At 38.5% G+C, this 72,089-nt stretch overlaps 1 long non-coding RNA gene across 1 annotated transcript; it reads right to left on the reverse strand.

Moving 5' to 3' along the window:
• Positions 1-12,968: 12,968 nt before the first annotated feature.
• LOC136788475 (uncharacterized) lies at positions 12,969-39,115 on the reverse strand. Its single transcript, XR_010827235.1, has 3 exons — positions 37,336-39,115; positions 35,146-35,203; positions 12,969-13,187 (listed from the first exon to the last, which is right to left on the reverse strand). It is a non-coding gene; the product is annotated as an uncharacterized lncRNA (long non-coding RNA).
• Between the last annotated feature and the right edge of the window lie 32,974 nt (positions 39,116-72,089).

Genomic DNA, 72,089 nt, shown 5'->3' on the forward strand with positions numbered 1-72,089 from the left:
TTTATAAAGTTTTCTCTCTACCTTTCTTCTTTCTCTGAATTCCAAATATAATGTACTGACTAGATCCACTGAGAATTAGATCAGTGATGTATTTGGCATAATTTGCAGCTTCAACATCTCTGAAAAACAGCATGAACATTGATCTGGACCTGGAAAATAATTAAGATAAATTACTGTGATGTACACACTCACTGTAGAAAACAGATTACCATGTAGTAAGAAAGTTAAACATTTTTTTTTTATACACATGCACAGACATACATACAAAGTGAAAGTCAGAGTGAAGGGCAGGAGGGGCAGGGTAGGGGGAGTATTTCTTGCCTTTCCAGAGCTGTAATTTCACCAGATTTAGGACATATAATTATAATAGAGCTCTGATTTTTAGAGTTAACCTCCAACAGTAATAGAATGATTTTAGAGTGATAATTCACATCTTTTTTTTTTTTCCTAACCATAAGAAGAGAATAGCATTAATTTAACCAATTATTCCAACGCCTTGGGCTTGGGCTTTGCCCTTCAGGTAAATGCAGTGCTTTTGTAATGAAGATTTTGTTATAAATATTCTAACCTCATAAATAAATAATTTAATAAATAATAGATAAATAATCTTCTGAAAGTTGTTTATCTCCTGGTTTTCTTTTCTGAATGTAATCACTTGTTCTATATCGATCCATTCTGCTGTATTTTTACTTTACAAAAAAAAAAAAAAAGGTTTCTATTTCAGCCAATAGTTTTCTCTTGTTCATAAGCAATAAGATGGCAATTAGAAGTGCTAATGGTCTTTTTCCCAAAATTGAAATATATATTTTTACAAATCAATAATTTAGTTAGTGCATTTAAACTATTTAGAAAAGTTCTTTAATCTTTACACTGTATTGCAATGTCTAGGTTACATATGTTTAGCATACCCACAATATCACAGAATCATAGAATCATAGAATGTCTCAGGTTGGAAGGAACCTCAAAGATCATCTAGTTCCAACCCGCCTGCCATAGGCAGGGACACCACTCACTAGATCAGGTTGCTCAGGGCCTCATCCAACCTGGTCTTGAACACTTCCAGGGATGACGAGGCATCCTCAACCTCTCTGGACAAACTGTTCCAATTCCTCACCACTCTATAAGTAAAGAATTTCCTCCTAACCTCTAAACTATATCTCCCAACTTTCAGTTTAAAACCATTATCCTTTGTCCTGTCGTTATCTACCTGAGTAAAGACTCCTTCTCCATGCTTTATATAAGAGTTCTGTAAGTATTGAAAGGCTGCAATGAGGTCAACCCAGAGCCTTCTCTTCTGTAGGCTGAACAGCCCCAGCTCTCTCAGCCTATCTTCGTAGGAGCGGTTCTCCAGCACCTTGATCTTCTTTGTGGCCCTCCTCCGGACCTGCTCTAGCAGCTCCACATCCACATCCTTCTTGTGCTGGGGGCTTCAGACCTGGACACAGTACTTCAAGTGGGGCCTCAGAAGGGCAGATTAGAAGGGCACAATCACCTCCCTTGACCTGCTGGCCACTCCCCTTTTAATGCAGCCAGAATGGCCTTCTGGACTGCAACCACACACTACTGGCCCGTGTCAAGCTATTCATCCACCACAACCCCCAAGTCCTTCTCTGCAGGGCTGCTGTCAATGAATTCTTCACCCGGTCTGTCCTCATGTCTGGGATTGCCCCAACCCAGGTGCAGCACATTTCACTTTGACTTGTAGAACTTCATTAGGTTCACGTGGGCCCAAATCTCAAGTTTGTCCAGGTCCCTTTGGATGGCTTCCCTTCCTTCTATTGTACCAACCACACCACTCAGCTTGGTGTCATCATGCAAACTTGCTGAGGGTGCACTCAATACCACTGTCTGTGTTGTTGATAAAGATATTAAACATTACCAGTCCCAGGTCAGACCCCTGAGGTACACCAATTGTCACTGGGCTCCACTTGCACATAGATCCATTCATCACTACTCTCTGGGTGCAACCCAGGAAGACAATTTGTGTTATAAACAGCTTACAATAAATACATCCACTGAAGCGTATTATAGAACTAAATATGAAATGACCCTCATGCTGAAAATTTTAGTTTAGGAAGTAGTAGTGATAACTTGGTGAGAAGATTGTTGTAAGTGCAGTAAAATAAATATAAATTTTACAGGAAGCTAGAGGAAAAAGTGACAATACTGTCTTTCAAGAAGCTTAAAAATTCAAGTCAGTAATGTTTTCACAATAAAGATATAAGAATGAGAAATTTTAGCTAAAATATGCATTGGCTGCCAATTATCAGTATTGAAAGACAGGGCCTACAAATTTAGAATCTATTCTCTAGGTTCTTGAAATGAGGTGTGTTATTATTGTTACTATTATTAATTTGCACTAGTTTTATGGACTATTTATGCAGTAAGTCCCATACAGAGGACACTTTTTCTCCACTGTTTAGATAGTTCGCTGAAATAAACACTTTGTCTTTCCCTCTGGCGAAATCTTTCTTTGACCTTTGACTTAAGGAGTTGAGGCTCCTGGGTTAGCTTACATGCCTACTTTTATAGAGCTAAATCTAGGTGAGATAAATCCTACTGCTATGTAAAGCAGCCAGTTTAACTCTATCAAGCAAATTACTGAAAGAAAACAAATAGTATACTGCCAAGTAGACATTAATCATATACAAAGACATCTTCTTAACATACCTCTTTGATATTTCCATACTTCTTTACCTCTTCCATAAGTGTAAGAGGTCAGCTTAAAGCAAAGAGTAGTCTGAGTTGCAAAGCTTACAATTTTATCATAGTACTCAGTATAATTACTCACATGGAACTTTCATTGATTTAACGAAGAATGGTATCTATGAGGAAGAGGAGGGTCAGATTTGGCACTTTAGTTGCACATACTGTTTTCTAATCACTATATGCTAATAATAGTGATATTTTTACAAAAAAAAATAAACAATGAATCGCATTTGTTTGATTGTGCTGTTTCTACTGTTTAATAGTTGACATATTACCTATTACAGAAAAGAACAAATGTTCTGCAGTTTAAAACAACAGGCTATAACTAATGATGAATATGCCATTCAGGAGCAAAGCACTGACTACAGTAAGATTTCGTTATTTTAAGTGCTATTTGTGTGGAGTATTCAGAGAATTACAAAAGTGTGTTGACAGTTTTGCAGCTTTGAAACTTTTTTACTCCATTTTAATTTCACATGATATATTTTCAATGCATTACATTTTTCTCTTGAGACATACAATATATAAAGAAACTAAAGTATGCTACATACTTGGCCTCTGTGTTTCAACTGCTGTTTCCAAAAAGATTAAGGTAAATTGCAGCATCCTGCAAATGTAATATTGAATCCACCAGTGTGTCTTCCTGGGGAGCAGCCATCTCCAGGAATTACAGACTCTCAGATACTAATTTAGAATGAGTGTTGTTTATTTCTCTAAGACGTTCTTCTCAGAAATGTTTGAGTTGTTGATCTATAACACTCTGCTGCTTTTTTACTTTTTATCTATCTATCAATCAACCAATCACTCATCTATCTATCTATCTATCTATCTATCTATCTATCTATCTATCTATCTATCTATCCATCCTTCTATTTATTTTTCCTGAAAGAGCCATCATAACTGTGATGTCTGACTTTGTCAGAGGAGCTATAGCTGAGAATCATGAACCAAAACAGATGGAGCTCTTCTGAACAGAACTCTAGTTCGGAAAATTTAACTATGCAATCTGAAGCATACTTCTATGCCTTGAGTGGTTTCTGGGTTGCCTGTTTTTTAGCCAGGTAACACTAGGACACCACATACTGTCAGCAGAGCAACAAAGAATTTTTCATAGTTCATTAAACTCCCTCAAATGGAATAGAAAGGAAGCTGAAAGCTGGAAGACTGTACTGAGCCCTGCATTGTCTTACTATATTGCTGTCAGTAACTTTGCTAACTTAATCTCTACATTATTTGCAATTACTACAATACGGATATAATCTCAAAGTAGTGTTTGTCTACATCTTGAATTGTCCAAATTCTCACAACTACTTTCATCTGAGCACTTATGTTTAGGGAATGCCTTGACTATAAAATGTTCTTAGAAAGACTAGTTTTGCTATAGATATCTACACAAAAAATATCTGGAGTTAAGTAAGGTAACCTGCACTGTGAATGTTAGATATTAAAATTCTGTATCTTTTTATGGAGGTTTTCTACATCTAAATATCTAGGTTTACTGCATTTAGATATCACTGATAATGGCAGCAGCACCAGGAGCAGAGGCTACAGTAATTATCCTAGGAAGTATATATAAAAATCAGGGGCACTTAGGGCCTCAGCAGTATTCATTTACTGTGGTAGTCCTATCCTGTCTTAAGCAATGTGTCTAAGGTTATAAAAAGGACCGCTAAAAACAGAAACTCCATCCACACTTATTTTTTGCCTCTCTGAAGAGAGAATTGATTGAAATAATATTTTTCCCTGCAGTGTTATCTAGGCATTGATATATATATGAAATGTCTGCAAAAATTCAATTATTTTTTGAGTAACTAAAAATAAGTGTTATTGCAGCATTTTACTAAATTAATTTTTACCATCAAAGACTATAAAAGAGACCGTAAATGAGAATTTATCTTGTTGAAATGATGAGAATTATTAATACATTGTAAATTGTGCTATTGAATGGTACACAAAGAAGGTGAGAAGCTGCTAGTCTCAAATCATTAAAGATTCAAATAAATGTGTGAACAAATATCAAACAAAAACAGTTTGAAGTGTATCAATTATGGTGAAATACTCCTTGGAAATAGCAGACAATTCTTCTCAAAATACATTTATTCAACTCTAATCTGTGCAAATGTGAAACAAATTAAACTACTAATCTTTCTTCTTAATGTAAATCAATTCAATTATGTATGAACTGATAAGGAGTTGGCAAGGTCTTTAATTCTAAAAGGTGTTAAATATTTGGGACATTCACCTGTCTTCTGGCATTCTTGACATTCTCATTATCTCTCCCTAAGAACCTTTTATGTTATTATCATTCCCTTAGCCACATTAGTCCTGCCAGATCTTATTGGTCAGGATAGAACTCTGCAGCATTGCTTTTGTGTCTTGTTTACTAGAAGGTCAGCAATTCTGTATAAATCATTGACAGATTCCATGCTCTAACCTCATTGCTTACCAACTTGTGTAATTGCTGCAAATACAATACAATACAATAATTAACTTCACTTTTTAGTGTTGTCATCAAAAAGTTACATCCAAAATAATTATTTTTTCTTAGATATATATATCACAAATATTTGTTTAACTTATTAAAAATGATAATAAAATGTGTGTTTGTTATACTACACAGCACACTGCAATAAAAGCAAGGAACCTTGTCAGGTGGGATATTTAAGACATTGCCAGAGACATGGACTTAAGAAAGAAAATATAGAGTAGGTGAGATGATAGTTGTAAGTTTTCATGGCTATATGTTTACGTTTTTCTTTCAGAAGGATTTCTTTAAGTCACAAGTATAGGCTGGGAGATAAGTGGCTAGAGAACAACGCAGAAGAAAGGAATCTGGGTGTGCTGGGTGACAGTGAGCTCAACATGTGTCAGCAGTGTGCTTTGGCAACCAAGGATGCATTTAAAACAGCATAGCTGGCAGGTCAAAAGAGGTGATTCTCCCTCTGTATTTAGAGTTGGTGTGGCCTCACCTCAAATATTGTGTTCCGTTCTGTGCTTCACAGTGGCTCTCTATGTTAGAGAGTGTTTTGCTGTTGTGGAACACGAGGCTGAGAGTGGGAATGATAAGGTTGAGTCCCTATGGGTTAGGATCGGTGGGAAGGCCAACAAGGCAAGCATCCTGGTGGGGGTCTGTTACAGACCGCCAAACCAGGATGAGGATACGGAGGAGGAATTCTAAAGGCAGCTGGCAAAAGTTGCAAAATCGTCAGCTCTTGTTCTTGTGGGGGCCTTCAACTTCCCAGACATATCCTGGACATGTAATACAGCCCATAGAAAGCAGTCTAGGAGGTTTCTGGAGAGCGTGGAAGATAGCTTCCTGATTCAGCTGGTTAATGAGCCTAACAGGGGAGGTGCCCCGCTAGACCTTGTGTTCACAAAGAGTGACAGACTGGTGGGAGATGTGGTGGTCAGGAGCTGTCTTGGGCACAGTGACCACGAAACGGTTCAGTTCTCTATTCTTGGCGAAGTCAGGAAGGGGACCAGTAAAACCGCTGTCTTGGACTTCTGGAGGGCTGACTTTGAGCTGTTCAGGACACTGGTTGGCAGAGTCCCTTGGGAGGAGGTTCTGAAGGGCAAAGGAGTCCAGGAAGGCTGGGCACTCCTCAAGAAGGAAATCTTAATGGCTCAGGAGCGGTCTGTCCCCACGTGCCCAAAGACAAGCTGGCGTGGAAGAAGACTGGCCTGGCTGAACAGAGAGTTGTGGCTAGAGATTAGGAAAAAAAGAGGGTTTATGATCTATGGAAAAGAGGGCAGGCCACTCAGAAGGATTATAAGGATGTTGTAAGGATGTGTAGGGACAAAATTAGAAAGGCCAAAGCTCATCTGGAGCTCAATCTGGCTACTGCCGTTAAAGATAACAGAAAATGTTTTTATAAATACATTAACACGAAAAGGAGGACTAAGGAGAATCTCCATCCTTTACTGGATGCGGGGGGAAACTTAGTGACGAGAGATGAGGAAAAGTCTGAGGTGCTTAATGCCTTCTTTGCCTCAGTCTTTAGCGGCAAAACCAATTGTTCTCTGGATACCCAGTACTCTGAGCTGGTGGAAGGGGATGGGGAACAGGATGTGGCCCTCACAATCCACAAGAAAATGGTTGGGGACCTGCTACAACACTTAGATGTACGCAAGTCGATGGGGCCGGATGGGATCCACCCGAGGGTACTGAGAGAACTGGCGGAGGAGCTGGCCAAGCCGCTTTCCATCATTCATCAGCAGTCCTGGCTATCGGGGGAGGTCCCAGTTGACTGGCGGCTAACAAATGTGACGCCCATCTACAAGAAGGGCTGGAAGGTAGACTCGGGAAATATAGGCCTGTTAGTTTGACCTCAGTGCCAGGGAAGCTCATGGAGCAGATTATCTTGAGTGTCATCACGCGGCACTTGCAGGGCCACCAGGCAATCAGGCCCAGTCAGCATGGGTTTATGAAAGGCAGGTCCTGCTTGACTAACCTGATCTCCTATGACAAAGTGACGTGCTTAGTGGATGTGGGGAAGGCTGTGGATGTGGTCTACCTTGACTTCAGTAAGGCTTTTGATACCGTTTCCCACAGCATTCTCCTCAAAAAATTGGCTGCTCTTGGCTTGGACTGGCATACGCTTCATTGGGTCAAATCCAGTTGGAGGCCGGTCACTAGTGGAATCGCCCAGGGCTCAGTACTGGGGCCAGTTCTCTTTAATATCTTTGCTGATGATCTGGATGAGGGGATCAAGTGTGTACCCTCAGTAAATTTGCAGATGACACCAAGTTAGGTGCGTGTGTTGATCTGCTCGAGGGTAGGAAGGCTCTGCAGGAGGATCTGGATAGGCTGGACTGTTGGGCTGAGGTCAACTGCATGAAGTTCAACAAGGCCAAGTGCCGGGTCATGCACCTGGGGCGCAACAACCCCAAGCAGCGGTACAGGCTGGGAGAAGAGTGGTTAGAAAGCCGCCTGGCAGAGAAGGACCTGGGAGTATTGGTTGATAGTCAGCTGAATATGAGCCAGCAGTGTGCTCAGGTGGCCAAGAGGGTCAACAGCATCCTGGCTTGTATAAGAAACAGTGTGGCCAGCAGGTCTAGGGAAGTGATTGTCCCCCTGTACTCGGCTCTGATGAGGCTGCACCTCGAGTACTGTGTTCAGTTTTGGGCCCCTCTCTACAAGAAGGACATCGAGGTGCTCGAGCGAGTCCAGAGAAGGGCAACGAAGCTGGTGAGGGGTCTGGAGAACAAGTCTTACGAGGAGCGGCTGAGGGAGCTGGGATTGTTCAGCCTGGAGAAGAGGAGGCTCAGGGGCGATCTTATTGCACTCTATAGGTACCTTAAAGGAGGCTGTAGCGAGGTAGGGGTTGGTCTATTCTCCCACGTGCCTGGTGACAGGATGAGGGGGAACAGGCTAAAGTTGCGCCAGGGGAGGTTTAGGTTGAATATTAGGAAGAACATCTTTACGGAAAAGGTTGTTAGGCATTGGAATAGGCTGCCCAGGGAAGTGGTTGAGTCACCTTCCCTGGAGGTCTTTAAAATACGTTTAGATGTAGAGCTTAGTGATATGGTTTAGTGGAGGACTTGTTAGTGTTAGGTGAGAGGTTGGACTCTGTGATCTTGGAGGTCTCTTCCAACCTAGACGATTCTGTGATTCTGTTATTCTGTAAATTACTTGAAAGCATCCAGATGAGGGCAACAAAGGTGATGAAAGGGCTGGAAGACATGTTTCATGAGGACAGGCTGAGGACACTTGGGTTGTCTAGTCTGGAGAAGAGAAGGCTCTGAGAGGTAACCTCTTTGCTCTTGACAACTTCCTGAGGAGAGGAAGTGGAGAGGGAGATGCCAGTCTCTTCTTTCTCATAACAGATGACAGTGCAAATGGGAATGGCACAAAGCTGCACCAGGTTCAGACTACAAATAAGGATCTGATCTGATTGAAGGTAGGAAGGCTTTGCAGGGGGATTTGGATAGGCTGGATTGATGGACCAACGTCAGTTGTATGAGGTTCAACAAGACTAACTGCTGGATCTTACACTTGGGTCACAACACCATGCAACACCACAGGTTTGGGGAAGAGTGGATGGAAAATTGCCTGGCAGAAAAAGAACCTGGGAATATTGGCTGATAACCAGCTGAATATGAGCCAGCAGTGTGCTCAGATGGCCAAAAGGGCCAAGAGCATCCTGGCTTGCATCAGAAATAGTGTGGCCAGCAGGACTAGGGAAGTGATTGTCCCCCTGTATTTGGCTCTGGTGAGGCCACAGGTTGAATACTGTGGTTCAGTCATGGGTCCCTCATTACAGAAAAGACATCAAGGTACCAGACCATGTCCAGATAAGGGCAACAAATCTGGTGAAGGGTCTGGAGAACATGTCTTATGAGGAGCAGCTGAGGGAACTGCGGTTATTTAGCCTAGAGAAACGGAAGCTCAGGGAAGACCTTATCACTCTCTGCAGCTACCTCATAGGAGGCTGTAGCAGGGTGGGGGTTGGTCTGTTCTCTCAAGCAACAAATGATAGAACAACAGGAAATGATCTCAAGATGCACCAGGGGAGGTTTAGTCTGGATATTAGGAAAAATTATTCACTGAAAATGTTGTGAAGCATTGGAATGGGCTGCCCTGGAAAGTTGTTGAGTCATCACCCCAGCGATATTCAAAAGGTGTGGTGCTTAGGGATATGGTTTAATGGTTGACTTGGCAGTGCTAGGTTAACGGTTGGAGTAGATGATCTTGCTGGTTGTTTGCAAGAGGCCAACCTCCAGCTCCCCACAACTTCTTTTCAGGTGGTTGTAGAGAGTAATAAGGTCTCCCCTGAGCCTTTTCTTCTCCAGACTAAACAGCGCCGGTTCCCTCGGCTGATCCTCACAGGACTTGTGTTCCAGGCCCTTCACGAGCTTCCTAGCCCTTCTCTGGACATGATCCAGGGCCTCAATGTCCTTCTTGTAGTGAAGGGCCAAAAACTGAACACAGTACTTGAGGTGCAGCCTCACCAGAGCAGAGTACAAGGGGACGATCACCTCCTTGGTCCTGCTGGCTAACCTATTCCTGATACAAGCCAGGATGCTGTTGGCCTTCTTCACCACCTGGACACGCTGATGGCTCATGTTCAGGCAAGCATCAATCAGCACCCCCAGATCCCTTTTCCTTTGTCCAGCTTTACAGCCACTCTGCCCCAAGCCTGTAGCGCTGCACGGGGTTGTTGTGGCCAAAGTGCAGGACCCAGCACTTAGCCATGTTGAACCTCATCCCATTGGCCTCTGCCCACCAATCCAACCTGTCCAGGTCCCTCTGCAAGGCCTTCCAACCCTCCGTCAGACTGATACTTTCCCCCAACTTGGTGTCATCTGCAAAATTCCTGAGGGTACACTCAATTACCTCATCCAAATCATCAGTAAAGATATATAAGAGGATGCGCCGCAATACCAACAGCCCAGGAACAAATGTTATGCTGGTCTTCACTAAAAAGTGTTCTCAGGTGCTTAGCTAGGAGCTTTCACTAAGAGCTATCAAAGGTTAAGAAGCACTACCTTGTCATATAGTTTTGCCAGACAAGTTTATTAGTGGGTCTTTGAATTCACGATGACACGTGCACGGGAGGTTTAGGTCAGAAATTAGGAGACATTTCATCTCAGAAAGAGTAGTCAGGCATTGGAACGGGTTGCCCAGGGAAATGGTGGTGTCACTGTCCCTGGAGGTGTTTCAAGGAAAGGTTGGACGTGGTGCTTAGGGGCATGCTTGAGTGGGTGACATTGGTGATGGTGGGTGATGGTTGGACCAGGTGATTTTGAAGATCTCTTCCAACCTTAATGATTCTATGATTCTATATCCCCTATGAGACTTAGTATCTCCTTGCTTATTTACCCATGGCTGCATAAGGTGGTTGCCTTGCTTTAACTTTATGCTTTTGGTAGTGTCCAAATCATTTTGTGAAACTTAACAAAAGAGACTATAAAACAGAGAGTAGGACATTATGAAGTTCATAGGATGTAGTAAATGTATATTTCAGATCATTGTGGAGACAGTAATATTAATAATAATTTATTTTTTATTAATGTATTATATATATGTGCATATATATATAAGTACAATGAATAGTAAATGTGCAATGATTACAAAGCTTCAAGATCAGAAATTAAAGGAATGAGCTTGTGCATATTTGCATGCAATTTTCAATATATGTCAAAGCCATTGTGTTATATTTATCTCACCTAAATTGAGGCACAGACACAGCTGAGGCTCCTGAGTTAAGATTTTTTTATGATTACCATTGACTGGAGCTGAATTATTTTTTCACTTCTCTGCATGATAACTACAAAACTAATAATATGGGAAATTTGAAGGGCGTTCAAAGAAAAGAAGGTACTTTAACAATGAGATTGTATGCAGTAGTGTGCTGGATGAACCTGGCATGATTTGCTAATTATTTGCTTCAAGACACAAATCATTTACCAGTTTATCAGGCCCATTACTTGCATTTAACTTGTCATATAAAATAACCTACCACTCCTCCACCTTTCAGAATCTCCCTGACATACAGATAGATCATTTAGTCATATTCAGTCAATGGAAGCAATGACAGAACCATTTACATCTCTAATTCTAATAAGAATTTTCACAATATTTATATATTTAATCCTGCAGATGGTTATATGTTTTCCCACAGAGCATGTTAGCTTTGACCTAACAACTCACTAATATGGCTTTCTGGCTTCAATGCTAATGCTGACCTATAAGCAGTCAACTTGAAACACAGACACAGTGTGTTTCTCTTCCAATAATGTCTTTTATATTCTTAATGAATTTGTTCTGGCAGAGGAGCTATAAGGAATATGGAAGGAAAAAAAAAAAAAAAAAGGCTTTTGCCAAATTGCTGCTTCTACATTTCATGGACTAGTAAGAAACTCGTGATCTTTTGGAAAGCTGGTAAGAAGGCTGGACATTTGGTAACCAATTCCTAGTTATTTTATGCTAAATAAAAGTTTTTTAATATAAATCTTTAAAGTCTTTGTGGACCAGGCAGTTATCAGTCAGGTGTTGCTATTTGAAATGGCCTGATCCTCATTGTTGCTGAATTGCTTATTCACTGTTTTGTTATTTATTTATTTATTTATTTGAATGGGTTTGTACTTTTTCATGCATTTTTTTCTCCTCTTGAATCCTTTACTTAACAGCTACGCACAGATCAACGATCTTACTTCTGTCTGCAATTTTAGTTAACCAATTGTGTCTCACACGGCTCTGTTTGGTGTACTTCTTTATATAATTTTCTCAGAATTTCGCATTCCTCTCAGAAGCCTGAGAGGAGGATTCACTGTTGTGCTATACTAAAACTAAATCTAGAATCACAGAATGTATGCCCTGGGAAAAAACTCTGATAGAGTTACCATACTAGGAAATAAAAGGACATCACCATTCAGTTCTAGTTGTTCCAATGATTTATGATTATTTTCTGAAATCATTCAATAATCCAGTGTATTAGCATTTATTTATTTATATATTTATTTATGATGGACACAAATAGCCCTGGCCCTTCCTTGAAATTTTATATTTGTGGTTATGGCATTTATCTTCTTGGGTAACGATTAGACATACTGAGGCCCTGCTTCCCAGGAAGTGACTAAACATCTACCTGCCATTGGGAAGTATTGAATACATTCCTTATTGTTCTCTGTTTGCACATGCAACTTTGCTTCACCTGTTGAACTGTCTTTATCCTTGCCCATTAGTTTTCAGCTTTTGCCTGTGTGAATTTCCCCCAGTCCTGCTGGGGGAGAGTGAGCGAGTGGATGGGTTCTTAGTTACTGGCCAGGGTCAACACACCACAGCATCCCATCCCTATTAGACAATATTAGATGAATGTTTATCTGATCAACTATTGCCATTCTTTTGTTCCTATGATCAGGTGATTAGTTGTCTTCTTGTTTGTTTGTTTTGAATGTCAGAATTGAATACAGATTTTATTATGTTACAAAATTTATTAATTTGTAAAAGCGAATGCTATAAATATATGAAATGTACTTCAAAATGTCAAGATACCACTGTTCACCATATCTAATTCTGGATTTAGTTGTGGATGGGCTGTAAATAGGAGTTATGATGAGAAAAGATAGTTAAGCATTTCAGAATGCCATGGCCAAAGCAACCTCATCTAAAAAATACAGGTAAATGTATTTTGCTGATAAATGAATGATGATGTCTGTCTGCCAGATTTAGTATACTATACTGTATAGAATAGTGTGTTCTATATTGTATTACTGTATACTATAAATGTATTACTGCCAAATTACAGCTGACGCTTTTTCATCTGTCCTCTACACATTACGATCTTAGCTGTACAGAATATTAAGTAACAGAAGTTAAATTTGAATAATTGATTTTCTAAATCTGAACTTTGTTTACTAAGTTGTCAGGTAGGACTGCAATACTTTTTATTATCAATTTCCACTACTACTGAAGAGCCATCAACATCTTTGCCTTACATTATTCTGTACTTGATCTTTGGAGATTCCTGCATTGTCTGCAAAAAAGGAAAAGAAGAAATATACAATAAACTCCAATTTCAATGTTACCCAGTAGAAGAGTTAAGATTTTTTTTTTTTTCGGAATGTCAGAGAAGCTAAATGAGTTTGGAAAGATAAACATGTGAAGAAATTTAGAGAATAAACTTCATTTTGTATGGCTATTACAAATCATCAGACTAGAAATTGTACAAGGTAAATAAGGCACTGGTACGTAAATAACTTGGGAGCTATTGTTTTACATTAGTAGCTTGACATTAATAGATCAAATTTGGTGAAGACTTAGGCCACAGCATCAAGTCCCTGTAACCTGAACGTGGTATGTAGTGGTGATTGAGCAACATTGACTGGCATTGTGTTGGGGTCTGGGAGGTGCAGATGCAGGAAAGGAGGATGTAGTGACCAAGGATGGTGCTAGAAGAGAGCCATACCTGGGAGATAACAGAAGCCATCCTGTCCCACAACAAAGAACTGACAATCTGAAGGAACGGAATGTATATGTGTCAAAAACTGACTGAACTATATTTGAGGAAGTGAAGACAGTACGGGTATAAGAACCCAGGGAAAATCTTGAGTGGGGTCTCTTCCTTGGAGGCACCCAGCTTGAGCTGACATATGAGTACCATTAAATTATCACTGCTTTAAATAAGAGCCAACTCTCTGAGTGAATTCCAGATGCCTGGGTAGACCCATTCTGCTATGTGAAACAATGGGATCCCCTAATAACTGTAATGTATTTAGGATTATAATTTGTTATGCTCTACCACAGAGCGTTTATATTCATCAGAGCAACTGCAGCTCAGATAGGATTCAAAGTGTCATTTATTTACAGGTGGTGATAATGACAAACAAATCCCTTACTCACTGCATTGTGCAAGCTCAGAAGCAAAACTGAAAGACATCTCAAAACATGAATGCAGCTCAATACATGTAATTATTTTGTGGTGTTTTCTCATAAAATGAGTGAAATAGGACTGAGCAAAAATCTTACTACACACAACTTTTTCAATAATTTGTTTTTTAACTTAGAATAATAATGCGCCATATCACAGAATCACAGAATCACAGAATCGTCTAGGTTGGAAGAGACCTCCAAGATCACAGAGTCCAACCTCTCACCTACCACTAACAAGTCCTCCACTAAACCATATCACTAAGGGCTACATCTAAACGTCTCTTAAAGACCTCCGGGGATGGTGACTCAACCACCTCCCTGGGCAGACCATTCCAATGCCTAACAACCCTTTCAGTAAAGAAGTTCTTCCAAACATCCAACCTAAACCTCCCCTGGCGCAACTTTAGCCCATTCCCCCTCGTCCTGTCACCAGGCACGTGGGAGAATAGACCAACCCCCACCTCTCTACAGCCTCCTTTAAGGTACCTATAGAGATTGATAAGGTCACCCCTGAGCCTCCTCTTCTCCAGGCTGAACAATCCCAGCTCCCTCAGCCGCTCCTCGTAAGACTTGTTCTCCAGACCCCTCACCAGCTTCGTTGCCCTTCTCTGGACTCGCTCGAGCACCTCGATGTCCTTCTTGTAGAGAGGGGCCCAAAACTGAACACAGTACTCGAGGTGCGGCCTCACCAGAGCTGAGTACAGGGGGACAATCACCTCCTTAGACCTGCTGGCCATACTGCTTCTTATGCAAGCCAGGATGCTGTTGGCCTTCTTGGCCACCTGAGCACACTGCTGGCTCATATTCAGCTGCCTATCAACCAGTACTCCCAGGTCCTTCTCCGCCAGGCAGCTTTCCAGCCACTCATCTCTCAGCCTGTAGCGCTGCTTGGGGTTGTTGCGCCCCAGATGCAGGACCCGGCACTTGGCCTTGTTGAACTTCATGCAGTTGACCTCAGCCCATCGGTTCAACAATATAAGATATCAACAATATAAGATGGTTGATTCTGTGGGGAAGAGTTGAAAGATGGAAGATGCATTCTGAGTGGATGACTACAGTGTCTATAGTCTGCTGTGTCCCCCTGTACTCTGTTCTGGTGAGGCTACACATTAAGTACTGTGTTCATCGTTGGGCCCCTCACTACAAGAAAGACATCGAGGCCCTGGAGCATGTCCAGAGAAGGGCTACGAAGCTGGTGAAGGGCCCAGAACACAAGTCCTATGAGGAGCAGCTCAGGGAACTGGGGTTGTTTAGTCTGTAGAAAAGGAGGCTCAGGGGAGACCTTATTACTCTCTACAACTACGTGAAAGGAAGTTGTGGGGAGCTGGGGGTTGGCCTCTTCTCTCAGATAACCAGTGATTGGACTAGAGGGAATGTTCTCAAGCTGTGCATGGGGAGGTTTAGATTAGAAATTAGGAGACATTTCTTCTCAGAAAGAGTAGTCAGGCATTGTAACGTGTTGCTCAAGAAAGTCGTAGTGTTAGCGTAGCAACCACATAACCACCAAGTGATTATATGAAGGTGCTTTATTCAGCGCTGGAAGCCGGGGCAGGGGCCCAAATCTGGCTTCAAGTCCCGTTACTTCCCAGCCGTTATTTATACATACAACATTGCGTCAGGTATATATATTCATTACAGGTTGCAACATCAGCCTCGCTTTTCATTCTAATTAGCTCCCCTCCCCTTTGCACATGCGTGGCGCACTCTGGTGGTCGTCCAGGTGGTCGTCCAGATGAAGTAAGGAGTCTTCCTCTTCGCTAAACTTTTCACCTTTCTATTCGACGCATGCTCTCTCCGCTCCTCGGTTCTGCTTCAACTCACTTCATCATCTCCAGGCCCTTATCCAAGGTCAGGTTGTACCTATTCCCTCCCGGGGTTCCCCTCCAACGATTCTTTTGATTGTTCAATGTACTCCCTAAGTTTCCAGCATACATAGATTACTTGATAATGTAAGTACATTTAATGATATTTAATTATACCGTATGATCCATCACCTGAGAAACATTAATAGAACATCCATTCGATTCTCCCCAACACTAACAGTAGCATCACCGTCTCTGGCAGTGTTTAAGGAAATGTTGGATGTGGTTCATAGTGACATGGTTTAGTGGGTGATATTGGTGGTAGGGGTATGATTAGACCAGATAATCTTGGAGGTCTTTCACAACCTTAATGATTCTATCAAGGCAAAATCAGTTCTGACTACTATTCATTAAGAATGGATACTAGGTACTTGTACCACTGAATTGAATATATGTAAATTATTCCACAAATTGTTCAACCTGTAATTTTTTCTGATGCATTTCTGAGTTATGAGAATAATGATACATTACTAATACATTCTTCCATATAATAGGTCAATGAAAATCATGATTAGTAATGGAAATTGGAATGTTTAAATTCATTAATACGTAGGGAGCCACTCCAGCAAACAGTGAGTTATAGCTAAAAGGACAATAGTTTTTGACCAAAATAGAAGCATAGAAAGAAATAACCAGAGATATTCTTACTTACAAAACCTGTAATTAGGGCTTGCTCATAGCTGCAAAACCAAACCCTCAAGGGGAATAAAGATATTTGTGCACACATTACTGTAGTTATCCTTGTGTAACTTTTTGCCTATTAAAAGCATTCCTGTATATTAAATTGTTGCATTACAATAATATATATACAATGGAAAAAAATAATATCCATCAAAATTAGAACTGTTAATACATTATCCTAGAGGAGCATTTGTAAATGTTCATGCTAGCATGGTGGATAAAGGGGAAATAGAAAGACAATGACTTCAGTTATTATATTTCAGGGCTCACCCATATCAGTTATTCCTATATTTTTAAGTGGAGGATCTGAACTTGATTTTACAAAATATGGAAAAAAGATTTCAAGTTCAGAAATCACAGTCCTTCATTAAGAAACTTTGCATCTATGAGCATCATCTGTACTTCCACAGTGATATTTAAGAAATCAGGTCTGGAAGCTATGTCTATAATGCTAAAATAGTAAACCACTGTAAGTTATTAGTGTGGTCCATAACATAGATTTTGTCTCTCCAAGAAGTGTTTATTCCCTGATAATCTCTGGTAATCTTTTTGCAGATATCCTAAATCAGAGGTCAATCCCAATAGATAGTAGAGACAAGATCTTTCTGAGGAAAAGGAAGTTAAGTAAAATTGGTATGAACTGTGATAGCCATGTTCTCCATAGCCAAAGAACAGGTCTTGGCCCCATTTAATTTGCTAGGATGTAGTAGCCGCATAACCATACTGATTTCATATTATTCTATATTCTAATTGAGGTACAATACATACCTTGTCCATAACTTTCAGGTTAGACTAAACTAATATAAATTAGTTTAGTGATCCCCTGTGTTCCTTTACTGTTCAATCAAGAGAAAGAAAAAAATAATAAAAAAAATAAAAAAAATAAAAAAAAGAAGGATTTCTCCCATGTAAGAATTTGATGATTCTCTTAAGATAATTGTCTGCCTTCATTGGCTACAGAAGCAGTATAGGATTTTTTTTTTTTTTCAAATTTACAGTTACAGTCAATTTAAGCACCTCAATTAATTGTCTTCAGTTGCATGGGATGAATCAAATCCCTGATGACCTGCTCATCTCTTATGATGTAACGTTTTCTTATTTTCCAATTGGTTCTGTTGTTTGCAGAGATATTTCTGAGTTTAGTCTCAAGGCAATTGAATAATGATCGCTAGTAAGTAATGTCATTGCATTCAGGGAATAATAAGGTGAGACTACAAATATGTGACAAACTAAGAGCAGGTAAAAAACATATGAAGTTCACATATGCATTAAAATTTCAATTATGTTAAATAAACAACTGCAAAACTAACTCTCTCTTCTGTTAGTTTGACAATCAGAACACTTGCTTTTAGACTTTTGGTTTGAGAAAGAAAGAAGTGCATCCTGTGAAGTGCTGAGGATGATTCTTCCCCTTAGTTTCTGGATATAGCCCTAAGCAACCCTGCTGAGGTTTGGTCAGGAGGTGGGGAAGGGGAAGAATCTCCTCCAGAGTTCCCTTCCAACTTTATCTGCAGTTTTAGATAAACAGTAGAACTAGCCAAAAATACTATTTTCATCACCTGATTCTCTTGTTTCATTTTACTGTCTTCCAGAACACAGTAAAATACTGAAAATATTGAGGTAGCAAGGAAAATGTTTTGGTAGTTTGATACACTTTGATTAAACTTCTAAAAATCATTGTTAATATATGAAAGATTATATTTGAACTTTATCAAGTTGAAACATTTACTTGATCATATCCCAGAATATTATAAGGTAAATCACAAACTGACTACTTATGCTGAATATTTAGGGAAAAAAAAAAAAAAAGGCAAATACTGAGCATTCAATCCAACATGAAATTAAAAAATACAATAGAACTACGAAGGCAGTTAAAGTTCCTGACAATGCTCAACCTTATTTGTTTTATTAAATATATTTTTTTCTGAAATTAAAATATTTTATGGAGTGAAGTTAATTTTGTTAAGAAATATTTAGGCACAGAATATTTAATTTAAGAGAAAAGTAGTTGTTCCATTAGTTAAAATGCAGGGGATTCAAGAGTATCCTTGCCCATTCAGATCAGAGCAGTATGAGGTGAAAAACATTGTTCTGTATTTTTCAGAAGAAGAGCTTCAACAGATTGCTCTGCATTCAAGATTATTTTCCTAATTTTATATACTACAAAGTGTCCCACCTCATGCAAATACTTCTACTTTTCTGAAAGTAGTTTCAGATTTCTATGTTAAAACAGACATGGGGAAAAAGTCATCTAAAAAATCAACAAAACAAAGCAAAAACTGTTCATTTTCCTATGCCCATATAGGAAAAAAGAAGTGTCAACTCTCAAATTCAGCTTAAATAAACCACAGTTCTTTCTAGCAGTGCCTGGAAAGATATATACCATGAAATTATCAATGTTTTTGTTTGTTTGATTTGGTTTGTGTTTTTTGTTGTTATTTTTAACATTTTATTGATTAAATTGCAAGTTTCAAGACGAGAATATGAGAAATAATGGAAAGTAAGAAGGGTCACCTTACAGCTGTCATGGTGAAGGGTCACTTTACAACTGTCTTGGAGCTTGAGTAAGTCCTAAATATACTTTAAGACAGGAGGCTTTGTCCTGATAGCTGATATTCCTAACAGAGGTTTTCCTCAATGTGACCTCTATACAAACACAACTTACTAATAGTACTTTCAAATACCATATAAACAGGGTTAAATTAAAATAAAGCACAATATTGATTACTTGTGAGCAAATAAAAATAAATCTGACTATTTTGATATGATAGTAGATTTGGATATATCTGCTCCAAATTCTCTTTCTCGGGATTATAGAGAAATAAAGATCTCTTTAGTGGATGCCACAGGAAGTATTCAACTGGAAGAAAATACATAGCTCTGGGATTTTGGGTATGGTTTAGCCTTTATGGTTTCTCTCTAATTGTAATTGAACATATTTATTTATTTATTTATTTATTACCAGATTAGCAAAACATTTTTTTTCTAATTATGCTTTGAAGGACTGTTAGAAATCTTAAATGTTATGAGAAGTGTTATGTCCATGCCACTATATAAAAGAAGAATAGGAAGGGTTCTCCAGCCCTACAGTACAGACACAGCCAGATTCAGTCTGTTCAGAATTAGTTCTGGATATATCTGTCTTGGACGAGCCATTTGAAGGGATCTGAAACAATGCTGAAGACTGAACTAATGTTTGTGAAGGGTGGCTTATCAGGAGTCTGGTGTTTCCACTTGGTCCCTCTTACATTTATGAGAATGGGCACACTCAAAATACAATTGTTGATTGTATGTGGTACTTGCTTTTTATTCTCCTTGTTACATAAATGTGCAACATTAGCTCACATAACAGATGCTTTAACTCAACTAGAAACCCTAATACTTTACAATTTTGTTTACACAAGCATAATCTTAAAACAGTAATCCCAGTACCAGTAATCATAATGAATAAAATTGAGTGAAGAACAATTAGAAAAAATCTTGTAAATTACAAAGAAATTGGAAAAGTGGATTATGATACAGAAACAAAAACTGGAGGAAAAGCTCAATATACTTTCTCTAACCTTTTAGATTCGTTATCCTATAAACACATTTACAAGCTCTATATCTTTCCTTTCATATAACAGACTCTCTTACTTTGTTTTTGATCATAGTATAACAGTTCTCACTCTGCTATGATTTAGCTGAATGTCTTCATTACTTTAGATGAAATGAAAATGAACTTTTGAAGTTTTCTCCATAAATTAATGAACTTAGAATATTACTCAGTTGTTACATGAATACTATGCAATTTAGAATGGCCTAACAATTAAAACTGGGGGCCTATTTTACTATTGTTCCCTTGCATTACTTCAGTGTAATGAAGTAACTCATAAATAGACATTAAATGATGAAGGCACCTTGTATCAATGAAACAGAACGTGCAAATACTTTATGTACATGACCCTGAAACTATGCCACCATCAGAGCAAGACAGACAACTGATGGTGATACAAGGGTAACATAGAATCATAAAATAGCTTGGGTTGGAAGGGACTTCAAAGATCATCTAGTTCCAACACCCCTGCCACAGGTAGGGATGCCACCCACTAGATCAGGTTGCTCAGGACCTCATCTAACCCGGTCTTGAACACTTCCAGGGATGATGGGGCATCCACAACCTCTCTGGGCAACCTGTTCCAATTCCTCACCATCCTCTGAGTAAAGAATTTCCTCCTAACCTCTAAGCTATATCTCCCACCTTTTAGTTTAAAACCATTCTGCCTTGTCCTGTCATTATCTGACTGAGTGAAGAGTCACTCTCCATCTTTTTTATAAGTCCCCTCTAAGTACTGAAAGGTCACAGTGTGGTCACCCCAGACCTTTCTCCCTTTCCCCTTAAAGTAAATATTAGAGATCAGAAATTAGAGTTGTAAGTACAAAAATGAAAAGAAAAAAAAAAAAAAAGGCAAATGAATTTGTTTTTATGAAACAACAAAATAAAAGAATCCAATAGAGAAATCTGAACCCAACTCTGGACTTCCTACCAAAAACATTTTGACTGCATGTCTATTTTTAGACTTTATCAGGATGTTCTAACTAAGAGACTAATAATTCATTATATGGATTATTTCAGCTGGCCAAATCATCTAAACAAATTCAGAGCAAGTGGCTGATTTTTACAACACAATATTTGATATATTGGATTATTTTATTTTTTCCCCTCTGTATTTATCTATTTATTTATTTTTCTAGTGGGTAGCATTTACCAGCAGGAGTATTTCTAGAAATGGAAGAGTAAAATGCCTGTTTACATATGTTGATAGTGATAGGACAAGGGGGAATGGTTTTAAACTAAGACAGGGGAGATTTAGGCTAGATATTAGGAAGAAGTTTTTCACTCTGGTGGTGAGGCACTGGAACAGGTTGCCCAGAAAGGTTATGGATGCCCCATCCCTGGAGGCATTCAAGGCCAGGCTGGATGCAGCTCTGGGCAGCCTGCTCTAGTGGTTGGCAACCCTGCCCATAGCAGGGGGGTTGAAACTAGATGATCTTTAGGGTCCTTTTCAACCCAGGCCATTCTGTGATTCTGTGATGATAACACACATACACACACACACAAAATCTCAAACTTACAGAAAGATATGGACACGCTGGGGAGTGTCCAGAAGAGGGACAACAAGATGATCAAAGGACTGAAGCATCTCTTCTGTGAGGAGAGACTGAGAGAGTTGGGACTGTTCAGGCTGGAGAAGAGGAGTCTTACGGAGAATCTTATCAATGTGCGTAAATACATGAAGAGAGGATGCAAAGAGGACAGACCCATGATCTTTTCAGTGGTGCCCAGTGACAGGACAAGAGGCAATGGGCACAAACTGTAATACGAGAGTTTCTGTCTAAACATCAGGAAACACTTTTTTACTGTGCAGGTGACTGAGCACTGGAACAAGTTGCCCAGAGAGGTTGTGGAGTCTACCCCCTTGGAGATATTGAAAAGCTGCCTGGACATGGTCCTGGGCAACCTGCTCTATGTGGCCCTTCTTGGGCAGGAGGTAGGACCAAATGACCTCCAGAGATCCATTCCAGTCTTAACCATTCTGTGATCCTGTGATATGTATGTATTTGTAACAAAAAAGTTACGTTTCCCAAACCCAACATCATATAAAAACAATCACAAATGCAAACAAAAAGCAACCATAAATACACATAAACACACACAAAAAAATAGTACAAACTCCCATTTGGGATCATTATAACATACAAACAGAACAGGCATTAGAAAATACTATGACTTCTATAATTACTGTATTACATCAATAAATTACTGTAGCTATATACATTTGATAGGATGTATATGTGTTAGAGGTCTTGTTTGAGAGTAAATACAAAGCATTGGCCAGCTAAGAAACTCTCCAGACTCCATTGGGTACATTCAATCAGATACATACACTTTTGGTACTATTTCAGCTGTCCTGCCTGGCTTCCAGTTGTGGCTGAAGAAGAATTCAGGTACCATGTTGTATCTGCCACTTCTTTGTAGGTACTCTGTAGGTATCTACAATGTCTCCAATAGCACTGTAAGTAATGTGGACAACTAAACCCTGTAGTCATTATTTGTGTAAACCAAGGAATCAATATGGTCAATATAAATAGCTTTATATGGCTATTAAACCTTGTTTGGGAGGCCTTTCTCGAAGGGCATACATTTCCCATAAAGCATGTGTTAAACATGTAACGATGACTTGAGTACCTCAGTCCTATACCCTCACTGATTAGACAGCAAGCAAATATAAGGTCATTATAGAATGTACCTAGAAGTTAGGAGGGTAACTTTGAATATTAATCCCTCTTATACAGTCTGTCTGATTTTTATTTCTTTATTTTTTTTTACCAGAAGGAAGAGGATAAAGGTGTTATTTGCTTTAACATATGCCACTCACTAAAAAGTATGTGCAACATTGTCTAGAAAAATATTTTGAATCATTTACACAACAATATCTTCTATAATCACCAACACTTCCAAACAGAATAATAACATGTTAATTGCAAATTATTTTCATTGGTAATGTAAAGTTGACTTCACAGGGAACCTAATACAATAATGAATTATTAGCTATTAAAATTAATTTGATATGTATCAAAATATTATGTTAACATGAATACCTTGTACTTTAATTAAGTTCATCAAAGCCAGTACAAGATACGGATGAAATGAACAAACAGAATAATCTAATAGCATTCCCGTTAACAGTCTAAGAGTTTCCTTTTAACACTTGGGAGTGTCTTTTCTAGAGGACTTAAGTTATCGTGGGACTTTCTGAACAAGCATTTTTACTATTAGGTTGCTTTCTATAATAAAGCTTTCCAAGCCTACCTGTAAAGTCCTTTAAATGAAGGTGAAGTTAAGAAAGCAGTAAATAGTATTGAAGGAAGTTAGATGCCCAAGACACTTCACATACAGAAAATGAATTAATAAGAAATTCTCACTTTAGTTATTTGAACAAGTCAGCAAACTAGTATATGAATGATACAGGTAGCACACAGGCAGCTTTTCTACTGCATGCAGCCAGACTAGCACAGGTCTAGGAACAGAACATTTGTACTTCAAATTCTTCTCAGTGTCAAACTCTAAAAAATCTGGAAGCCAAAAATCAGGAAAAAGCAGTGTCAGTATCAGGTGACTGTATCTTTGAGAGGTCCCAAGTCCTGATAAACTTCTGTCATTATTTATCTCTTGCAGGACTGTAAAATGACCTGACTTTAGTACAGTGATTCTGAAAGTTGCCAGTACCTTTGCTAATAATCTTCTCATTATCACAAATAAAGCAAAACAGCAAAAAATTTTGACATAAAATTCTAAAATCCTACAGAGAATTTAAGTCTTTAGAGGAATTCTTACCAGATTTCATTTGTCACTGTGCTGTCCTAAGCTTTATTTATTTATTTATTTATTTATTCTGTTAGCAGCTAAACAGATTACATGCATTTGGAAAGTAGCTAGGAGTAAGGAGCTAGGAGGGATAAATTTTCCTTTTTAGCTTTTTTGCAAGATAATGAAATACTCCAAAGTTTTGTCTGTTTTCTCACTCCCAGATAAAAATTGAATATATATGGATACATGCAAACATGCATACGTACATACATACAGATATACACCTCTGAAATTATAGCTACTCAACGTAGTCTCTTTCTTGTTTTGAAAACCTAGTGACATAGGAAAAAAAAAAACACCAACACTTTTACAACAGGCCCAGAGAGAGAGTAAATATATATATACATATATATATATATGTTCAGTTTGCAAAGATGCATTTTAACCTTAGATGTACAACTTGTTAAATATTTTGGGCAGAAATGAAATTTCTTAATTCCATTTGGCACAATGAAGCCTTACTTACCATACTCATATATGGTATATATTGATTTCATTATCATAGAATCATACAATCATAGAATCACAGAAATAAAGAATCAAAGAATGGCTCAGGTTGGAAATGACCTTAAAGATCATCTAATTTCAACACCCCTGCCATGGGCAGGGATGGCACCCCCTAGATCAGGTTGCTCAGGGCCTCATCCAACCTGGTCTTGAACACTTCCGGGGATGACGAGGCATCCTCAACCTCTCTGGACAACCTGTTCCAATTCCTCACCACCCTCTGAGTAAAGATTTTTTTCCTAGCATCTAAGCTAAATCTCCTCTCTTTTAGTTTAAAACCATTCCCCCTTGTCCTGTCATTATTTGACTGAGAAAAAAGTTGTTCTCTATCTTTTTTATAAGTCCCCTTTAAGTAATGAAAACCTGCAATAAAGAAACCACAGAACCTTCTCTTCTGTATGCTGAACAGCCCCAGGTCTCTCAGCCTGTGTTCATAGGGGAGGTGCTCCAGCCCCTTGATCATCTCTGCAGCCCTCCTCTGGACCCGTTCTAACAGATCAACATCCTTCTTGTGCTGGGGCCTCCAGATCTGGACACAGTACTCCATGTAGGGCCTCAGAAAGGCAGAGCAGAGGGGGACAATCACCTCCCTCGACCTGCGGGCCACTCCCCTTTTGATGCAGCCCAGGATGCATTTGGCCTTCTGGGCTGCAACCACGCACTGCTGGCTCGTGTCAAGCTTTTCATCCACCACAACCCCCAAGTCCTTCTCCGCAGGGCTGCTCTCAATGAGTTCTTCACCCAGCCCGTGCTCATGTCCACGATTGTCCCGGGCCAGGTGCAGCACCTTGCACTTTGACTTGTATAACCTCATTAGGTTCATGTGGGCCCAAATCTCAAGCTTGTTCTGGTCCCTTTGGATGGCATCTCTTCCTTCTACTGTATCAACCACACCACTCAGCTTGGTGTCACCTGCAAACTTGCTAAGGATATACTCAATCCCATTGTCTATGTTGTTGATAAAGATATTAAACAGTACCAGTCCCAAGACAGACCCCTGAGGGACACCACTCGTTACTGGCCTCCACCTGGACATGGAGACATTGACCACCACTCTCTGGGTGCGACCTTCAAGCCAATTCCTTGTCCACTGAGCGGTCCACCCATCAAATCTATCTCTCTCAATTTTGGAGATCAGAATGTCATGTGGGACCATGTTAAAGGCCTTGCAGAAGTCCAGGTAGATAACACTGCTCGTTCTTCTCTTGTCAACTGACAAGGGAAGACAAAGAATCATACAGTTACATTATGTTTTATCAATAACAGGATTGCGTACAGCAAGTGACAGTAGTTTAATGGTGATGGGCTTTTTCTTTACTAAGTAAATATAGGCTTGACTTCAGTGAGAAGTTTCAAAAAAAAAAAAAAAGCAAAACAAAACAACAATAACAACAAATAAAACCACAACCCTAGCAGACTAGAACTGACTGGAATTGCTTAGGGGAATTTGAGATTACAAAGAGATGACCTAAATCCATGTAAGTTGGAAAGACACAAGCACATCACACTTTTGGGTTTAAATATTTCATAACTTGAGAACACAATCTTTTTTATTACAAAACTTCTGAGAGGTATGTGTTACTCAGCTGAACTGTCATTTGAGGAAAGGTTCAATCAAGTAATTTTTGAATGCTTCCTGAGGACTCAAAGCATACTTCATTACATTATTCTTAGTTTCCTGTCACAGCCAGAACTCTGTGCATGTCAGTGAAGCAGATAGGAAGTGTTTTTGAATATCAGAAAAGCAGCAAAGAAACAATCCTTCCAACTTCTTTAAGGTGTTATTTATAATTTAAAGCACAGAAGTTAACAAATGTATGACAATACTAAACAGAAAGCTTACTTGGGTCCCTCCCAGTATTCTTAGATCTAAATTCTATAGCGCAAAGAGAGTGTGTATTCTTCATTGTATGCTTAACAGTTTCTTTTTCTCCATGGTGTCTTTTCAACTCTGAGGAGTTTAACTATCATTTAGACACTGATGGCTCCAATTAATATTTCTTTGGACATATCTCTCATTTTTCACTGCTCTACAAGCAGCTCAACTTTAATAAGTTGTACTCATCCAGTTGGATGAAAGCAGAACTTTTATTTTATTTGTGTACATTTTTTTTTGTTTTGTTTTTTGATGGTTGGACCAGATGATCTTGGAGGTCTTTTCCAAACTTAATGATTCTATGATTCTACCATTCTCTATCAGAGCTTTTGCTTATCTAATCCTTGATACTACCATCAACTTCATCATCCGTCAAGTGTGAAATGTGGGAACTGTATTTCTCCCATTATTTTTTTATGTCCTCTACAGGAAGCTATTAACAAGTGCTGTCACTACTTCTCCAATTTATCTTTGTTTTACAAATAAGTCATTTCCTTCTGTCTGTGGACTAGATTATTTATATAATTTCTTCACTTGTGTCCTTATTAATAACTATAATTTTACATGCTATATTTTTCTCTATAGCTACATTGTCATCTATATAATAAAATCATAGAATCGTCAACCATAGAATGGCTTGGGTTGGAAGGGACTTTAAAGACCATCTAACTCCACCCCCCTGCCACAGACAGGGATGCCACCCACTAGATCAGGTTGGCCAAGGCCCCATCCAGCCTGGCCTTGAACACTTCCAGGGATGGGGCATCCACAGCTTCTTAAAAAAGAAGTACATCTGCCTTCTCCACATCTGTCATTACCAGTTCTCCATCTTCATTTGTCAGAGGTGCTAAAATCTCCATAGTCTTTCTTTTCTGGCCAATGTATCTGTAGAACACCTTCTTGTTATTCTTTGCATCCCTCACCAACTTCAGTTCTGTCAGGTCCTTGGCTTTCCTTATCCCATCCCTGCACATCCAGACAGCACTTCTATACTCTTTCCAGAGCACATGGCTCTGTTTCCACTGTCTGTGCATTTCCTTCTTTTGCCTAAAATATATCTATTCAAACAGTAAAGTAGAATGTTTTAAGGAGTAGCAACAGAACTAAAATAATTTAAAATTCACGGGAGCATCTTCCTATACATATATATGTAAACAGTTCATTCAAGAATCATAGAATCATAAAATCATAGAATCATAGAATGGTTTAGGTTGGAATGGTTGTTAAAGATCATCTGATTCATTCCCCGCCTGTCATGGGCAGGTATGACACCCATTAGATCAGGTTGCTCAAAGCTCCATCCAAGCTGGCCTTGAACACTTCAGGGATGGGGCATCCACAGATTCTCTCGGAAACCTATTCCAGTGCCTCACCACCCTCTAAGTAAAAAATTTCTTCCTTATCTATCTTCCTTTAGATTAGATAATCTAAATCTACCTTTTTTTGTTTATAACCATTACTCTTTGTCCTACCACTACAATCCCTGACACAAAGCGTCATCATCCCTCCACCCCCCTCCAGCTTTCCTCTAGGCCCCCTTTAGGTAGTGGAAGGCTGCTGTAAGGTCTCCCTGGAGCCTTCTCTTCTCCAGGCTGAACAGCCCCAACTCTCCCAGCCTGCCTTCATAGGAGAGGTGCTCCAGTCCTCTGGTCAACAATGTGGCCCTCCTCTGGATTTGTTCTAACAGGTCCATGTCCTTCTTGTGCTGGGGGCCCCAGAGCTGAACATAGTACTCATGGTGGGGTCTCACAAGAGCAGAACAGAGGGGGAGAAGCACCTCCCTTGAGCTGATGCCCACGCTTCTGTTGATGTGGTACAGGATACAGTTGGCTTTTGGGGCTGCAAGTGCACATTACCATCTCATGTTGAACTTCTCCTCAACCAACATCAACAGGTCCTTCTCCTCAGGGCTGCTCTCAACCCATTTTCTGCTCAGCTTTAATTTGTGCTTGGGATTGCTAAGGCCCAAATACCAGACCTTGCACTAAGTCTTGTTGAACCTCATGAGGTTCACACAGGCCCACTTCTCAAGCCTGTCAAAGTTCCTCTGTATGGCATCCCCTCCAGCATGTCAACTGCAGCACACATCTTAGTGTCATCAACAAACTTGCTGAGGGTGCACTCAATTTCACTGTCCACATCACCAACAAAGATGTCAAATAGTGCCGGCCCCAGTACTGATCCCCGAGGAACATCGCTTATTACTGATCTCCACTTGGACATTGAGCTGTTGACCTCAACTCTTTGAGTACAACCATCCAGCCAATTCCTTATTGTTAAACTCATTAAAGCATCAGTATAGATTTTTAGTAAGACTGAGAGAATACTGAGGACCTGAGGAAACAAATTACATTTTTTTAGCCTTAAAAATTTCTAAAAGATATGGCCAGGTAGGTTTGGAACTGACAGCCTGATAATTATTTCTATCAAAATAAGGCAAAAAAAATACAAAATTCAACATGTATACATGATAAATCAGTAATAAACATGTCTGTAGGAAATAGCTCTAGACAAACCAAACTGATATTTCTCATGAAACTGTAAGTTTCATCAAAAGAATGGAATTTTGCAATTCAGAAGTCTTATAAGGCCTGATTATGTCAACTTCAAATTAAGAAACAGAGCTATTCATAAGTAACAATGGATCAAAATTATACTTCCTCTGGATGCAACTAAATTTCTTCTACTGGGCCTGTGCACAGAAACACAAACTCTGAAAATAATGATTAATGTGGCCTCTGATTACTGCAGTTCTCAAGTCTGGAAGTCCAGAGAGATTAATAATGTTTAAAAAATTCCTATCAATTTAGGTTCTAAAATAAAAGGTGATATTCCTATTCTTTATATCCAGAATTTCTTTAAGGAGAGCACATACATGGAATACATACGGAAAAAATATGTTTCAAGACCCCAGTTTTACCGACTATATAAGGCATTTCACTTCAGATCTTCTAAATCCTGGTTTATGGTGTATTCCCAAAGAATACTTCTATATTTAAATAAAATGGTACATGATGAAAACACAGTGATTTTTGTTCTTTGTAACAAAATACGTCTTTGTCTCATTCTTTCCTTGCCAATTAATTTACAAGATTGAATACAAATAATGCAGTTTTATCCACATCCACAAGAAATTCTAACAGCCATGGGGATAAATTAATACTATTGTTGATTTTTTTCATGTTGAGAAAATCTTGACAGCTTGAGTCATAAATTTATTTAGAAATAGGCTTAAAATTCACTGTTAAAAAGGGGGAAGGTATAAGATTCTAACAGCTATTTCAGTCATATCTAAAAATACTGAGAAGTCTGGATCTAGTTACCACATTTAGGGGAGTCTTTTTTAGTTATAGGACAGCCTGAGTAATCTCCTGCATACAGCCCTGCATACTCTATGATACATGGTCAGAAATACTACTTACTAATATTAAGGACTGAGTAGAACTGGGAATTCTAAAAAATAAAAAATAAAAAAATCACTCTTAAGTAAGCCTAGTAAGCCTAAGACCGCAAGAGCATTCATTTCCTACTAGTCAGTGTTTTCTCCTGTGAGAAACAAGTACTGAACCAAGCATCTGAGAAGGCTGACTCAGAGTTTTGAATATTTGGAGTTGATAACACAGACTATAACAAATGTATGTGTTAAAAATAAAATGGAAGAGTGGATTATACTTTTTTTTCAGTTTTGACATCCATTTGAAGCTGAAATTTCATTTCAAAGCACACAATCAAATGTTTCATTTAAAGATTAGCTATTCCTATACATTATATTAACGTATAAACTATAAGGGTATGTAGAAGGGTACCTGGTCAAAGACTTTTTCCAAGCAAGAGAGGATAATAAGAAATGGAAGCAGTTAAGGAAACCAGGTCTGGTCAATCATGTGAACTTATGAGAGCATGTGAGAGTGTATAAATGTTTACTCTAGTGTGGTTATCTCATTGAGAATTTCTAAGGTGGGAGACAATTACAGGAAACAAACATCCCAGTCACATTAATTGGTGGGCTAACAAGATACAGGTGCTGTTTCCAGGAGGGCTGAACCTTGCAACTGGTAAGACTGTGAACCAAGAAGCCCTAGATTGGCAGGGTGTAGGGAATGCAGAGTTTTGCAAACCCATGGGAGGGGGTAGGAAGAAGAGGAACAAACTGGCATAATGGTTTTATGTGGCAATGTTTGCAGGGGAGGGCCTGCAGGAGTAGGCTTTGTGAGAAGAGGATGGGAGCTGTCCCATGTTAGACAAGAGCCAATCCTCAATGCCTCCGAAAGGGACTTGCTGCTGGCTGAAGCTTAGTCAATAAGCAACGCTGTTTGTGTCTCTGTGTGAACATATTTAAGAAAAGGGTAAAAAATTTCTGCACAACAGGGGCTGGGAGAGAGGTATGAGAAAATTTGAGAGAAAACTTTTCAGATACCAAGGTCAATGAAGAGGGAAGAGATGATACAGGCACAGGAGCACAAGTTTTGCAGCCAGTGGAGAGGAACATGTTGGAAGAGGCTGTCCCTCTGCAGCCCATGGGTCCCACGGCAGAGCAGGTATTGATACTGCTCCCTGTTGAGGAGCCCATGGTGGAACAGGTGGATGTGGCGTCAAGGAAGCTGCAGCCCATGGAAAGCCTCCATAGCAGACTCTAGGTTGGACCTGCAGCTCATGGAGAGGAGCCCATGGTGGAGTTATATAAAAGTTATATACAATTCCTATCCACCTTAAAAATAATTCAAAGGATATTGGCAGAAGAAAGTTTTAGTGTGGTCAGGAAAGGTGGAAATGCAAAAAAGGTACAAATTTGATCATGTATTCTAGTCAAGTTCTTTGCAGAACTACATAAAACACAACTGGACTGGTATGTTTCTAAAGCTTCAGTGGAAGAATTAAGAGACTGTTCTGCACATGAAAATAAAAAGGGTAAATCAAAGGTCACTTTATGGATTTCAAAATTTGAATGGATATTGGAAATAAGTACAGCTTTGCTAAAGTTTCCTTTAGCAGGGAACCTCACACAATAATTTTATCTCCAATGTGAGTATATTTCTGAATTCCATACTAGAATTTAAAGCAAGGTAACAAAGCAACAGCATGATACATATATATATATATATACACATACATATACATATATATATATATATATAGAGAGAGAGAGAGAGAAGAGAGAATATGTTAGTCTAAACAGATTCTAAAGCATCCAAATGGATAATAGCTGGCATTAGTCATAGTTACCTCTTTATGGCCTTAGCCTCCTGGAAAATTTAATTCATTTAATTCATTTGTTACTCTATTATGCATAACCTGACAACTATGAATATAGTAGGTACTTGTTCTTTGTCTGTAACAGTCCAGTCACGTCCAAGTGTTCATAATGCACATCCAACTGTGCTGAGCAGAGAGCACTGAGGTCACATTTATGTCAGATAGGAGGTTGAGTTCATGCAAGACAGGTAACTAGTGTCAGTGCCTCATGGGCTTCCATTTTCACAGAAGCTAAGGATCAACACAGCCTACTATACCTCTGTGTCTAAGTATGTACACAACTTGACCTTGCTTTCTTTAACAGGGCAAAACACAGCAGGTATGTTACAAAAACTAAAACCAAGCATGTGAATAGGTCAAGCCAAGCCCTTGATTGCTATTCAAAGGGGAAAGGGTATGAAAAAATAAAAAAATAAAACCAACAATTCACTGACTGCACTTTCAGATCATCAGGGTCTTAGACATTTTTTTAATGAGAACACTACATAGGCATTTTTAAATCTTGGAAAGAAGAAACAGCCAGCAGTAAGAATGAAACTGCATTCAGTTAGGGCAAAAATTAAAGAGAATATTTTCTACATAAGGAAGACCAAAAAAAGAGACAGAATGAAGGGAGAATGTAGGACAAAGGACCTATCCTAGATGTAATGAAAATATTCACATAGTACCAGGATTAGAATGTGCTACTACATCTTTAATGAACTTCCTTAGTTTTAAAATCTTATTCAGTCTCTTCTCAAACACACATACAAAACAAAAAATAATAATAATAAAAAAATACAAATAAAAAACAGAAGATGGGGATACTGCCATGATCATTGTTCTTTCTTTCAAGCAGTCTAACACAGGTTAGACTACAGAGAACCTAACCTGTGTAAATATAATCCTACTGTAAGAATTGTCCCATTTTTATAGTTGGAAAAACTCTTCAATGCTGACAGCATTTATTCACAAACACCTAGTGACTCTGTCATAATGTGAATGGATGATCATATCGTTTGTAAATGTAGCTTTTTCTAAAAATGCACAGATGTAACCCCAAATATCTTCACTGTCCTCAGCTAGAATACAAGTGAAAAAAATATTTCCTTCCTCTCTGGAAGAAACTGGGCTTTTTCTATGTGTTTTACAATCAGAATGTATGTTGTCTGCTCCTCTTGGCATACAAGACTCATAGTTAGGTATTATTTAGTGGACAGTAGGTTAAAACTCCATTGTAAAACTACATTGGGTGAATGTAGCAAAGTTTTGGTAGCAGTGGGACCATGGGGATCGCCTCTCTGTGAAGTGGCCAGAGGCTGACACATGCCAGATACTGCTTGTTCCTGAAGGCTACAAGATACCCACAACAGGACACAGCTGAGACCAGCAGCCAAGCTGTTGGTGCCTCTGGTAAAACACATTTAAGAAAGGGGAAAATGGCTACAGAGAGAGAGGAGAGAGGGGGAAAGAACAGAGAAAGAAACAGAAGATGAAGCACCAAGATCAAAGGAGGAGGTGGAGGAGGGGATCCATGTTACCAAGAAGAGCTTCCATGCAGACTGTGGAAAAGTCTGTCTTGGGACCAATGCTGTTGGTCCCAAGTGCAGCCTCAGCACACCCTCAGTGAGTATGAGTGATGCAGTTGGTACAACAGAAGGAAGGAATGCCATCCAAAGGGACCTGGACAAGCTTGAGAAGTGAGCCCATGTGAACTTACATTCAACAAGTCCATGTGAGGTTCAACAAGTCCAAATGCAAGGTGCTGCACCTGGGTTGGGGCAATCTCAGACATGAGGACAGTCTGGGGGAAGAACTCATTGAGAGTAGCCCTGTAGAGAAGGACTTGGGGGTTCTCGTGGATGAAAAGCTTGACATGAGCCAGCAGTGCACGCTTGCAGCCCAGAAGGCCAACTGCATCCTGAACTGCATCAAAGAGGCATGGCCCGCAAGTCAAGGGAGGTGATTGTCCCCCTCTACTCTGCCCTCCTGAGGCCATACTTGGAGTACAGCATTCAGGTGTGAGGACTCCAGCTCAAGAAAGACGTGGAGCTGTTAGAGCATGTCCAGAGAAGGGTTACAAAGAAGATCAAAACACTGGAACACCTCCCCTGTGAAGAAAGGCTGAGGGAGCTGGAGTTTTTCAGCCTGGAGAAGAGAAGGCTCCAGGGAAACCTCACTGTGGCCTTTCAGTATTTAAGGAGGGCTCAAGACAGAGAGCAACTTTTTTTTTTTTTTTTAAACTTCTTATTTATTTATTTTAGAGATGGGGAGATTTCAATTAGATGTTAGGAGGAAATTCTTTACTCAGAGAGTGGTAAATTTGAAACAGGCTGCCCAGAGAAGCTGTGGGTGTCCCATTCCTGGAGGTGTTCAAGACCACACTGGAAGAGGCCCAGGGCAACGCGATCAAGTGGGTGGCATCCCTGCCTGTGCCAGAGGGATTAGAACTACGTGATCTTCACTGAAAGATAGGTATTTCCATGCAGCCCGTGGAGAGGACTACACCAGAGCAGACATTTACACTGTAGCCTGTGGAGGACCCTTTGCTGGAGAAGGTGGATATCCCGTGAAGGACTATAGCCGATAGGAAGGATCCACATTGGAGAATGGAAAAAATGTGAAGAGGAAGGTGTGGCAGAGGGGAACTGTTATTGACTAACCACAACCGACATTACCCATTACGTTACTCTGTCACTTGTGGTAGGGAAGGGGTGGATATGAAGGTACAGAGTTGAGCTTGGGAAGACAGGGCTGGGTGGTAGGATGTTGTTTTAGTTTTTGACTTTGTTTCTCACCATCCTAGTCTATTTTTAATTGGCAATAACTCAAATCAATTTTCTCCAAGTTCAGTCTTTTTTACCCATGATGGTAATTGGTAAGTGTCTTCCCCATCTTTATCTTGACCCATGACTTTCTTATTTCATTTTCTCTCCCTGTCCTGCTGAGGAGGGGGCGCAAAGGAGCAGTTGGGTGGGTGTCTCACTGCTAACCAAGGTACCTGTACCACCTGTGTTACGGGTATGACCACATATACCTGTACCACCTGTTACAGGTACCACCGCAGACACCTGTAACACTTCACAGAGGTTTGCCTTAACATTCTTTCAAAGTTATTCTGTATCTGTGGGTATCGTCTCTTCTAGTGAAAGTTTGTATTTTAAAGCTCTTTTTTATGAGAGTTAGTAATGTTTCTGAGTACAGAAACATAGACACAACACAAACAGGGATTGGATTAAGGATACGATTAATGCAGTTAGAAGCCCAGATTCATGCATCTGCTTTGAGTATCAATAAATAGCTATACATATAGTCACTCAGGTGGAATAAGACTAAACTTTAATTTCCCATAAAGCCTCAGCTATTTTACCAATTGAACTGCCCTCTTATTTCCATACTATATAGTGGGTGACTGGTCCCCAACTCATATGTGTGTGTCTACATTGCAGACACTTAATGAAGATGTTTGAATTTGGAACAAAGTGGTACTTACCAAGCATAGGCTTACCGCAAGCTTGAAAGGAAACTTAGTTATGGGACACTGGGAAATTCTGTACACAAAAAGAAAAATAGTAATTGCAGAAGCTGATGCATAAACTTATGAATTTACACGTGAAGAGGACCAATAGACATACACAGAGTGGCAAAAAATATCAGTGCAAGCATATGTATTTCCAGGCACAGCAAAAATGACGTGTAAGATTACCTGAAGACATTTAGGGTAATCTTTGATTTTATCCTTTGTTGTTGTTCTTCCCTTCTTTCTTATTAATGGTCAGTAAAATCACATATTTTAAAAACATTTTTTAGAATTAATGCCTTGATTTTATCATTTTTTTTTAAATACTCCCTCGGTAGATTTCAAAGCCTGAGTAATCTCTCAGAACTGGAAGGAAAAAAAAAAAACACAAAAACAAACAAAACAATGCCTTAATCAGTAGGAAGAATATCTTTCTGCATATTTTGAATATAAAGTTACAATTTTTCAGCACGTTAGGTCTCAAGACTGATCTTTTATAATGACAACAGGGAATAGCTTGTAATGAATTCTGAGAGTAAGAGATCAAACTGTTATTAACCTAGTATACTGTAGCTTAACTATAAAAAGAAGACGGAATTACGGAAGTTGCTACAGTATTTTAATGACTTATAAAATTGTGGTTGTAGACTGACACATCTATAATTAAGAATACTAAGTCTTCTAATTCCAGTCAGACATTACAGGAAGATTCCTATTTCTGCGTACAAAAGAATGCAATATTTATATGCTTACAAATAAAATACTAAAACAATTTCACAAATAACCTTTAGAGTTTGACTTTTGTTCTGTTCTCAGAATGAAATACAGGTTATAAAGAGGAAAATCCTAAATCAAGTCCTGTTCTGAATCACTTTGTTTTGTCTATTTGTTCCTTGTTCAGATAAGTCATGGGCAAGTGTTTTGAAATTATCACTTTCCTCTGTGTTCTGGTGTAATCGCAGTAAGCAGCTAAGCACCACAAAGCTGCTGGCTCACTTTCCCCATAGTAGGATGGGTGAGAGAATCAGAAAGGTGTATTGGGTTTACATAGCAAGGTTCTGATAGCAGGGGGGCAGCAGGGGTGGCTTCTGTGAGAAGAGTCCAGAAACTGCCCCATGTCAGATCAGTTTCAGCCGGCTCCAAAGGGACCCACTGCTAGCCAGTGAGACGTTGATTTTTGTGTCTCTGTGAGAGCAGATGTGAGAAAAGGAAAAAAAAAAAAAAAAAAAAAGTGCTGTGCAACAACAGCTGGGAGAGCGAGGAGTGGCAAACAGCCCTGCAGACACCAAGGTCAGTGCAGAAGGAGGGCAGGAGGTGCTCCAGGTGCCAGAGCAGAAATTCCCTGTAGCCTGTAGAGAGGCCCCTGGTGGAGCAGGCTGTCCCCCCAGCAGCCCATGGGTCCCACAACTTCCTTGTACTCTGCCTGAGTTGCCTGTCCCTTCTTCTACCAGACATAAACTCTTTTTTTCCTGAACACACAGCGAAAGTTCCCTGTTCAGGCACCCCAGTCTTCTTCCCCGCCGGCTCATCTTACAGCACGCAGGGACAGCCTGCTCCTGTGCCTTTAAGACTTCCTTCTTGAGGAGTGTCCAGCCTTCCTTGACCCTTCTGCCCTTCAGGACTGATTCCCAAGGGACCCTCCCTACCAGTGTCCTGAACAATTCAAAGTCTGCCCTCCAGAAGTCCAAGGTAGAAGTTTTACTGACGCCCGTCCTGATTTCACCAAGAATAAAGAACTCTACCATGTCATGGCCGCTCTACCCAAGACAACTCCCTACCACCACATCTCCCACCAGTCCCTTGTGAACAGCATGTCTAGCAGGGCACCCCCTCTGGTAGGCTCTCTAACCAGCTGAGTCAGGAAGCTGTCTTCCATGCACTCCAGGAGCCTTCTAGACTGCTTCCTCAGGGCTGTATTGTATTTCCAGCATACGTCTGGGAAGTTAAAGTCCCCCACGAGGACAAGCACTGGTGATTGAGCAATTTCTGCCAGCTGCTTATAGAACCCTTTATCCATCTCTTCATCCTGGTTTGGCGGTCTTGTTGGCCAACCCCCTGACCCTTATCCACAAGGACTCTACATTTTCATTCCCAACCCCAATCTCAACAACATCAAAACACTCTCTAATATAGAGAGCCATGCCACTGTCCCTCCTTAGTTACCTGTCCCTTCTGAGAGCTTGTAGCTATCCACTGAAGCACTCCAGCCATGGGCGTGGTCCCACCATGTTTCAGTGATGGCAACTAGGTCATAGTTTGCCTGCCACACAATGGCTTCCAGCTCCTCCTGTTTGTTGTGCATGCTGTGTGCATTGGTGTAGATGCACTTGTGTGATGCTATTGCCCTCACCCTCAACCCTGGGACTGCTCCCTCAGGCTCATCTCTATTGAGTCTCAATTCCCCCCCACCCCCTTTCAAACCTAGTTTAAGCCCTCTTGATGAGCCCTGCCAGCTCCTGGGCTATAGTCCATTTCCCCCTTTGAGACAGGTGGGACCCATCGGCAGCCATCAGGCCAGGTTATGAGTAAACCTCCCCATGATAAAAAAAAAAAAATCCGGCAGTGGCATCAGCCTCTCAGACATGTATTAATCAGATGGACCTTCCAAATCCTCTCAATATCCCTCCCTACCACTGAAGGGATAGAGGAAAACACCACCTGTGCACCCACTCCATCCAGTAACCGCCCCAGTCCCCCGAAGTCCCTTTTGATAGCCTTCAGGCTTCTCTCAGCAATTTCATCACTGCCAACCTGAATTATCACTAAGGGGTAATAATCAGAGGGATGAACAAGGTCAGGAAGTTTCCTTGTAATGTCCCTGACCCAGGCCCCAGGTAGGCAGCAGACTTCCCTACGGGTAGGGTCCAGCCAACATATGGGGTTCTTTGTTCCCTTCAGAAGGGAGTTGCCTACAACCATTACCCTTCTTTCCTTCTTGGTGGAGGAAGACTTGAGATGTGGAGTCAACTTCCTTGCCCTAGACAGCCTTTTGTGTGGGCTTCGCCCCCACATCCTCACAACTCTTTCCCTTGAGCTCCACAGCCTTAAACCTATTGCGTAAGGGCACCCAGGGAGGTGAGACGGGTAGGGAGAGGGCTCACCTGCAACACCGAGCAGGGACCTGTTTCCATTCATCTCTCAGGCCCCCTCCGTCTGTCTGACAGCACCAGGGCAGGAGGTCCACCACTATTTGGGATGTGTCACCCCGGTGCCTTTCTCTCAGGCATGGCAGGGAGTAACTCCACTGGTCTAACTCCTGCTCATGCTTCCCGATGGTCCTTGATCTCTCTACCTCCTCCTTGAGCTCTGCCACGAGGCTGATCAGATCCTCCACCTGCTCGCACCTCACGTGGTCAGTATCTCTGTCACTCATCATTGGCAGTGACAGGCTCAGGCACCCCCTGCAGCCAGAGACCTGAACAGCCGCATCTTCGGGCAGGCAGTCGGTCTGCGTCACCACTGCCTTTTTGGCGAGCGCTTTAGCGAGCGCTTGCCACCTGGTGGTGACCAAGGCTGGGTTTGCTGTCCGGGAGGTAGCCAGTAGGTGAACCAGTCTCCGGAGCGATGAGGGATACTCTGCCCTCCCCATCAGCTCGCCCTGCCTACGCCAACTGACGCGCCACGACCTGTTTGCCCCCTCTGGTCACCATAATCCTGATCACTTTCACTCCCCCAAGGGCTGCCTTTGTACGGCCGGGGCGCTGCTGACTCCGCCCTCACCTTGTCAGTCGCACTCGCAGGGGCTGCTGGGTCCTGGCAGCGCCCTCGGATTACTCAGCCTCGGTGAAAAATAACTGTATTTCAGCCAAAACCGGTACACTCTGCAGCATCTAGGTTGGAACAGCACACCTTATCTGCTGAATCTTATTTTAGTCAAACTAAAAACTTTGTCTCTTTAAAACTGTTTCTCTCTGAAGTCTACAGCCTCTTACCTGAAAGCTGTTTGTCCTCTCTTCTGCCCCTTCTTCTTTCAGTCAGGGTGAGGAAATTCGGGGCAGAAAAGCATTAATAATAATAATAATAATAATAATAATAATAATAATAATAATAATATAATTTTCAGTATGCAAGACTCATCTGACCTAGCTCTAGTCATCTAAGTCTTAAATTTGAGATTAGGATTTTGTTTTCCTGATATAATCAGTCTGGAGAAATAGGCACCTAAAAAGTTGATTGATGAGTCAGCTGTTAGAAGCATCTCTTGTAAAATTAGATGAACGAGTTTTGGAGGTATCATTTTTCTCTATTGACATTCAAAGGAGTCTAACATGTACTGGCTTTAGATAACCAACTTAATATGCAAAATTTATATGAGATGATTCAATTGTGTTAGGTTAGCCAATGTCTTGCCTTCAACTATTGATGATGATGATGATAATAATAATAATAATAATAATAATAATAATAATAATAATAATAATAATAATAATAAAGTTATCTCTGGCCCATCAAGAAAAGCAGTTTAGACCATGGACTAGATTTATTTTTTATTGCTTTTGAATTTGTGATATCATCAGGTTGAAAAGCAGAAAAGTTAATAACTCTGGAAGACTGCTGAATGTGGTTTGATTTGTTTTTGTTTTGTTTTCAGAAGCAAGGCTATTCAGATAATCCCAATGCATGACAAAAAAAAAAAAAATCATGATGATGTGCATCTCTTCTTATTCAACAGTGAAGAAGGGCACCAGATAAATCAGTGCTTGGTTCATCTAAGAATTGCTTGCAATAAGAACAGCACTGGCTTATAGAGAACTTCAGGAGAAAAGACTTCATTCAAAAATACGGGATATTACGTATACGGGGTATACGTATAATATACGGGGGTGAGATTCATCTTGATAAATTTACGTCTATATCACAGAGGTCTACATCTGAGCTTGCTGCTGAACTTACTGCTCTAAAGACAGATTTACAGTAAGTGGAAAAAGTGACTTGTCAGAATGTGATTCAGCTTGTTCTTATGAAGGTGACTACATCATATGTTTCTTTCCTCAGGAGACTGAACATCCTAGGCAGATATTCTCATGAGTTGTCTGATGTCTATATGTTACTTTTAGTCTCAGTAGTATTCAGTACTGAAATGAAATTGAGTTGTTCCACAGCCAGTAACTTCTGTCAACGCTGCATTAACTGTGATCAAAATTTCTAATATGTGTCATAGTCATGTTTACAGAGAATGGCTGAAGAAGAAAGCACAAATTACTGTTATTTTAGAGGTAAGTTCTTGAATCTAACCAAATGTAAATTTATGCTTTTCAAGCATTTATGGGAAGCATTATATTGTAAATTGTAAATTGGAACTCCAGAATCCATATCCTGTGCCTCTCCAATGTTGCTAATCAACTGCTTAATGCTAATACATAGTAAATAAAAGAAGCTATAAGTAAATATATAATATCTTCTATTTACAGTTTATACTGCAACCTATAGAAGGTAAAATTCTTTCTGGTCACATTTTCTGACCTCTGTTTGGAGGTATTTTTTCTATTTAGTGATGTACTTTGTGAAGTTTAATATTTGAAATAAAGTTTTCAGAGTTAATACACTGGACATATATTTTAATTTAGAATGTCCTGACATTTTTAAAATCACCTATTTTTCTGAAGACAGACATTTCCAAAATCTCTAATAAACATCCTTAACCACATTTTAAAATGAAATCAGCACTCCAGATGTAGCTGGGGATATTATACCAAGTATTCATTTGGATATAATGATTGCTCTGGCTTATAGTCATTGCTCTTTTCCATTAATTCTTTGATTGTATTAAATGAGACATTTGACTTTACATTTTCATTTTATGGGTCTTGGTTGTGAAGGCATGAGGCTCTCTTTCCTCAGTCTTTGCAATAATTAACTATCCAAAGAATCCATGTTGTTTACCAACAACAGGAAAAATGTGGTTTGAAACAATAAATGCAATACCTATATATATATATATAAATATTTTATATTACCTTGACATTAGATGACCTGTTCTTCAAAGATCATTTAGAATGAACAGCAAATACTCCTTAAATCAAAATCTCTTTTTTATATATATATGTGTGTGTGTGTGTTAATTTGTAGAATTTTAAAAGGTTAAAAATAAAGTTTGCTTGTGCTCATATTTTATTATATCATTATTTCATTCAAGTAATTTGTTGTAGTAACTGTTACTTGCATGAACGCACAAATGAACTATTTTTGACTGGGTTCCTCCTGTAAGTAATGACTTCAGCAGCTCCTCTTTTAATCTGGTTTGGATATTCAGAAATTATTCATTAGTTTAGTGATGTCTTTGAAGACTTAGCCTCTAAAAATTCTTTAATACAGAAGAGAGGTAGTGAAATCCATAAAAAGGGAAAAAAAAAAAAAAAAAAAAAAGGACAGAGGCACTTATTTTATTTCATGTGGAGGAAGGAAGAATATTCAAGAGCTAGTTAGTTTCTTGGATCCAAAAATCACTTCAGTTCTTCAGATTGCAAACACTTTTATACATATATATAAAGTGTTTTAAAACTGGTTATACAGGTGATTTATAACATCAACATTGCCTAAACATCGTGGAGCAGGCAGTGTGCTCAGGTAGCCAAGAAGGCCAAGGGCATCCTGGCTTATATCAGGAATAGTGTAACCAGCAGGACCAGGGAGGTAATTGCCCCCTTGTATTCTGCTCTGTGAGAGAGACCTTATTGCTCTCTCCAACTACCTGAAAGGAGGTTGTGAGGAGCTGGGGGTCAGCCTCTTCTCGCAGATTACTAGAGATAGGACTAGAGGTAATGGCCTCAGGTTGCACCAGGGGAGGTTTAGGTTAAAAATTACGAGACATTTTTCCTCAGAAAGAGTAGTCAGGCATTGGAATGGGTTTCCCAGGGAAGTGTTGGTGTCACCATCCCTGGGGGTGTTCAAGGAAAGGTTGGACGTGGTTCTTAGGGACACGGTTTAATGGGTGATATTGGTAGTAGAGTGATGGTTGGACCGGATGATCCTGAAGGTCTTTTCCAACCTTAATGATTCTATGATTCTGATTCAGTGCTACTGTGCTAGTAGTAGATACATCAACATAAAAGTGTGAGTCAGAACTTCATCGTTCCCCTACCCCACCAAAAAAAAATAAATGTTTAACGAAGCAAGGAATTCTATGTCTTACTAAAAGCTGAAATATTGAAATATAAATGAGTGTGTTTGTGTGTGTGTGGGGGGGGGGGTCACATAAACTGAAAGCATCTGTAGGTATTATTCATAAGTTAAGGCTTTATATTCTATAAAATCTTTATCTTGAAATTCTAATTGAGATGAAAATGTTCTTCTTCAAGGTTTTATTCTAACTACCCAATCAGTATATAATTTTTGTTCAAAACATGTAGAGTTAAGCAAACTTGTAGTCTCTAGTATCCAGTTATTTATAAAACTACTTGAAGACTAAAGATTAAACCTGCATTAGGGCTCCATGTGAGTCCTGAATTGCAGTGAACAGCTGGATTTTATTACATTTGAGTTTTCATTTCCCTGCTTCAAATATCAGGAATATTGCTTTTTCGTACTTTATAATGATAGTACACATTATAAAGTACTAGAGATAGTAAAGTACTAAAGATAGTACACAGCTCTGAAGTGTAAGATGAATAAAGACAGCAATCAAATTTTATGTTCCTCCATATGCTGGACACCCTGCATTCATGGACACCCTGGATGAAGCCTGGATGGCTTTTCTCACAGCACGCTGCACAGATTCTGTCTGTGGAGAGAAGCTCTCTCTTCTGGTCATTCAAGGTAGCATGTGTTTTTCGTACAAGAAAATGTCTCTGTTCCTAAAGGATACTCAGATGAGAACTTCATACTGTACTTTTAGGTAAAGGCAAGGTCACAAAGGCGCTGTAATCACTGCTACCAAGTGTGAGCTTCCTGCAAACTCCCCATTTACGCTGAGCTGGCTGAGCTTATCCTGTGGCTACGGGATCTGTGCAGCACCACACAGCACAAAGACCACACTATACATGCAGCACAGGGCAGCAATGCACAGGCCTGTGTCTATTCAGGTTAACTGTAACTACTCAGGTTACCTGTGGATCACTAATTCCTTGATGCACAGCTGTCTTTCTGTCAGGATCACTACATGCTCTTCCTCCTCTTGCGCAGAAGTGAGTCATCCTTATCACAGTATACAATTTCATACTTCTTACTAAGCAGTCACTGATAATGCTCCCTTGAAGGAAAAGTTTTCCTGCAGCTTTCTTCCTCAGCTGTGTTGGCTTTCCATTGTTCTTTGATCAGTTCACTTAACACCTCATCTCAGGTCTCTAGCTCATAAGCGTTCTTAATACTTTTCCATTTTTTCTCATTGATCTTTGACCTTCATCCAGAATTATTCTCTTATGGGGTCAATTTTTCACCTATCTTTTGCTCCATTTACATCTTTTGTTGGAAGTTTCTTAACTTGGCGACTTCCACTGTGATTAACAGGTTGTTTATGATCAAGCTACTCCTCTGATTTTGTAACTAAGGTAGTGCCTTATCTTATAGAGTTGATTGAATTTCATGTGCTGACATTATTGTCAGCCAGGCCCAACTCAAGCCAACTGCAACACAAACAGCTCCTAAATCAGAGCCAGAGAAACTAAGCTTGCATTTATGACTTTCCCTAAACAACAACTTTTATCCACTGATGGAAAAAAAAAAAAAAAAAAAAAAAAAAAAGGAAAGGAAGAGAAGAGAAGAGAAGAGAAGAGAAGAGAAGAGAAGAGAAGAGAAGAGAAGAGAAGAGAAGAGAAGAGAAGAGAAGAGAAGAGAAGAGAAGAGAAAGAAAAGAAAAGAAAAGAAAAGAAAAGAAAAGAAAAGAAAAGAAAAGAAAAGAAAAGAAAAGAAAAGAAAAGAAAAGAAAAGAAAAGAAAAGAAAAGAAAAGAAAAGAAAAGAAAAGAAAAGAAAAGAAAAGAAAAGAAAAGAAAAGAAAAAAAGAAAAAAAGGAAGACTGTGGAGTTCTTTGGACTGATTTGCTACAACTATTCCTGTGCTAGATAATAACGTGTGTTGATCTCTGAAGTCAGGAAGATTTGATTAATTTTTTTTTTTTTGACATGTGTTTTCTTCTATTAGTGCGAGAGAATTTCAGCACAAATATTTCATGACTGTGTTCTTTATTGCTTTAGTATTTGTAATTAACCATTTTTTTTTAAAAAAGCATTAAAGGAATAGAAATCATATCATGCAAATTAAGTACATATGCACGACTTGCAAATTAGAAAGAGCTACAAGAAAATGTGTTAACAGCTTATGACAAAATGGGTTTATCTTTAATATTGAATAAATTAGAGCATTTGTAGTAGAGCTGCTCAGAAAATAGGATCTTCAGTCTGTGTCATCTAAATCATATTTTCATGTAATCAAAATGAAAACAAAACCTGAATTTTCTTACAGAAAGATTTTTTAAATTAAAATCTTTGTTGATTATATCTTTACCACTATACTTTATTCCAATATTTATACCAGCATAAACATGAAAGATAGCACAAGTATCAATTTTCAGTATTTTACAAACTGTATTAAGTGCTAATATACTTTGGTCTGAAGATTTTTAAACAAAAGTAGAAAAATGAAATGGTGCTTTAGATAACAAGTCTCCATGCAAACATAGGGAAAGGAGTCACTGAAGTGCAGATGAAATGAAAAGACAGAAGGCTTCGTTTCCTGACAAAAGAAAAAAAAAAAAAGTCATTTATCATATTTAGAATGTACTGTGTGAGTATTTATGCCTGAACTTACCATTTCAGATGCAGGTAATGATCAGTGGGGAAAAAATAAAGCCAACAATAGGTGATATTATTCACACAACCTTTGGTATCCTTAGATATTTGTCTTAAGATTGACTAAAAGACAGACCCAGGTCATCCTCATCTATTTAAGATGCATCCTATACCCAATTCTATGACCTGCTGGAATTTTTTACTATGAAAAGTGCAGGGAAAATTGAATGTTTTATAGAATATTATTTCTGAGACCCATGTATTTTTTACAAAAATAATCTCAGTTTACTTTGGAGAACTTGATTACTTCATCCTGCTTTTCAAAGAAATATGAAATTCATATTTCTCAGGTGTCATCAGGCCTGCCCAGAAGTAAAAGTGCCAGCTATAGTATAGTAGAGTGTATGTATAGTAAGTAAGTGGAAAGTGGCAGTGTTATTGTAATCAAAATTCAGCAAGACATGGCTTTACTTGAAAGATGTTTGTCACTGAGACTGAGGACAGCTCTGAAGAACAATCACATTATTCAACAGCTGTGACAGTTACCACATCTGCTGTGACACATAAATGTCTTTTTTAATTGTTCTATAGTGAACTGGGGCTCTAAATCAGTGCTTGTAGATTCCATGTGAGAAGACAACAATGCTATCACGATACTGATATTTTCCATTAGGATACTGTTTGAAAGCATTATTTGTCTTGACATTAAGAATTTATTGATCTTGAAATTCTGAATTAAAAGTTGTTTGAATTTTCCTTCTGATTGTAATTTTTGTTGTAGAATGAAAGATCAGTGATGTCCCACTGTGACTGAAACACCTGTATATTTTATGGACTTCATAGGTTTTGGCAGAGTAAAATCTAGGTGGCTACTTCTTATTTAGTGCAGTGATTATATTTTTAAAATGTTTGAAAAACAAAAACAAAAACAACAACAACAACAACAACAAAGTATACTGCTATGCAGGAAGAGTTTGTTTTTCATATTAAAAACACTGGGAATAATCCAATCAAACCATGCAACACCTCTCTCTCCTATCATATTGATATAAATTTTGACTCAAAGGCATGAGAAGATTGATGTCATTATATTTTCATTTACAACTTACTATTGTTGGATGCCCACAGGCATGGACGCCCCAAATTAAAATTTATTATTATATAGTTATGTTAATCTGCTTGCATTTAAGATGGTAGTGTGTCCAATTCAAGATTTCAAAACAAATAGGGTCTGGATTACAGCCAAGGGCAGCAGAAATTATTTTAGACAAAGGAGCAACAGTATTTCCATTGGTTTTGTATCTCCTAGAATTCCAGACATCTGTGATTTTTATTTTTTTTTAATTATTTTTTTTCTTTTCAAGTGTTTGTGGAGGACGCTTCCTGGAAATTCTAAAAGGGTGTAAATTATCTCCCTCTCACAGTACTTCTGCCCACATTGGTCCTTCCTTGATCCTGGAGCTCACCAAACACTTCTATACCCATTTCTGAATCCTTTTCTACCTCTCCTCTATTCTGCTTATTCACCCTTGACATTACCACCCTACATGGCTGCCTTACTCCTGTGCTAAAAGCTCTGTTTATCTCCCCTTTTGAAGTAGTACTATTTCTTCTGTCCTACAACCAGTTTCAGTGACAAAATCACCACACGTGGAAAAACAAAACAAAGCAAACAAAGAAACAAAACCACCTTCTGGAATCCCTGACAAATGTACAGCAGAACATATTCTGGAGTTCAGAGACTTATATTTGCATGGCATGTCACATTTGAAAATATTCTTTTCTGAATCTTCAAGGGTGATATACAACTTTGCTTAAGAGATTTTAAAGGGAAAGTTCACTTGTATAGAGTGGTAGGGAGAATTTTCTTCCCAATTTCTATTTTCAGCATATATGGAATATTTTCCATTCTTTCTGCTAATTTCCATACTACAGAATATGCATGATAATGGGACAGATTTTCCCTAAAAAGAAAGTGTAAGTATCCACTAGCCTCTGTCTGCCACTGGCAAATGAAAAGGCCAGGCATCTGCTCTAAGGCCATGTGGCACTGTTTGGCTTATGTCCATACTGATGTGGGCTTATATAATCTATAACAGACAATTTCTGGACAGAAGAAGTTCCAGTAGTTTAGAACAAGCTAGTGAATGAGATAGCATTGAGGCAGCATGAACTATCAAGGATCCTTTATTTGAATGCCCTCCCAGGTCTTTTCCATTTGTTCAGGCTGATAAAATACGAGGAGAGAAAGATATGATTAATTAAGAGATTTTTTTATTTATTTATATATAAAGTGCTGTCACTTGCTGACATTTCAAACTTGAGTTTGACAAAAAGCAAAGATGTCTTCCATTTCAGAGCATTACATTACAATCATTGAGCACAAATACACTTCTATGATTTGAAAATGATGGTTATGGTATTGTAATTCAAATTCTCCTTAAGACTGGTGAAAAAAAAAAAAGGACAGGGTTGTAAGAGCATCATTCCTTTTGTATCCGACAGCAGAGATGATACTTACAATGTACCACACACAAGATAAAGGGTCTTCAGAGTTATTATACAGCATGGACATATAATATTTTCTAGTTTTCTAGTTCTGAGAGCCAAGCTCTCATATTTACAAGACTGTAATAGTTTTGACAAAAACAATACTGTTTTCTGTCAGAAATTTCCCTGAAAAAAATAAATAACAAATTAACATGAAGCAAGTGATTTATAGATTTATGTTGTGATTGTATTGGCTTTCTGTGGCAAGGATTTAATAGCAGGGTGGCTGCAGGGGTGTCCTCCGTGAGAAGAGTCCAGAAACTGCCCCATGTCAGATCAGAGCCAGCTTCAGACAGCTCCAAAAGGGTCAGTCACTGGCCAGAGCTGAGCCAGTGAGCTACATTGGTTATTTGCACCTCTGTGAGAGCAGATTTAAGAACAAGGAGTGAGAAACAGCCCTGCAGCCACCAAGGTCAGTGCAGAAGGATGGCAGGAGGTGCTCTAAGTGTCAGAGCAGAAGTTCCCTGCAGCCTGTGGAAAAGCCCCTGGTGGAGCAGGCTGTCCCCCTGCAGCCCATGGTGTACCACAGAGGAGCAGATCTCCACACTGCAGCCTGTAGTGGAGCCCACTGACTGTGCTTATTGGCGTGGAGCACCGGGCACCAATTTAGGGACAACAGAGCAGGTAGATCTAGTAGGAGCTGCTGCCCATAGGGGACCAATGTTGGAGCAAGCTGCTCCTGAAGGACTGCACCCCATGGTATGGACCCATATTGGAACAGTTCTTGAAGAGCTACTACCTATGGGAAGCCCACACAGGATAAGTTTCGGAAGGACTGTAACCTGTGGGAAGGACCCTTGTGGGGTCGCACTTGAAGTACTGCATCCAGGTCTGGTGCTGCCAGCACAAGAAAGATGTAGACCTATTAGAGCAAGTCTAGAGGAGGGCCACAAAGCTGATGAGAGGGCTGGAGCACCTCTCCTATGAAGACAGGCTGAGGGAGTTGGGGTTGTTTATTTTCAAGAAGAGGAGACTGTGGGGAGACCTCATAATGGCCTTTCAGGACTTAAAGGGGTCTTCAAAATGGATGGAGAAGGACTTCATTTGGGTAGATAATGACTGGACAAGGGGAACAGGCATAAACTAAAAGAGGATAAATTTAGATTAGACATTAGGAGGAAATTATTCACTGTGAGGGTAATGAGGAACTGGAATAGGTTGTCCAGAGAAGTTGTGGATGCCCTATCCCTGGAGGTGTTCAAGACCAAGTTGGATGGGGCCTTGGCCAACCTGATCTAATGGGTGATATCCTTGCCTAAGCAGGGGTCTTGGAACTAGATGATCTTTAAGGTCCCTTCAGCCCAAGCCATTCTAAGACTATATGATTCACATGCTCAAGCAAAGCAAAACAAGTATTTCATTTGCTACTTTCCAGAAAAAAATATCCATCACATGTAACAGTTACTTAGGAAGACAATCACCATTACACTAAATCACCCTCCCTGTTCCTTCTTCATTACCCCAGCTTTTAATGCTAGTGTGATGTTATGCAGTGTGGAATATTTCTTTTGTCATTTTGGGTCAGCTGGTTTGGTATCCCCTCCCAATTTCTTGCACACAGCCAGCCTGCTCACTGTCAGGGCAGCATGAGAAATAGAAAAGTTCTTGGCTCTGTGTAAGCACTGCCTTGCAACAGCTAAAGACATTGGTGTGTAACCACCACTACTTTCATGAAAAATCCAAAACACAGCATTTTAAAAGCCTTTGTGAAGAAGATTAACATTGTCCCAGCCAAAATGATGAGAATTTATTAAGAAATAGCAGTAAAAAGCAGCAAAGTAGATGGTAATAGTGTAAACGAATAAGTGGAAAAATGAGTTTTTAATAATAGCCCACAGTTAGCCAAAAAAAAATCATAAAATGTCATCACATCTCTGAAATTACAGTATTAGTATAAATGAATTAACACAGAACATGTTAAGTGGAAGACTATGATTGTGTTCCCCTGGTGTGTACCTACTTTGTTGACTTTGCGTAGTTTAATCTTCTTTTTTGTTTTGTTTTGTTTCCTTAAGTACTCTAGCGAAGCTTTAGAACAATTCTGTTAGCCAAGGACAATATATTTACTGGCACATATATTGTATTTCTGTCATTCCTAGCAGTGTTAGCCTTGCACTAAAAACAGAGACATTTCTGCCACACTTCGTAAGCTCTTCCGTCAGCTTTTCAAAGCTACTTTATTATTACCAAATCCTGTGAAGACCTTTTGCATTGTGTCTCTGTGTTCTAGTCTTCACTGTTTCACTCCAGTTTTATTTGCTGATATGCTTGCAAAATCAAGCAGTACGCCTGCTACATATTCACCTCTGGCACTTTTGAATAAAAATATATACTGTATGAGGATATCAAAGAACTAATATGAGTAAAATGGAACAAGCATACCCTTTCAGTGTCCAACACAGTCCTCAGTTTTAGTCATCACTCAGATAAAACTGTTTCCTTCCACTACTGGAAGGAAAAAAAAAAACACAAAGTCTAATTGTAATTCCATAAAATATAAAAATACTTAAATTGCTACTTGTAAAAATAATTATTATGTAAATAAAATAAATTATATATATATTTTTTGCAAGATAAAAATCTAATGATATACAACAACAAATTAAGTATGATTAGGATTAAAAGCCATGCAAGCCACATCAATTAAATACCACAAAATGAAATAACGTATTTGCATAGAAACAGTATGAAATCCTACCGATGTTTCAACATTGAATTCACTTTTTTCCTGATTCTATAGTACATTTAATTCTAACATTTGAATCTTCAAGTGAGTTTTCCAGTTGTGGTGAAGAAGGAGAATGAGGAATCAGTTCATTGTAAGGTGGCAACTAGGTGATTCCCTCTGGGCTTTAAAAGCTTGTAAAGTGTAACTTGCTCAGGAATTCCTCCTCTGGTTTTTGGTTTAGCCTAATTAACAGAAGTCTTTGCTTCAGTCTGAGATCCCTGCATGTCCATGGGGAAATGTTACAACAAGGATTGCCTTAATGAGATGATGTGTAGTGGCAGAGATGGTCATAAAAAAAAAAAAAAAAAAAAAAAAGAGGAGGTTATTTACTGTGAAAAAATAGATCAATTATCTGTGCAATCAATCAAAATGAGGATTCTCAGGGGCAGCAAAGGAAAGAAAGATGGACTGACGTAACCTCACAGTACCAATGTTTTCCTGATTTCATTGCTGGTCCAGCTAGAGAACAAATACAAGAGGTGTGAGTCTGGTCAGCTTGCTTGGCCTGTGTATTCCAATAATTCTGGTGTATTGGTTTCCTGTAATAACCACACATCAAGCCAAAATACTTGTATTATAATAATGACTAGTTCAGCTAAAATATACATACAGTGCCATGGTAATTTTCATCCTCTGCTCTTACCTGTCACACAGAACAAACCTATTTATGATTTGTTTTCAGAACTTTTTTCTCCTTAAGGGTCAGTCTGTGTTTTACCCCACAGTGAAGTTTTAAAACATCTTGTTTTGATTTGTTTTGCTTTGCTTGAACTCCAAAGTTTAAGTGTCTATTGAGTAGAAAATATTAAGAAATAAAAATCTGTTTAGGCAGTAAAATCAAGAATTGTAGAATCATAGAATCATTAAGGTTGGAAAAGACCTCCAAGATCATCTGGTCCAACCATCAACCTACTACCAATGTCACCCACTACACCATGTCGCTAAGCACCAGGTCGAACCTTTCCTTAAACACCCTCAGGGACAGTGACTCCACCACTTCCCTGGGCAACCTGTTCCAACGCCTGACTACTCTTTCTGAGAAGAAGTGTCTCCTATTTCCAACCTAAACCTCCCCTGGTCAACTTGAGGCCATTCCCTCTAGTCCTGTTGCTAGTTATCTGTGAGAAGAGGTTGACCCCCAGCTCCTCACACCTTCCTTTCAGGTAGTTGTAGATAGCAACTTCTCTTCTTCAGACTAAACAACCCTAGTTCCCTCAGCTGCTCCTCATAAGACTTGTGTGCAACAATACAATTATATTTTAATCAATAAAAACTTATATTTCTCTTAATTAATGTAAGAACTTGTCAGAGTTTAATTCCCTCTCTGACAGTCAGAATGACTAGATTTAATGTTTTGAATTTGAAATGTTCTTTTCAAACATTTCTGAAACAGGGCATTATTAACACAAAAAATAATAATAATAAAACAAACAAACAAACAAACCTTTAAAAATATTTAAATATATTCATCATAACTTTCTACACCTCTGGAAATTTAGTACAAATAAATCTGCCCAGTGTGTTTTAGACCATTTGCTGGTCTTCAGTAACTACTAACATTGTAAAAGCTTAAATCTTATTTATATTGATGTATAAGGAAATGGTGCCTAAACTCCATGTTATTGAAAGTGCCATGTGTAGAATTTTAACTCACTCCAAGTAATTCAACATGTCACTCCAGTCTTGAGGGAGAGTCACAGTGCAACTGCTTGTCAAATATCAGATTTACTTAAAAATTGCTTTAATGACTTCTAAGACAACAGTTTCATTACATAATTCATTTAGAATTTATCTTAAATCCACATATAATCATTCTGCTGTTCAAGAAGTGTTCACAACAGTTCCAACAAGCTATGTCACAAAGACACCAAACATAGAAGTGAATGAGAAGACCTAACATATAAATTGCCATTATATAGTTGTGAAAGCAGGGGAATTAGGTCAAATGGTAGAGCGCTCACTTAGCATGTGAGAGGTAGCGGGATCGATGCCTGTATTCTCCAGTATGTTTTAGAGGTTGGACTAGGTGATCTTGGAGGTCTCTCCCAACCTAGCTGATTCTGTGATTTTGTGAAATTTGAACAGAGACTGGAATACATACTTATTTTGGTTGACATTTGGCATCATTTTTAGCGGAAGATTCACCAGTATTTTTAATACTCCAATCTTCCTTTTAATCCTCATATACAGTCTTAGTTTCTCCTGGAGTATCATCAGCTGAGTTCTTCTTTAGAATTATATTGGCAATATAGTGAAGTGAACTGGGAAAATCTCAAAAAAAATAATTATGTGTATATTTAGTCTCGATCCAGGGCACCGTCATGTTAGTGGGGGCACAGCTAGCCTGCCCTGCAAAGGACAAGTTTTGAAATGTGTGTACAAGCCAGTTTATGGAGTGGATGTAAGCCATTTCTCTAGGGCTAAAAGGTTTGTTCCTATTACCTTTGTGTCAGCAGTTAGAGCTTATAGGAGCAGACAGTAATAACACTTTTTTCATTATAGGCCTATTTGATTTTTGTAGTTTGGTACAAAATGTTCATTAGAAAAAATATTCTTTTAAAAAATAACTGTATATTGCCATGTGTATGAAACACCAGCTGAGAAATTCTTTTATTTTAGGATTTAGGTTGGAGACAAAGGAGATATTTAGATTGTCCTGAGGGCACCAATAATGGTCCTGACCTCACCTGGACCTCCATTTACACAACCTATCTGTATGCCCAGGAGCCCCACTTCTGCTCAGCCCTGGGACTTCAATTGTTGTCTGTCGTTGGTGGTCTCCAGGACAGCCACAGCAGTGTTTGACCATGGATCCCATTGATCCTGACCCGTGGACTGACGTATCAAGTTGATCTCAGCATAGTGTCATCATTTTGACTCTGCCTAGAAATCCTGGGACCATGTGTAACCATTTCCCCTCACCAGGCCTGATCCTGACTCCCACCCATGGCCCAGCCTCAGCTCATCCATGTCCACAGAGAGGTGCTGGATACCTAGAGCTAGGGCTGCCCCTGGTGCCCCTGGTTGGCCTGATCAGGGATGGGCCCTGGCTGCCAGGGCCTGCCCTGATGGGCCCATGAGAGGCCCCCATTTCTCCTGGTCCCCAGCTCCAGGTAGCTAGCCATGCTGTGCCCTGACATAAGTCACCTGGAAGCCAAACAAAATTTGGCTCAAATGATGGAACTAGTCTAAGTCTGAACATTGCTATAAAACTGCCTTTCTCATGAGTCTGACATAAAGGGTTTAAATCTAATCTGATTTTCACTGGACTGATTTCATTTGTCTTGCTGCTTTCTTGCTCAGTTACTCATCCAGCAATATTATTCAGGACCTCTATTCTTTGACTGAAAACAATTGGGAGGTATTTAAGCAAATAACTACCCATAGTTATCAGACCAGGAAAGCCTGTAAAATTTAATGGGAGGCTATGATGTGTGTAGCATGACAAGGGTGGTAAAGCATGTTCTGACTAACCCAAACTGGCAGCATAAATAGCTTTTAAATAGATGTATAACCTTTTTAAAGGTTAGATATTCATTCTCCCTCTTTCACTTTTCTCTGACTGAAACAAGTGTCTTCATAATTTCAACAAGATCTGAGATACAGTGGGAACTTCACTGAAAACATAAAAGAAAAAGTGCATTCCTCCAGACCATCTAGGTCCCACTAGAAGGGGAACCTTGCCATCCAGTGTCTCAGCTGGTCTCTCATATGGCCAGAAATATATTACCAAAGGGCTCATTCTATGACTTTCCTCACAGACCAAAGCTGACAGCCTTGTGGCTTTCTGGATTGTTCTTTCAGCCTTTTTTGAAGGTGGTACAGCAGTTGCCCTCCAACAGTCATCAGGGACTTTCCCAATCACCATCATCTTTCAAAGGTGATAGAAGCATCCTCACAAGAACATCATCTACCTCTCTCATCTGTCTTGGATGCAGCCTATTGGGTATTACAGGTTTTATGAGTAGAAGTCATTCAAGGAATTCCTGCTTTTATAACTGCTGATATTTTTCTCTGAGAGAAGTGCAGAGTCTTGCACCTGGGGAGTCTGAACAACCCCAGGCACAAGTACATGCTGAGGGCCACCCAAATGGAAAGTAGCTCTGCAGAGAAGGATCCTAGGAGTCCTGGTAGACACCAAGTTGAACATGAGCTAACAATGTTCCCTTGCTGCTAAGGCTAACAGTATTCTTGGCTGCATTAGACAAAGTACCACCAGCAGGTCAAGAGAGGGGATCCTTCCCTTCTACTCAGCATTGGTGAGGCTGCACCTGGAGTACTGTGTCCAGTTCTGGTCCCTCCAGTGCAAGAGGGACATACTAGACATACTGGAAGAAGTCAAGCAGAGGGCCATCAAGATGATCAAGGGACAGAAGTATCTCTCATATGAGGAAAGACTGGGAGACAGGGACTGTACAGCCTGGAGAACAGGAGGCTCGGGGGATTCTTATCAATGTGTATAAAACCTGAAGGGTGGGTGCAAAGAAGACAGAGACATGCTCTTTTCAGTGGTTCCCAGTGACTGTAAGACGAGGTTCTGTCTGCACATCAGAAAGAACTTCTTTACTGTGTGGGTGATGGGGCACTGGAACAGATTGCCCAGAGAGGTTGTGGAATCTCCTTCCTTAGAGATCTTCAAAAGCTACCTGGACATGGTCCCAGGAAGCATACTCTTAAGTGTCCCTGTATGAATAGGGGTAGTTGGATCAGGTAACCTCCAGGGGTCCCTTCCAGCTTTATCTATTCTGTTAATCTGTGAATTGGCTTTACTGACTGCTTGTAAACTTCTATATATACTGAAACTGATCTTAACCTAATTATTCTTATGAAAACTGGGGTCACTGAGAAATTGTGTTAAAAAAGGAAGTCCTATGGGATAAAAGGAAAGGTCCCAAACAATAGATAAATTATTGAAAGAAGTAAACAAGGGTGGTAATTAATAATAATATTAATTATTATTATTATTTATTATTATTTATTATTATTATTATTATTCAGTGAAAGAAGGCTGGCTTCACACAAGGTGGAGTTCTACAGTAAACTATGTAAGGTTCTGTTCTGAATTATAAATGACTGAGAATTAGAATACCATTCTGCAAATAGCTCTTTACTTCCTTGTAACTTTCATTAGGTATCCATTCTTCGCCAGTATGGAAAAACATGACTTAGACTGATCTTGATATTATCTGATATAGCTGTTTTTATATACATTACATACATGCTTTTATATACATTACACAGCAAAGTATTTTTCTACCAGTAACCAAATAGTATAATCTTCCTACCCACTGTACCCTCCCACAAATTAGTGCTATAAATGCTAGCATTTCTTTTTAAGTGATATATATTGAAACACTTAAAAATCACATCAGTTTCACATCAAATTATTTTATTGTACATCTAGAGTATTATCTTTTCAAGAATGTAACAAAAATGTATAATCCTCTTTTACTACTGGTGACTACGCTAAGTATTTTATTCATGTATTCAGAAATTGGAAAGCAACATAAGCTTGAAATCAGTCAAATAAATTGGTTTTGGATGTGCAAATAATGACAAAAAGAAGATGATTTGTCAACTTTTATGAATGGTTTATGTGTAGATTATTGGTAACTACAGAATGATAATATATTTCTCCTTATCTGAACTTTATGTAAATTATTTACTTTGCCTGTAACTGCACAAATACTTAGGCATACAGTATAATGCATTCTGGAGAGAAGGTGTAAATCAAGGCACAATATACAGTTATTTCATTAATGGTTTATTTTTATATATATTATATAGAGAAAAATATTGCATATATATTATATATATATATTTATTTGAACAGCTTTATTTATTGAACAGATGAATATCCTATTTGTTACTTAGTAGTCACAATTCATTCCATTCTGTTCTTGCATAATGCCTCAGTCCTTTACAATGAAGAAGTGTTGCTTGGGTCACATCAGAAATGGGACTGGCAAACTGAGATAGTCCTTTCTTCATAGAAAAGATTAGTATAGAGGGATGCAGGAAAAAAAAAAAAAGTGTTCATAATTTTAATTCTATCTCATAGGACAGTATATGGAAGAGCTCTTTCAAGTTTTCTTCTTATGCTGTTATGTTAAAATATATGTATGAAAATAAATAAATAAATAAAGCCCCCCATAGTACCGAGTCCCAGGGCTCGGTACTGGGGCCGGTCCTCTTTAATATCTTTATCGATGATCTGGATGAGGGCGTCCAGTGCACCCTCAGTAAGTTTGCAGATGACACCAAGCTAAGTGCGTGTGTCGATCTGCTCGAGGGCAGGAAGGCTCTGCAGGAGGATCTGGATAGGCTGGAGCGATGGGCTGAGGTCAACTGCATGAAGTTCAAAAAGGCCAAGTGCCGGGTCCTGCACATGGGGCGCAACAACCCCAAGCAGAGCTACAGGCTGGGAGATGAGTGGCTGGAAAGCTGCCTGGCCGAGAAGGACCTGGGAGTATTGGTGGATAGTCGGCTGAATATGAGCCAGCAGTGTGCTCAGGTGGCCAAGAAGGCCAACAGCATCCTGGCCTGTATAAGAAGCAGTGTGGCCAGCAGGTCTAGGGAAGTGATTGTGCCCCTGTACTCGGCTCTGGTGACGCCGCACCTCGAGTACTGTGTTCAGTTTTGGGCCCCTCACTACAGGAAGGACATGGACGTGCTCGAGCGAGTCCAGAGAAGGGCGACCAAGCTGGTGAGGGGTCTGGAGAACAAGTCTTACGAGGAGCGGCTGAGGGAGCTGGGGTTGTTCAGCCTGGAGAAGAGGAGGCTCAGGGGCAACCTTATTGCTCTCTACAGTTACCTTAAAGGAAGCTGTAGAGAGGTGGGGGTTGGTCTATTCTCCCACGTGCCTGGTGACAGGACGAGGGGGAATGGGCGAAATTTGCGACAGGGGAGTTTTAGGTTGGATGTTAGGAAGTACTTCTTTACCGAAAGGGTTATTAAGCATTGCAATGGGCTGCCCAGGGAGGTGGTGGAGTCACCATCCCTGGAGGTCTTTAAAAGATGTTTAGATGTAGAGCTTAGCGATATGGTTTAGTGGAGTACTTAGTGTTAGGTCGGAGGTTGGACTCGATGATCTTGGAGGTCTCTTCCAACCTAGAAATCTGTGATACTGTGTGATACTGTGTGACCATATCAGACTGTAATACCAACTTTCAAACATAATCAATTTAGCTGTTTTAAATGTTCAAAGAATCCTAGTAATTAAGCATTGTAACTATCATTACTTCCATCAGTACTGGCCAAAACACTGATACAGAAAATATATCCTCAGTCCACATCTTGCAACACAATTAAACGCTTACACTCTGATCATCTGGAAGTATCAGTGGTGGCCCTATCATTAAATGTGTAATGAATTTACATGCTTAAGACACAGAAGAAGGTATCAGAAGCATTATATTTACAACTTTACATAATAGGACAGAGAACAACACTGCTACAATGATACTGAGTCTTGGCTCATCTACATATAAATTGTCAGTCCAAAACTCTTGATGAGTAATACACTCTTGTTCAGATTACCTGATCGTGGCGCCCATCTAATTTTTTTTATTATTTTTTTTTTTACAGAAGAATAACGAATGTTTTTGAAGAAAATAATCCAGAAGTAGATCAAGGTGAAATCTCTAAGCTGTTTTTCTGTTTAGACAAATTTCATGTTCAGATGCTCAAAAATGTAGCTATTTTGGATTCATGTAATTGTAAACAACTATCTTCTCCTGGTCAAGTAAAAGTGAATATTTTTTCCATTTATGTCAGAAGTAAACTGTAACTTTGGCTGGTACAAATCCTGTCAAATATACACTATTAAAACTAAACCAACAAAACAAACAAAGAAAAATTACAAAAAGCAACCAGAAATGAACTGCATATCTGAGTATGTAACAAGGCAATTTTATTATCATATGGGATTCTATTTTTTATTTTGTATCCAATTTATTTATTTATTTATTTATTTATTTAATTTATATTTCCTCTTGAGGATAGAATTATCTGATGAAATGATTTAATGCAGTTCTTTTAAAATCTTCAGAACTTCATGCTCAATTTGGGGCAAGACATAAGACATTTGTAGATAATTAAGAGAGAGATTGAAAAATAAATCAATCTGAGGAGAGAATGGAAACTAGATTAGCTTATTGGAGGGTATTTATGTTACAAAATTATAAGCATTTAACTCGTGTCTAAATTAGGATGCTGGACTGCCTACACACCCTACTTAAGACAATGTCAAGTTTTGGGGTGTTAGTTAGTGATTCAGAACTGCTGTGTGAGCTCTGAATAACCCTGCAAATTTAACTGTTCTTCCTACAATGCCAGTCGCAAAATACCGAACCGCGGTCATTAAACTGATGTTCCTTCAGGAAAGCCTTTTGTTGTGACCCCCAAACACTGGCTACTACACTGCTACTACAAGTAAGAACAGGTGAACAGGTGAATAACATTCTCACTGTGTAAATATATACATACATACACTACTATATATATATATAGGTTAGTATTATCAGGAATTACTTTGTTTTTATATACAGCACTTCAAAAAGCTCTGCATGGTACAGATTATATGAAAAACTGCCATTTTTTATGAAAAAAAATGAAAAGAAGAATAACGTTTCAAAAGCCTTTTTGTTTGTTTGTTTATTAATCCTCAAATAGAAATATGGCAATATTAATATAAGACAATCACTTTTTTTCTTTCATAATTAAATATACTGGATATTGTATAGGAGTTTGAAGTTTCATATTTTCTTCAAAGTCAGTGGAAGGGGATAAAGTGTTATTCAATGTTTACATTAAACATTTTATTCAAAGAAAAATGACAGCTGCACCAGCAAAGTAATAATAAAAGCTTCTGTGGGAACTCAGTACATTATTAAGGACTATCATTGTTGATACTTTGAAGCTGTTAGCTAGGAAATGAGGATACTGTGGAATGAGTCAACAGCTTATATGGGAGCTAAGGTGGATAAATAAATAAATAAATAAGATGGATAAATAAATAAATATTTAAACCTAGTCTGTTTACCTGTAACTGAAACTTATGTGAACATAGAGTAGAAAGCAACGTAAAGATTGTCATCTCCTTAGAGAAGAATGTTATCTATGGAGTTTTGATTACGCATTTGAAGCTGTAATTCTCATTCTGTTGGGAAATACTACCGTTCTTAATAATCAATAAAACTTCAGAACTACAGCAAGGTAAAACCTGTTCTACTGTGTTTGTCTAGTGTTTCTGTGAAGTGTTGTAAAATATATCATGAATCTGGCAAGTGAAAATAATTACAAGCAACAGTAAACCAAAAAGTATGTTTTGTTGTTGTTGTTGTTTTCTCCTAAATAACTCAAGTACTGTATTGATGGAAGTAGGTTCTAAGTGTTGCATATATCCAAAAAGAAAAAGAAAAAGAAAAAGAAAAAGAAAAAGAAAAAGAAAAAGAAAAAGAAAAAGAAAAAGAAAAAGAAAAAGAAAAAGAAAAAGAAAAAGAAAAAGAAAAAGAAAAAAAGAAAAAGAAAAAGAAAAAGAAAAAGAAAAAGAAAAAGAAAAAGAAAAAGAAAAAGAAAAAGAAAAAGAAAAAGAAAAAGAAAAAGAAAAAGAAAAAGAAAAAGAAAAAGAAAAAGAAAAAGAAAAAGAAAGAAAAAGAAAAAAAAGAAAAAAGAAAAAGAAAAAGAAAAAGAAAAAGAAAAAGAAAGAAAAAGAAAAAAAAGAAAAAGAAAAAGAAAAAGAAAAAGAAAAAGAAAAAGAAAAAGAAAAAGAAAAAAAAGAAAAAGAAAAAAAGAAAAAGAAAAAAAAAGAAAAAGAAAAAGAAAAAGAAAAAGAAAAAGAAAAAGAAAAAGAAAAAGAAAAAGAAAAAGAAAAAGAAAAAGAAAAAGAAAAAGAAAAAGAAAAAGAAAAAGAAAAAGAAAAGAAAAAGAAAAAAAGAAAAAGGAAAAATGAAAAGGAAAAAGGAAAAGGAAAAGGAAAAGGAAAAGGAAAAGGAAAAGGGAAAGGAAAAGGAAAAGGAAAAGGAAAAGGAAAAGGAAAAGGAAAAGGAAAAGGAAAAGGAAAAGGAAAAGGAAAAGGAAAAGGAAAAGGAAAAGGAAAAGGAAAAGGAAAAGGAAAAGGAAAAGGAAAAGGAAAAGGAAAAGGAAAAGGAAAAGGAAAAGGAAAAGGAAAAGGAAAAGGAAAAGGAAAAGGAAAAGGAAGGAAAAAACCTTATGTACTTAGGAATTTAAGGTCAAGTTTATTTAGGCAAAGGAAAATTTCTATACCATCCTCTTCACCGATCAACTTCCTACCAGGCACTGTTTAGTGTCCTTCACAATCTCGAAGCTTACTATGTATGTAATGATGAAAGGTTTTTTCTTCTCAAACCAATACCTAGGATTTAAAGTTAGCCACTAACTAATATTCAGCTTGATATGGTCTATATAAGATGTTAGAATTCTCAAAATAAAATTATCATTTATTGGAGATTATACACAGAATTAAAACATCCAGTGTTTACGATTGCTTAAGCATCACCATACAAAGCTTAGGTACATTTATTTTGTTGCTCAGATTTCTGTCATAAACATATTTCCTTGAACTCCTCAGAATTTTTGTGATCCATCTCACTTCTTAACAATTAAGCTTAAAACCCAGGAAGTCAGAAGGACCATGAGGTCCCACTTTCACAGTCTGCATTTGTAATGAAAATAAAGATCAAGTGAGCTTTTACTCTCCTGCTTCTAGGCAATTTTTTTTTTTTTTCTGATAATATTTTATTAATCTGTCATTGTGGACATGACAGATTATTTTCTTCTTCTTCTTCTTCTTCTTCATTTTTTTTTTTTCTTTCTTCTTCTTCCTCTTTTTCTTCTTTCTTCTTCTTCTTGATGTGCTATCAAAGCAAATAAAGTACTTGTGGAAAATTGACAAGCTGGATGGAAAAACGTGAAATGGAAAAATGGAAAATATAGTTTGGTTACCAAACCATACAAGCTTTGTATAAAACCGTTTCATAAATGAATAAATAAATAAATAAATAAATAAACAAATAAATCTAGAATTCCATTCCTATGCAGGAAATTTTGGAACATAGCTTCTTCAATTTATTTGTTTCTTTGTTTTCTGTTTTAATAGTAACATCAAGCTATACTACAATTATTAGCCAGATTTTTGTTTTTTAATTTAGACACAGAGAGTGTTATAGCACTAGTGTTTCAAAAGACTGCTGTAGACCTTGACTGACTTTTTAGATGTTTAGATGCAATTCAGCTGGATAAACTATTATTTGTAGTTTTTTTCTTAATTCCTTGATAGTTTTCATTTGTTTATTTAAAATCCATTACTCTTTACATTCATTAGGTACAAAATTAAGCTAAATCAACAGTCTTTGAGTCAGTCAATTTACATTTTTCAGATGCAGGAGTCTAGTTAATATAATTATTTTTTCTTAATAATGTTTCATAATCTTTTAAAATAGAACTACTATTTCTACACTTTACAGACACAAAATTGTGTTTATCCATGTACACCTAACTTGCCACTCTCAGCAAGGGAGCAAGCACTACAGTTTAAAAAAACTACACTAGGATTTTTAAAACAAACAAACAAAATATGTGTGTGTATATATGTACATATATAGAAAACTTTGGTCAAATTATGACTAATAATCAGAGCGAAAAACAGGTGTTTAGTACTTAAAATGATTCTTAGCTTATATTATAAAGCATATGTTTTTATAAAAAGCATGTGAATACCAACATTTATATCTGAAGAATATTAGAATCAAATATGCTTGATATAAGCGTAATTTATGCAGAAATGAAATAAAAAGGAAAACAAATAACAAAAAATATATAAACTACGAAGACAGTAGGAAAGTGGAAACATCTTGAAGAAAAGTAGATTGAAATGTGTGTCCATCTATTTTCTATATATTTGCATAATTCTTTTTATACTTAATGACATGCAGATTTATTGCAGATTTTAATATTTAAGAAGTTCTACATGAAACAATATTTTGACAGAAAACTGCTAATACAGAGAAAACGTGTTCACAATTTGATTTTAAACCTTGATTAAACAATATAAAATTCAAATAAACCTTCAGGCCAACAAGAAAAGAGAATGATTGATCAGGTAACAGCAATGATAGGTAAACAAAAGTACTGGGTTTGACAAGGTCAGAGTAGTATAAATTCAGGAACAGGATCTCTTGAAAGGTACTTTATTATTGTTGCCATCTTGGCTGGCTGCATATTTCTAAGGTGAGATTAAATTCGTGCACATTGATTTATCTCTATATATTTGCAAGTTAATTAATGTTGATTGTTCTCTTTTATTTTTCATTTGAATGGAAGCATGATTTAGTATATAAGTGATGCAGCAAGTTCTATACGTATGTTGAGCAGCTCTGTCACTTCCACTGAAGACATTGCTTCTTTGGAAAGAAGCTCTTTTCATTTTGGTTCTTCTGACAGTCTGTATATTTGTCTGCTGACAGCATAGTTGTTACCTCAGTATGACATCTTATTTGATAGTCAGTCTTCTAAGTTTAGGGTGAAATATCTCTGACAGATATTGCTCTGTCCTCACAATGTTGAGAGTTTCTCAGACATAAGTTTTTTGTTTGTTTTTGTTTTTGTTTGTTTTTGTTTTGAAGTAGTACATTAACAATTCCCATACCAGCTGTGCGGATTGTCTTTCTGTTCTGATATTATTTGACAGTTACTGTTAAAGTGCAACATTTGAACACGTGGCTGTATATGGAAGCCAGAGTTATGTCATATGTTAATCAGTTTTTATTTCTCTTAATAAGGGGCAGTTGCTACTATGATTTTTATTTTTTTATTTAAGAAGATTTCATCATGCTCTATGTAGATATTATGTCTGTCACTCTCCCACCTATTAATAAACAAAATATTCTCTTCTTAGATAAAAGGAATCCTAAAAAATCTTTAAAAATGTGTATCAGGGCCAAATAAGTAATGCTAGACATTCCATAGTTACCAAATACTTATTTTATACCCTTTTTTTAACCTGGGGTATATCTCAGAGGATCATGAAGTCACAAAGCAAAAAGATGTTCTTCATCTTTTATGGATAATTCTGTCAGTAGACAGAAACTTCCTGAGGTATTCATAAGGAAAATGTAAATCTTATTTCCAAATTCTTAATTGCATTGAATTTCTGTGATTATTCCTGTCAAGTTGTAGCTACTCACTGGAGCTTTCATGATTAAATTTTGTCTCAAGTGATGTTTTTTCTTTTTGAAAATGTAACTAATTTTACAGACCAAGAGGAGATTCAGCATGATACCCATTTCACATAGTGAATTAAATTCTTCTCTCACTGTATTCTGTAAACCAAGTCGTTTTAAACTTAAGCCAAATTTAAACCCAAATTTCTGAGTTAAATACTGAGAAACAAGAACAACAAAAACAAAATACAAGTTCAGACAGGTGGTTTTATTTCTACATTTGACCAAGATACTTTCATAATTCTCAAATGGAAAGCTAATATAAAAGGAAAAATAGGTGTGTCCTGTTATTGCTTTAAAGTGACTGTGTGCCATTTGTCTAACCGTCAAAGGTAATAAACAATGTGTTGTATTCTTTAATGCTGTTTATAACATTTTAAAAGTATTATAAAAATATATAAGAACATAGACAAATCTTAATCATGAACATTGCACAGAACAGATCAGCATCCTGGCTTGTATCAGGAATAGTGTAGCCATCAGTACCAGGGAGGTGATTGTCCCCTTGTACTCCGCTCTGGTGAGGCCGCACCTCGAGTACTGTGTTCAGTTTTGGGGACCTCACTTCAAGAAGGACATCAAGGCCTTGGAGCATATCCAGAGAAGGGCTATAAAGCTGGTGAAGGCTCTGGAACACAAGTCCTGTGAGGAGCAGCTGAGGGAACTGGGGTTGTTTAGTCTGGAGAAGAGGAGGCTCAGGGCAGACCTTATTGCTCTCTACAACTAACTACCTGAAAGGAAGTTGTGAGGAGCTGGGGGTCAGCCTCTTCTTGCAGATAACTAGTGATAGGGCAAAAGGAAATGGCCTCGAGTTCTGCCAAAGGAGGTTCAGTTTGGAAACTAGGTGACATTTCTTCTCAGAAAGAGCAGTCAGGCATTGGAATGGGTTGCCCAGGGAAGTGGTGGCATCATCATCCCTGGGGGTGTTCAAGGAAAGGTTGGATGTGGAGCTTAGGGATGTGGTTTAGTGGGTAATATTGGTGGTAGGGGGATGGTAGGACTAGATGATTTTAGAGGTCTTTTTAAAACTTAATGACTCTAAGATTTTATATTAATCAGTACCAGTCCATGACACTAGAGGGGCACCACTTATCACCACCCTCCACCTGGACATAGAGCCAGTGACCAAAACTCTCTGGTTGCAGCCATGCAGCCAATTTCTTATTTACTGAATGGTCCACCCTTCAAATTCATCTCTCTCCAATTTAAAGATCAGGATGTCATGTGGGACTTTGTCAAAGGACATGCAAGTCCAGATAGATGACATAAGTCAGTCTTCCCTTATCAACTAATTCAGTCACTCCATCATAGAAGGCTACCATACTGGTCAGGCACAACTTACTCTTGGTGAAACCATGCTGGCTCTCTCAGATCACCTCTTTGTCTTGCACGCATTTTGACATTGCTTTCAGGAGGATCTGTTCCATAATCTTGCCAGGCACAGAGGTCTGTAGCCCTCTGGGTTCTCTTTTGTTCCTTTCCTAAAAATTGGAGTGATGTTTCCCCTTTTCCAGTCACCGGGGACTTCACCTGACTTCCATTATTTTTCAAATATGATGGAGAGAGTCTTGGGAACTCCATCAGCCAGTTCCCTCAGGACCCTGCAATGCACATCATTGGCCCCATAAACTTCTACCTGTACAGTTTCATCAGCTGGTCTAGAACCTGCTCTTTGGTTACACGTGAAGGGATTTTTCTCCCCCAGCCCTCATCTACGGGTTCATGGAAATGAGAGACATGGGAAGCCTGACTGGCAGTGAAGACTGAGGCACAGAAGTTGTTGAGCATGTCAGCCTTTTCCATGTCTGGCCTTACCAGTTATCCTTTCTCATTTATTAGAGGGGGTACATTCTTCTTTGCCTTTCTTTTGTGGCCAATGTACCCCTTCTTGTTTTTTGCATGTCTTGCCGAACTCAGTTTCATCTGTACCTTGACTTGCCTGAGCCCATCTAGATAGCACCCCTCTATTCTTCCCAGACTGCGTGTACCTGCTTCCACTGCCTGTGCATTTCCTTCTTTTGCCTCAGTTTGACCAGAAGGTTCTTGCACAGCCATCCTGGTTGTCTGCCCTCTCTGCTCATTTTCTTACACAGAGGGGTGGAGAGTTCTTGTGCTCTAAGTAAAACATGCTTAAAGAGTTGTCATCTCTGTTCAGTTCCTCTGTCCCTAAGGACAGTGTTCCAGGTGATCTTGTCCACTATGTGGACAACTATTTAAATAGCTCAAAGTTTGCTCTTTGGATGTTCAGAGCCCAGATTTTGTTCTTTGCCAGGACCATATTCCCTGAGATCACCATCACCATTTCCAAACTGAGAAAAGACAGTCAATGGTGAATAGTCAATTTTGAGCAGTGTGATTAATGTCACCTAATTTTTAGATTTTAAAAAGTCAAATGCATAAGTATAACTTAGCTATCGGAGGCCCTTTCTGCATTTAACAGGATCTGAAACAGAATAGTTTAATTCCTTTCTGATAAATACCTAGTTTTCTTCCCTGGCAATATAGACAATGTGGATTCTTCAATTGCAAAATGAGATAATCATGATCTGAGAATCAGGATTTTCAAAGGAAACACAGGAATCTGGATTATTGAAACATAGATTCTGTCAGGAACACAAGAGAATGCTAAACTGAGTGTGAATCAAATATTTCAGCCTAGCATGTTGTTAGATCTGTAGTGATTTAGTAATTGGACCACAAAGAATCCATAAGAAACCTTAGGAATTTAGTTAGTGTCTAGACAGACACTGTCTTTCTTTTTATTTCCATTCACCTATTACTATAGGAAGCGGGATTCATCTCATTCAACCTCAGTATCTCATACCTGCCCTAAAAATTTTAATTTCTATGTATCTAATGTAGAGATAAAGTACTCTTTAAAGCTAAATTATTCCACAGGATGTGGAATGCCTTCCTTATTAACTATTGAGTTAACAGGCAGAGAAGTTAGAGTTAATAAAAAGATACAGGAGTGAGGCAGCTCTATTATCTATCTCTGAGTGGCTCTGTATATTATTGTGTCAGATCCCACTCTGAGTTGTTTAATTTTACATCTTGATTATATATACTTTACGTATTTACAATTGCAGGGTTTTGATTCAAGTTTGGTGGGGGAAGGAGCTAAAGTTTGATATTAAAGGTCTATTTATTAAGCATTTCAGTTACTTGCTTGACTTTGCTAGAGACTCATGATATTGAGAATAATTTATCTCATATGCAGAAAGACTATTTCTAAAATATCCAGAAATTGTTGCATCTCATTCTTCATGTCAATGTGTCATGTTAGAAATATTCTACCATATGAGATGAACTGTGGCTCTGTGAATCTATGGCTTACTCAAGAGTGAGCTATGTGACCATGTTTGGCTTGAACCAATAAATTATTATAAAACAGTACAGAAAAAAAATGTATCTATTTTGTAGTACAAATCTACTAGACATGATATTGCTATTGCTGTCATCGTAAATCTCTAACTAGCTGTTTAGTGTTATGTAACATTAATATAAAAGCTGTTTAAGCTTGTGTACCTCTATGTCTTGCAAGATGTATTACATATCAGGAAAACCTGCTTTCTTTTTGACCTGCTTTCTTGCTGACCAAGAATTCCAACATGAACACCTTCTCAGCCCTTTGAGCAGCACATTTGCCTCTCAAGACTATCAGCCTATGTAGCTTTCTATTTTCCTTTGTGTTTCTCCCAAGACTGCTCTGTTAGTTACTGCAATCTCTACAAAACAGCTGGTAATAGTTTGGCAAGTGAGGCAACTGGGGTCATATGATTGCTGTATGGGCTATGAACTAATTGAATTAATATTGTGTGCAAAGGTTTGTGCTCTCTTTCTTTTTTTTTTTTTTCCCACCAGTATATCCACTCAGTCATTGTTTCTTATTTTATCTGAAAGTTACAAATTGTTTTCAGGTCTTTTTGTTCTCTGGCTGCACTAAACCATTAAATCAAATATTACGAAGATCCAGGAGACCTTTGCTTTGGCTTTTGAAGAGGCTGTATGTGAAAGAAAAATAATTGAATAATAAACTCAACACTCAGGTTTATAGACAGACGGACTAGATCTACAGAAAACTTATGATTTAACTATATCTTACTTAGAGTTCCAAGAGCACTGTCTACTTATTGAAGACAGAAACGTTTATTTTGATAATTCTATGCTGAAAAAAAAAGTTTTATCTACTTTTTTTTTTTTTAATTTTATTTTAAAAGGTCATTTATCTTAGAAATATCTTCTATTCATCAACCTCTGAGGCTGTTTCAACTCTTTCATCAGAACTTTCAGTACTTCTTTCCTGTGTTTAAGGCAGTGATGCAGGGTTTTCTGTGTGCTGCATATTAATCACAGTCACAGAGTACGTATCTTGCTTCTGTTCCTTTCAATGGAAAATATAAATGACATGAAGTTTTATTACTTGATCTGAAATTTCTCCATGGCATTTAGAAGCTGTGTGTTTGATAAATGCATGTAAGATTTCACTAAGTTAAGAGAAAAGGAGCCATGAGCCATATAACACATTATGTGTGAACTGAGAGTTCTTACAAGATGATCATCCTAAAAAGTAATTATGAAAAAAAAAAGTGAATAATTAATGACATCAGAAATATCTACTCAGTTATGAGAAAAGAATAGTTTTTATCCGTCTCTGTTCACTGATGATGAAGACTTACTACATTATAAGTTAGCATTGCATCTTGAAATTTATGGCCTTTTTTTCTGAGTTAATTAAGTTAATCCATTATTTTCATTTGAAATAAGCCTACACTGTTATTAAATGTTGTGATCCTCACCTTATTTTATTTTTATTTTTTTTCTTTGTTGTTTCCATTCCTCATGGGGAGGATAGTCTTTGCCAGATCAATTTCCAGATCTCATTCACCAAATAAATCAACAAAAAGCAGTGAGGTACAAAGGATACTCCAAGAACAAATAGCAGAGCAGAAGGTGACTTTGCCCTTTATGAAATCAGCAAAAACTTGCCAAATTAAAGTGAATTGGGTGTAGGTGGCAAGGTCTTGGTGGTGGCAAAAGAGATTTAAGAAATCAGAGGAAAATTTGGGTGGAAAGAGACAAGAGGGAAAAAAAATGGTGAGAAATGTCAGAGGAAAGACCAAGGCCAGTGAATAGGGAGGTGTTCTATAGCGGAGTCAGTATTTTCTGTTGCCCAGCCACTTGAGCAGGGTAAAAGTGTAAGGAGGAAGGAACAGCTGAAAGGAACTGTTATGGACTGACCACAGACTCTCTTCCCCTTTTCTTCTATACTTGTAGGGAGAGGAGGTGGAAGAGTTGAGAATTCTGGAGTAAAGTTGAGCCTGGCAAAAGAGGGAGGAAAGGAGCTGTTTTAATGTATGTCTTTTTGTTTTTCACTACACAAATCTTGCTTAATTGACAATAAAGTAATTTTCCCCAAGACCAGTTTTCCCCATAATAGTAATAGGTAAGCAATCTCATACCTCTTTACCCCGAGGCACCAACTTTTGCATTACTGTTTTTGTTTTTTCTGTTTCCTCCCCTTTTCCACTGTGGAGGAAGTGAGTGGCAGGGTGGGAGTTTGTCTGTTTGCTAAGGCTGAGCTACCATATAAAGTAAACTATAACCACAACTTTAAAGAAAGCATAGATTTAATGAGCCATCTTTTTCAAAGAGCTTCTTTGTATTTCTCTCTTGTCTTAATGTCATTTGTTCTGTATTTAAATAATTTTAAATTTCTGTCTGAAGAATAGTACTTTAATATTTTAGAAATATGTTTGTGGAATCTTATAATTCTGATAAAAGAGGAATCATGATTTTAAAAGGAAAATTAATTTTATGTTGGTTATCCTTCAGTAATAATAATAATAATTACATAGTCTTCATTACAATGTTCTAAACAACAGATTGTTTTGTAGATTACAGAACTACAAATCTAGAAAAGGTGTACTTACACATATATTCCGTCTTAAACTGCCATTAACTTCAGTTGTGGGTAGGCGTGGGAAAGGAATTCGCAGGGAGCTTTGTGCTGTTTCGCACATCCCTGAGTTAGAGATAATGAGGAAAACAGCGGTAGAACCAAAAACTTGAGCAAGGTCGAGATAAAGTAAACTGACTACAGTGTTAAAGATGAGCTTTGGGCAGTGGCCAGTTGCTGGCTGGCTCGAGGCGCGTGTCTGAGGGTCTCTAACCAATTGTATGACAGATTCGGGCACGTGGACAGCACGTGGGGCTACGGGGAAAGTATATGTAGTGGTGAAAAATGGCAATAAAGGTCTCCTGTTCAGGAGCCATCAGGAGTCCGTGTCTTGCATCCCTTCAGGTAGGGGAAAAAAAAGTATCAACATTTCACTTTCTGATTGATCTCTGATTCCTCAAGCAGAGATCACCAAAGTGAGTGCAAGCCATTGCAAGTTGTGTTGGAGTACATTCCTCCAGACGCCTCAGAGGATACCCATCCCTGGACCAGACCACTGGTCAGAAAAATGAAAAAGATGTTCCTGCCTTTGCTGTATGCCCACAGCAAAGAAGCTGTGTGTGCGCCATGGTCAGCACCAGTAAGGGAGCAAGCCCTTTAAGGTGATTTTGCCTTGCTGGGCAGCTGAACTCCACCACAACTGCACTCTCACTCTCACTTCAGAAGAAGAGGGGAAGGAGAAGGTATGCTGGAAAGAAAAAAGGCTTATGGGTTGAGATAAGGATAATTTAATTAAAGGGAAAAGGAAGAAGAAAAAAATCAAGCAAAGGCCATGCAGAGGCAAAGAGGGAAGAAAAATAATTATCTACTTGCCATCAACCAGTGATGTTCAGCCACGTCCTGGGAAGCAGGGCCTTGATGCGTATAGCAGTTGTTTGGGTGGACAGACATCTTCATAACAAGAGCTTCTCTCTCCAACCCCTCCCTGCCCCCCCCCCCCCCCCCCCCCTTTCCCACCTTTTATTGCTGAGTAAGACATCATATGGTATGGAATATCCCTTTGGTTGGTTTAAGTCAGCTGCTCTGGTGATGTCCCTTCCCCACCTCTTGCCCACCCCCAACCTTTGGAGAGCTTGGAGGGAGTCCTGATGCTGTGCCAGTATTGCTCAGTAATAGACAAAACACTGGTGTTATACCAGCGCTGTTCTAGTTGCAAGTACAGAGCACAACACTACATGGGCTGCTGCAGGGAAAGTTAACTCCATCCCAGCCAGACACAGTAAAACCTGGTGGTTGACAGTTACCGACCACCATCAGTATGACCACCTTCTCAGAGCCACCCTGAAGTCCCTCATGCTGCCATGCCATGTCTTTGGTGGCTAGAAATGTGATGGTATTGTAGTTACCTGTCAAAGTGTGAAAGGCCCAGCATCCCTTTTGTCTGTATGACTCTCTGTGCTGGCATTGTACGTGTTAGATTAGGTTTTGTATGTGTATAATTACAGCATTAGTAATAAGATTAACTCAGTAGTCTGCTATTATTGTTATATAATTATGGACAGTATAATTCAATATTCCATGTATTGTTTGTTATCTATTGTTGTTGGTTGTTACTGATTCAACTGATTCTCTGAGCAAACAAATCACTAAACATATCACATTCCAGATTTTTTTTTACCTACAACTGTGATGAAACTATGATCTGAATAGCTAATGTTAAGAATTATAGTATCATAGAATCATAGATGGTTTGAGTTGGAAGGAACATTAAAGATCATGTAATTCCACCCTCCCCGACATGGACAGGGACACCTCCCACTAGACAAGGTTGTTCAAAGCCCCATCCAACCTGACCTTAAACACTTCTAGGAATGGAGCATCCACAAGTTTGACCATCTGCAAAACAGATGTCTTCATTTGAGCTACTTACTAGTATCTTTGTAAGAAAGTCAAACTTAACATGATACATATTCTGTAGTCTTATATTGGATAAAACAAATTGCTCTCTGGAAGTATCTCTATGTAATGTTCAAAGAAGAGAAATATCTGAAATCGAAAATGTCTATAATTTGACATTTTAATCCTGCTTTATGATTTCATATAACATAACATGAATATTATATCTACAAATTGATGTTATAGTTATCATTATTAATAATAATTAAAGGAAATTAATTGTCCTCTAGTTTACTGCATTAATAATTTAAATGCCTTTTTTTGGGGGGGAGATATGCATCTGAAATTCCATTTTTTTAAGCCAGTAAAAGCTTCATTTTTTATTCTTTAAAATCAATAAACTCATCTAATAACCTATATCTATAACGGTATGTTTTTAGAAATATTTGCATGAGTTAGGACATTTATTTGCAAATTTGGGATCTTTCTTCCCTCCCTTTCACTTGTAGATTGGCAACCAACTGTTAAGTTTCTTTAAATTTTTTTTTCCTTGTACAAAGTCTTATGATATCGGATAGTTCAAAAAAGGATCCTCAATTACTCATATGCTTTTAGTGTATCTACATCATGGCAGAGGAATCCCAGCATCAACCATTTAACTATTGATAGACTACTCTGAAATTTGGATTCACGTAGAATCCAAAAGGGGAAATATGCAGGTGTTTTACTTTCAGAGAAGCTTAAATAGCTCTATAAGATGAAATCATGTCTTTCTCTAGAACAGAAGAAAATCTGAAAAATTCTGGCTTGTCCCAGTACCAGCTTGGAATTAAATATAACAATTCCTTTTTATGAATTATTGGCTCCAACCTCTAGGTGC

This window comes from Anser cygnoides, chromosome 1, assembly GCF_040182565.1.
Source record: "Anser cygnoides isolate HZ-2024a breed goose chromosome 1, Taihu_goose_T2T_genome, whole genome shotgun sequence".
Lineage (NCBI taxonomy): Eukaryota > Metazoa > Chordata > Aves > Anseriformes > Anatidae > Anser > Anser cygnoides.